At 34.3% G+C, this 72089-nt stretch overlaps 3 protein-coding genes and 2 long non-coding RNA genes across 7 annotated transcripts in view; 4 read left to right on the forward strand and 1 right to left on the reverse strand.

The window, feature by feature from the left end:
* The first annotated feature begins 4460 nt into the window (after nucleotides 1–4460).
* On the forward strand, nucleotides 4461–5971 carry LOC127835730 (roundabout homolog 1-like). The gene is made up of 3 exons (XM_052362166.1): nucleotides 4461–5018; nucleotides 5165–5500; nucleotides 5625–5971. The coding sequence occupies exons 1-3, from the start codon at nucleotides 4688–4690 to the stop codon at nucleotides 5969–5971; spliced, it is 1014 nt and encodes a 337-aa protein (XP_052218126.1). The 5' UTR covers nucleotides 4461–4687.
* A 102-nt stretch (nucleotides 5972–6073) lies between these two features.
* On the forward strand, nucleotides 6074–17033 carry LOC127835331 (hemicentin-2-like). 3 transcript variants are annotated; one of them, XM_052361701.1, is made up of 10 exons: nucleotides 6532–6813; nucleotides 7241–7540; nucleotides 7839–8114; nucleotides 8231–8517; nucleotides 8789–9100; nucleotides 10513–10812; nucleotides 11063–11176; nucleotides 11474–11519; nucleotides 15381–15433; nucleotides 16041–17033. In XM_052361701.1, the coding sequence occupies exons 4-10, from the start codon at nucleotides 8373–8375 to the stop codon at nucleotides 16205–16207; spliced, it is 1137 nt and encodes a 378-aa protein (XP_052217661.1). In that variant the 5' UTR covers nucleotides 6532–6813; nucleotides 7241–7540; nucleotides 7839–8114; nucleotides 8231–8372; the 3' UTR covers nucleotides 16208–17033. The 3 variants fall into 3 exon arrangements, with proteins under 3 accessions (XP_052217662.1, XP_052217661.1, XP_052217663.1); XM_052361703.1 differs by lacking the exon at nucleotides 11474–11519 and having other exon boundaries at nucleotides 16041–16136; XM_052361702.1 differs by lacking the exons at nucleotides 8789–9100; nucleotides 10513–10812; nucleotides 11063–11176; ... (1 more) ...; nucleotides 15381–15433; nucleotides 16041–17033 and adding an exon at nucleotides 6074–6380 and having other exon boundaries at nucleotides 6526–6813; nucleotides 8231–8373.
* A 4041-nt stretch (nucleotides 17034–21074) lies between these two features.
* Nucleotides 21075–23114, forward strand: LOC127834426 (uncharacterized). Its single transcript, XR_008027933.1, has 3 exons — nucleotides 21075–21152; nucleotides 21963–22003; nucleotides 22963–23114. It is a non-coding gene; the product is annotated as an uncharacterized LOC127834426 (long non-coding RNA).
* Nucleotides 23115–37502: 14388 nt separating this feature from the next.
* LOC127835731 (tripartite motif-containing protein 15-like) lies at nucleotides 37503–42164 on the reverse strand. The gene is made up of 3 exons (XM_052362167.1): nucleotides 41516–42164; nucleotides 38123–38364; nucleotides 37503–37712 (listed from the first exon to the last, which is right to left on the reverse strand). Exons 1-3 carry the CDS (start codon nucleotides 42162–42164, stop codon nucleotides 37503–37505), a joined length of 1101 nt encoding a protein of 366 aa, XP_052218127.1.
* A 23096-nt stretch (nucleotides 42165–65260) lies between these two features.
* The window catches only part of LOC127834577 (uncharacterized), a 9215-nt gene continuing 2386 nt past the window's right edge, over nucleotides 65261–72089 (forward strand). Inside the window, exons 1-3 of the long non-coding RNA XR_008028007.1 lie at nucleotides 65261–65560; nucleotides 66407–66497; nucleotides 66727–66747. This is a non-coding gene — a long non-coding RNA (uncharacterized LOC127834577). The remainder of the gene's footprint in view (nucleotides 65561–66406; nucleotides 66498–66726; nucleotides 66748–72089) is intronic.

Consider the following 72089-nt stretch of genomic DNA (forward strand, 5'->3'; position numbering starts at 1 on the left):
ACTTTTTATTTAATCTTTAGCCTACTGGTAATTTTCTTCGTAATTTTGCGCATGCTCGAAAACCGTTCAGAGTGACGATCGTTTACAAATATGCGTTTTTCAAAACCGACGTCATGAACGTGCGACTGGTCTAATGAATTGAGGCTATATAATAAAAAGCTCAGTGCAATGCCTATATCTTAAATAGTAGGCACCACAGGCATATTGCTCTTTACAGTGATCTTAGTACACCCGCGCAAACTGTATGTGTATGATTAAAAAAAACTTAGCAGAATACCCCTGTACGACGTTTATACCAAATATTAAACTGATTACCCTTGCGGTTTCAGAGGTGTTCTTCGATAATTTAGTATACAGGTTTATGTAAATCCCCTGGTTTTATGAAAACAATCCGTATCTGTTTATATTATATGACATAATTCAATTGTAGTTTACATTGATGTATTTAAATTAATAACCATGTACAAAAGCAGACCAACAACTTCTTATATTTAAGTATATATAACATCTGTTATTATTAAGGAAAGCGTATATTATTACCATATTGCTAGTACCTAAACAAAAGGATAATTCGTGCAACATGCAGTAAGCACTGTGTAGAAGGTTTGTCGCTCTTCGGCAACATGTACACGATCAAAAAATTATATTAGTGCGACGGTGATTGTGTGAATTTTTCTTTTTTCATGTTTATTTCAGCAAATGCAAGTATTGAGTTAGAAAAACAAATACAAAGATGATTTAGTTTTTTTAGCAATATGCACAAATTGAGTCAGATACATTAATGATTATTTTTCCGTATTAAACTTGTAATGTATATAATATACATATATAATTATATAAAATGCAACCACATTAAAAAAAACTTTATCGTACATATAATTATAAAGTATGTTTTAAAAATATTAAAATACTTTGCTTAATATAACATAGCAATAAAACAGGCGAATAGATTTGCATTTTAAATGTTTATCTCCCACTTTGAGATAGACAAGGGAACACGAGGTCATGTCTATTTCTTGATTTGAGCTTATTTTTTCATGAAACAACAGAAGCAACAACATCCTTGAATAATTCACTTACCAGTGCAATGCAACATAGAATTAACCAAACATATAAATGTCAAAACGTGTTTAATACGTAAGCCCATTTTCCTTTTCACTTCACTAGACACAACGAAATAGACGCAAACTACTAATATACATTTAAACAAATCGTTGCAATATTCAAGACTTTAAATTTAGTACATGTCCAGCTGTGTCATGTTTATCTAATCATATCTGTGTTTAAATAAAGTTGAACTTAAAAGTAAGGATAAAGTAGTCTAAGACCACCGCGTCACGCGGAATATATTCGGTATTGTTACTTTCATCATAATTTCAATAATTACAAATAATTAATTTTTTATGCCAAAGTGTGTGCGTCACTTCAGAAATTTGAATGCTAAATAATTCTGAAAAATAATAAATATTGAAAGCATTCTGCTTTATTATCCCCACGCTTTTTGAAAAGCGTGGGGATAGTGTGGTTATCTCCGCCGTCTGTCTGTCCGTCCGTCCTGGCCACTATCTCCTCCTACACTATTAGTACTAGAACCTTGAACTTTACACACATTGTAGCTATGAGCATATGTGCGACCCTGCACTATTAGGAATTTGATCTGACCCCTGGGTCAAAAGTTATAGGGGTTGGGGTGGGCCGGGAGATTTTGACTCGTTTCTTTAGATTATTATACATTAACTTCTTTATTTCTACACCGATTTACTTCAAATTGGTACTGAACCTCTCTTATGACAATACGGTCAGTCTCAACTATGCATGGCCCCATTATCAACCATGGGGCGCCCCGCCCACATAGACCACACCCACCCAAAATTGCCTTTTACTATAATTTCTTCATTTTTACACCGATTCACTTCAAATTGATACTGAACATCTCTTATGACAATACGGTCAATCTCAACTATGCATGGCCCCATAACCAACCCTGGGGCGCCCCGCCAACATAGACCACACCCACCCAAAATTGCCTTTTACTATAATTTCTTCATTTCTACACCGATTCACTTCGAATTGATACTGAACCTCTCTTATGACAATACGGTCAATCTCAACTATGCATGGCCCATTACCACCCTGCGGCACCCCGCCCACATAGACCACACCCACCGAAAATTGCTTTTTACTATAATTTCTTCATTTCTACACCGATTCACTTCAAATTGATATTGAACCTCTCTTATGACAATACATTCAATCTCAACTAAACATGGCCCCATTACCAACCCTGGGGCGCCCCGCCCAAATAGACCACACCCACCAAAAATTGCCTTTTACTATAATTTCTTAATTTCTACACTGATTCATTTCAAATTGAAACTGAACCTCTCTTATGACAATACGGTCAATCTCAACTATGCATGGCCCCATTACCAACCCTGGGACGCCCCGCCCACATATGCCACACCCACCCAAAATTGCCTTTTACTATAATTTCTTCATTTCTACAGCGATTCACTTCTTATTGATACTGAACTTCTTTTTTGACAATACGGTCAATCTCAACTATGAATGGCCCAATTACCAACCCTGGGGCACCCATCCCACATAGACCACACCCACCTAAAATTGCCTTTTACTATAACTTCTTCATATCTCCACCGATTCACTTCTAATTGATACTGAACTTATCTTATGACAATACGGTCAATCTCAAATATGCATGGCCCCATTACCAACCCTTGGGCGCCCCTGGGTCAAACATGCGGCGTGGGAATACGCGTCGGCCTCTGCCGCGCCATTTCTAGTTACAAAATATAATTATTGATCATGCGATATTCACTCTGCCAAAGACAAGCTATCCTATACTAATAGTAAAATTGATTTGAAACGGCCGGTATATTTCCTAAATCACACAAAAAAACAATCTGAGTTGTATGATTATACAAGAATCGACAATGTGTGATGTTCGACATGCAACGTGTGGGTAACAAAACTAAGCGGATGCATGTGAATTTTCTCAGAGTTTCTTGCGAAACATGACATTTGAGCATGGGGTAAAACGGCCGATACTCGACAGCCAAGTAAACCCACTCACTGTTGCCACTATAATCGGATGTTAAACAGTATAAGACAACTGTCTGCCCAATTCCATACTACGCATTTGCAATCAGTATACGTCAATTAATATGGTAGATCGGTCTTAAGGTTTTCATGTTCACCTTATGTAATGGTTCTTCGGCCCTTGGACGGTTTGTTATAGAGGTATATCGTCGATCATTTTTGACCACGACAGATCCTTGACTTTTAAGTTTAAAGAACGGAACCTTCAAGCATGCATATAAAATATCTAGGTATCGGTAACAATCTGTCGGCGATAGCTGAAAACAGTACGACGGCCGTCGATTTCATTGATTACCTGAGCGTTGGTCTCTCCACATCCCAAGCACCCCCTACCCATAATAAAATGAGTATAAACGGGAAAACCGCAATCGGTATATACCGTTGCAGAGGAAGGGGAAGTGTAGTGAATTGCCATTCTAAATCAACGTAAATTGCGTAAATTGACGAACTAACGACATAAGACTTATAGTTTGTGTACGCAGGGTTTTACGCTGACAGCGATATGCACACATCTGGCGATTTACAAAATGCGTGATGTAAACTTACCTATAAAACGGGGATGTCTTCATGCTGTAGAATCATTTAAAAATTATTCAGAAAGATTTCATAAATGATTGTGGCTTCTTTATATCAAAATAACGTGTTCATGTTGGACACTTTTACTTTGAGCACCGGCGACCGACATAAGCGATCCATAATTAAGTGAGTCTAGGGATCGCCAAGCTGGATATGATTTTGTTTAACTGAAAATCATTGGCATATGAATTGAGTTAACGTGATACGGCCAGCCTTCACCGGAAAAAACAGACTTCGACAAATTAGTTTGAGACCCAAACGATAAATACACAATATGTGATCCATTCATTTGGGTGAAAATGTGAACTATATTTTAAAAGATTTGCTTTAAATTAGAAAAACAAAACAAACTAAAGGACAACGGTCATATACAAGTTATGATGTTTAATTTATTTATTGGTTTAATTGTATACGTATTTAAATTGTAACTATACAATTAAATTTTACATGTACAACATAAGGCCCTTGATGATATTGATTTTATTACACTACATTCATACACCGATAAAAATATATTCTCTTCCTTGTTTAGAAAAATAATGACTTTGATAGTTTGAGTGTTTAGACTATTCATGTCTGAGCTTATCATGCCTTATGAAATTGGTGGAGACGGTTTTAAAAAGACATTTCAAATTTCAAATAAAGTTTAAATATTATAAGAAGTACTAATTCCATTTGGCTGAAATGAACATCATGCGTTTAACCATGGTATTATTGATGTTGCTTATCGGATCAGATACATGTAAGTCACTTGATTGTCTTTTTTACAGCTAAGATAATGCTTAAGCCAACTATTATCTTTTAAACCTTGCGGCTTTTACATTGAATGTTTATAGATTTATTGCTTTGGAGTATTTCATGAATAGGAGAAGCCCACCTGGGATATTTATGTTAATGACAACCCAAGATTTAAAGTTTGAAGAATACTCCATATTCAGTAGGGAAGGATAGATGCTAGTATATTATTAAATGATATGTGAATTACATTTTTATGATTCAAGCTTATTCGTGTGATGTTTCACTGACAACGGAACGGACCACTGTTGAATTGGGATCAAGGGTTGCTATGACATGCAAGGTCTGCCCTGGGAATTCTATAGTGAAGATCAATCTGACTGGCATGCAGATCGCTGATTACTGGAAACCTCTCAATTTCTACTCAGTAACGAATACATCTGCCTATTCGATATCTACGGATATCCTAAACAATATATCGCATATATATCTCACGGTCTTGAGCTTAACGAAAGATCAGGCTGGAACATATACCTGTCAGATAGTAGGCACACAAAACCAGTCTTCCGTTACGTTATTGTACGCAGGTAGGTACATCATTAAAACCACATCGTAGATAAAATGACTGTGATTGTCCGCCCGCGTAATTATCACGGTACAATTACAAAATGCATAAATACTACATGCCTTTTGCTGAATAAGTAAATAATAAACTGCATCAAATAATCATTAGTTCCAGTAAATTACGTGGAAATGATACCCAGAGATAAGGTGTCCTTACTGAACAATGTTACAACGAACATGTTCTCCTGCACCTCATCAACTGGGAGACCGACGCCCGTCATACGCTGGTACACGGACAATAAAACACCTGGTTACTATGCTGATGACTCGGATATAACAACATTAGCATCGAGCATCACCAACAGTAGTGCATCTGGAGATACGACCACCAGTCATTTAACGTTCACTCCATCAACAGACGATCATGGGCAAATGCTTTATTGTAATGTATCCAACGGATACGGACAAATCATGTCTAATACTACACCGCTGATAGAAATATTACGTAAGTCTGATTTAAAAAAGATATTCTTCTGCAGAATGCAATTAATTGAATATCATAATTACGTACACACACGCGTTTTATGACTCTATTTACATTATTGTATTCAGTTTTATTTATTTTTCAGGTTTACCAAGTAAGCCGGTTATTTTCCACAATGCCAATTTAGTCAATGGAAGCATAACAGTTATGGAAAATAAGACATTAAGTCTGAACTGTGTCAGTGAAGGAAATCCTAACCCAACGATTACATGGATAACTCCGTCTTTCTCGCGGAGCACCCCTGTATTGACGATAACGAACATCCAAACTAACGATACCGGCATGTACACATGTAGGGCTAACAGTACGCTGTCACCAACAAACAGTATACCATTTGAGAATAATATCACAACCTTGTTATCTACGGAAGTGATATGTACGTATGAGTACGTCAAACAAATAGCAATTACACACAACAGCAATAACACTTAAAAAAATATAACTTATACAGTAATAATAATAATAATAATAATAATAATAATACTACTACTAATAATAATAATAATAATAATAATAATAATAATGTAATAGCATTTTTCAGTTCCACCGCGTCCTCCAGAATGCAGGATTGGAAATTTTAAAGTCGTCTCAAATGTACTACGAGCAATTAGGAATGAGTCTTTCCAAATTTCATGCACGAGCCATAGTAATCCAACGCCTTCCAATTATACATGGACACGTCCGCTTGGAGAGATAGTCAGTGGTCAAGTGTTATCGATTGAAGCCGTAGAACCCAGTGGATATAACATCTACACCATCCGGATAGTAAACATAATGAGTCCATCGTTTGAACAGTCTGTAGAAGGATCCATTGAACAGCGTTTTACAGTTGAAGTGCTATGTAGGTATTGGTATTATCCAATGATGAAACACTATTTTGTTTTAATAATATTTTTATATCCTGAGTAGAAGTGAATATCTGCACTTTTATCAAACCAAATAGCAGTCCGTTTTCATGGATCATTTATTATTTTCTTCATCTACGGATCCCGTATCAAAACCAACCATATACAACGAAGGACATCGGACAGAAATAGACACAATCACGGTTATACGAGGGCAATCTGTCCATTTACAATGTAACAGCATTTCTAATCCACCACCAACGTATATGTGGTCAATGCAAGGTGAAGTCAGTGCGCAAGGAACATTTATGAATCAAACTATCGAAAACGATAGCGTCGTCGTCTGCAATTCAAGCAATTGCATGGATCCTACTGGAAATACAGTAGTCTGTACGTCTAGATTGGCGTACTTAAACATTTCAACTTATTGTAAGTACATTTTCGAAGTTTTATGTTGATTGATACACTACCCAATGACCTACTATATTTTGTTTCCTAAATGCTTTTTATTGTTTATTTACATCCATTTATTGAACATATAATTCCTGCGAAAACAACCACAAACACAAAACTGGAGACAGTACAGAAGAAATAATTCACACATCAAACTCTCGTGTGCCATAAAAAATAATTTAAACATGAAAATAAAATAGGTATTTGATGCAATATACTCATCCAAATTGTATCTAAGGATTTGCAAACAATATCTCAGACATATATCAAGTTTAGCCTAATAAGTTATCAAACATATATTTAAATGGCAAAACTTGCAAAGATTTAATAGTACGTGTTACCTTTTATTTAAGAAATACAATCTTACATTGACTGATGGCAAATTATTTATCTGACATACAAGTTCCACCGGACAAGCCTGTGCTTCGATTAACTGCGTGTGGTAGTTCAGTGGTTTCAACAAGGACTGTTAAAATAATCGAAGGACAATCCGTTGATGTGTTGTGCACATCTGTCAGCAACCCAGAGCCGATATATAACTGGGCCTCAAGTATTATTCGACCTGGAAACATATTGTCCCTGGAAAATGTGACTGCGAGTCAAAATGGCACATATTCATGCACAGCTACGAATGATATGAACACCATCTTTCACGGTGTGGTTAAAGGAACAAATACGTCAGTGTTTTATCTTGAAGTCCTATGTAAGAACTACTACTAACACTACTTCTACTACTACTACTACTACTACTACTACTACTACTACTACTATAACTACTACTACTACTACTACAACTACTACTACTACTACTACTACTACTACTACTACTACTACTACTACTACTACTACTACTACTACTACTACTACTACTACTAATACTAATACTACTTCCGCTACTACTAATTCCATTGCGACTAGTTATATTAGTAGTTATGATTATTATTTATGTTGATTTTTGCACTATTATTATTGATTATAGGCATGTTTGCTATTGTTTTTAGTGCCTCCAAGAGTTCATCAAATGGTAAACTTGACAGTACTTTTGGACGCCAACCTGTCAGTTGTGTGTCCGTTCACTGTTGGCAATCCTCCGTCAACAACTATTGAGTGGATTCGTGAAAATATGACACGTTCTTTAGGGCCATCCGTATCTATAACAGGCATCAAACTCACTGATGAGGGGAGATATACATGTGCAGCGTCTAATACGATGGATCCTACTAATTGCAATTCACAAAATGGTTATTCTAGAACAAGTTTCCACTTAGATGTACAGTGTATGTATGAATCGTTGACTATGAGATGTTAGCTTTAGGATATATATTGGTAGTTTTTCATATTTTTTAGCAGGCATTCAAGTGTTAAATAAATTCGAAATTCTTTTTTCTTTCAGATGCTTCTAAGATAACGAAATATTTTGCCAGTGGTTTGGAGAATCAAAATGTAACTTCTGTGAACGATACGAGCATGTGCAACTCGTGTGTGAGTTTGACAGTGACCCAGTAGCAAACATATCGATAGTGAATGGAACACGAATGCTAGAGACAGGGCAAACTAATACACTTATCGCCTCCATTTCCCACGCTCGATGTGAATACGATGCGACGGTCTACAGGTGCCAGGGTGGCAGCATACATTCTACAGAGACGCAAGAACGCGAGCTAGAAGTCTTCATTAAATGTAAGGATGTGTCGTCACATTTTCAAACAGTACAAACATAGATGACACACAAGTTTATATTTTACGTGTTCTTGTGCACAAAATCAAATTATTTCCTTCACGACAATACACATGATCCTCTTTTAAGTATTAAAAATAACAAGCAAAGTTGCATATTATGAAATTCGATTATTTTAATTAATAGACAAGTGTTTGAATTATATTCAAAGCTCTTACCTGAAAAAAATGTGTTATAATAGAATCACGCGAATCGACATAATCTACGATTCAGGTGCACCAAGACCATCCCCATTCTATCCACCTGTCACTAACATCTCGAGGACACTAAACGGATCTGCGGTGCTGACGTTTACAATAAAGGCGTACCCTAAACCGGATATATCTGCGTACTCGTGGTACAGGCTAAATGACTCAACTTGGGCATCCATTACGGATGTGAACTCTGTGCAAAGCGTTTCAGCAGATGGTCTGCAAACTAATCTGTCTATCCCCAGATTACAGACCGAAGATTTCGGACGATATAGGGTCACAGTTTTTAATGAACTTGGAAATGCCACACAGGAGTATGAGCTACGAGCGCATGGTATGTCAGAACAATGTCTCTTTTAATGGTATTTATTTTAGTAGAATATGTTAATTTTAGCTCGATTGCATCGAAAACCTTAGGCTTATTAAGACGCGCTTGCGTCTCTTTCATTGGAAGAATTTGTGTGTTTAGTTGAGATCTTGAGAATGCTCTCTGTTTTGAGATCAAACCGAGGACACCTGATCGCCATGTGGAAACCATATCTACTACGCCAATGCAACCATAATGCTTTTTGAAGTAATCGAAACTGAATCCAAGTGATCTGATGATGATATAATTTCTCTCTATATATTTTTTTAGCTCACCTGAGCACAACGTGATCATGGTGAGCTTTCGTGATCGGCTTTTGTCCGTCGTCAATCGTTCGTCGTTAACATTTTGCGTGTGAAAACTCTAGAGGCCACATTTATTGTCCGATCTTCATGAAACTTGATAAGAACATTTGTTCCAATGCTATCTCGACCAAGTTCGAAACTGAGTCATGCTGGGTGAAAAACTAGGTCCTTAGGTAAAAAAAGAAAAACCTTGTGAACACTGTAGAAGTAACATTTGATGCCCAATGTTCATGTAACTTTGTTGGTTGAGTTAAAAAATGGTTTCGGTCCGTTGAAAAACATGGCGGGGGGCGGGGCAGTATTCCTTATATGGCTATAGAGAAACCCTGTGAACACACATTTTTGCCCAATCATCATGAATCTTGGTCAAAACATTGGCTTCATTGATATCTCGGACGAGTTCGAAAATGGTCCAGATCGATGAAAAACATGGCCACCAGGGGGCGGGGCAGTTTTCTTTATATGTATATAGTGAAAACATGTGAACAGTCTAGAAGACACATTTTTCGACCAATCTTGATGAAATTTGGTCGGAACATTTGTTTTCTGGATACGACGGTTGGGTTCGAAAATGGTTCGGATCGGTAAAAAAACATGGTCGCCAGGGGGGAGGGGTCTTTTCCTTATATGTATATACTAAAAAAGCTTGTGAACACTCTTAAAGTCATATTTTTTGGTCAATCGATCATGAGTCTTGGTCAAAACATTGGTTTTATTGATATGTCGGATGAGTTTGAGAATGGTCGTGATCAGTGGAAAAACATGGCCGCCAGGGGATGGGGCAGATTTCTCTATAAGTATGTAAGAAGCATTTTCCTTATATATATATTTTTTTTAAATCTGGATATTAAAAACATGGCCGCCAGTTTCGGTGGGGTAATTTTTTATAAAGGCCTATTGTGAATACTTTGGAACACCTTATTTTTAAAGTCAGTCTTGTCATACCAATAATTTGAAATATTTGCTGAAGAGTTTTAATCTTTGCTTCTTTCCATCTTAGTCTCTCAGGTGAGCGACCCAGGGCCCTTTCGGGCCTCTTGTTTTTATAAGTCAGGGTTGATTAATTTCTTTCAGACAAACCTGAAACGCCCAAAAAGCTCCATGTCAAAGAAGGTTCCTTGGGTGTGGATTCCTTTACAGTTGAATGGGAACCAGGTTACCACGGTGGTGAAGACCAGACATTTGTTATTCTATATAAAGCGAAGCAGTCCGCATTGCAGTGGACTGACGTGAATGTGTCATCTAATACTTTGAATTATTCAATTGTTGGGTTAAAGTCGGGGACAACATATTTGATTAAAATGTTTGCAATAAACATCGCCGGGAAATCAGAAGAGACAGACGTCGTTACAGCTAGAACACACGTAATTTTGGGTACGAATATACTCAATAAATGCAAGTAAAAGATCTTAATAAATGAGATGTTGTTTGATGCTATATATATTGTTCGTTGTTAAAATAAGAGTTTTACATATGCAACTTAGATACAGAGCGTACTCTAAGGAAAATATTGTGTTCAACACACGTCTTGCGATTGTTATTTGATTTCTGTGTGAGACTTTGCATATATAATACGATTACATCAATCAAATATATAGAATATGTCATGTCTGTGCCATTTCAGCTGATTCTCCATCTCTGTTAACAGCAGTTTCTATCGGAACGACTGTAGGTGGGATTTTCTGTATAACGTTATCAGCTGTCGGTGTGTGGTGTATGATGAAACGAAAACATCAAAGTAAAGTTTTTGATTCTTTCTTCACATCGGCTTCTTATATAAATTTAATTTTCCTACAACCTGAGTAATATGTTTACCTTTCGTATTGATATAACAAAAGTTTGTGTTTGATCCTCCATTATATGTGTTTATCTGCATTCACCCTTAAATTCGGTTATGAGGATCAACAAAATGACGATATTATATTTGGTCCTGAGACTCCCTATAGCTTATGGAAGGCACTAATTGGTATATGTGACCCATCTAAAGTAACGCGTCACACGTGTGTATCAGTTTATTGTACCACATGCCTTTCAGAACAACAACCGGTCGTCATGCAATACGAAGACCTTATCGGACAAAGGTAAATAACAATGTAGTCATGTTATTGCTAATATAAGTAACTGCATTTTCGCTCAGCGTTTGTTTTTAATCTGCATGTTCTTAACAAAGCCCCTTGAACTCAAGATAGGCCTATCGTAAGTATTGGCTAATAGTAATGTTGTGAAATTATTTTAAAGACACATTCGTTTACACATTACAACCCCGATTAGATAATTGTACTGTATTCACATGGTGAATACATTTAAATTTCTTATTTCGACATATTAGTATTTCCTCTTACGCTACGATCCATCCAAAGATAAAACCGGAATACCAGTGAAACTTGTTAACACAACTTATTGCGAACATTCCATGAATTTGAACATTCGGTAAATCTACTGGTTTTTCTTTTTTTATTATCGTTTAATTAATGTGTTCATATATTTGTTTTGTATTTGAATGCAAATTCGTCCCATGTGCTTACACGTCGGCCTTTCAGTAATGCACATTTGGTTGTTGCGATAGGAGATTACCATTGTTACAACATTTCATCGAAAGGCTTACAAATCAGTGATAGAGAGAATACACGGTTATTGCAGCTGAAGTTCGAAACTTAAAATAGGGAGATGTTTAGCGTTCACACTTAAATACGAATTCTCATTCCTGGCACCTACCGTGTAATTAATTTATCCTACCTCTACAAAATTGCATTTCAAATTTCACTTACTGTAAGATAAAGTGGCCTTTTCACGTTTTGGTAAATTGACAAAATTGAAAAAAGCTGTTTCATATTCGCAAATTTTCGTTTTAGTTATGATATTTGTGAGGAAACAGAAATACTGAACATTTACCAGGCTCTAAATAGCCATAATATGCATCTTTTGACGATTTAAAAACCTGAAAATTATAAAGCGTTGCAACGCAAAACGATTGAATAATTTGGAGAGTTCTGTTGTCGTTATATTTTGTGAAACTACGAGGATTGCTTACATAAAGTATAAAATACATCTCTCATTGTATGAGGAAAGATGACCGAGTGGTCTACGTGGTAGATTTTTTTTACTCCAGTACTCCAGGGGTCAGTGTTTTGAGCCCTGCTGAGGGTTACTTTATTTAAATTTCATTCTTGATGTTTTACTGGAGCTTTTTAGATCCAATGTTTACATTTATCAATATAAAGACAAACTTCAAAATATGCCTAAATCTGTGAATAGGCCCATGTAAAAGAAATAATGAGTATATATTTTACCACGAGCTTGTAACTTAATTCCGTTTGCATTGATGCCTAATTACCAAGCAAATTCTCATTATTTCTAATAATTTGTAAAAAGTCATCAGATAATTCTCATTATTTCTAATAATTGGTATCTAAAACGATATTGAACGGAAGATCTTTGAGTTCATTTTATTCGTCTTAATTCAAATTCAGATACTGCTTCCCATGCAGTTGGAATTCAAATGCATTTCGTATAAATATGTTTGATGTCGCTGGGAGGATTTAGTTGGTAAGATTTGAAAAAAATTGTACGGTTAAAATGCCTCGCATCGAGCCGGTGAGAAAAATATTAGATTGTATTATTGTAGCAATAACACTAGTTCACTGTTTATCAATGTGTGGATAAAATTGTTCACACATTGAATTAATATAAATGTGCTGTTATAATATTTAATTATATATACATTTTGATTATAAATGTATATAAAGGCATTAAGAGTTGATTCTTTGATGTATGAACTCAGTTTTGATCAAAGACATATATATTCAACAAATCTTCCGTTAATCATCAATTGCTATATAATTAAAAGGAAAACTATGCTTGCTTGTTCAATGCCATGTGAAGATTAACAGTTAATGTTCGGATCTACGATATCTACTATATCAGACTATAGTCGCATCGTTTGTATTGCTGTGTAAGTAGAGGTCTTAAGAATTTAATGCGGTGTCGTTATGTTTTCCGGCGCGTATGAATACTGTAACAGTCCCTGTCCTTTTCATAAAAACAAACGAAGTCGAGTATGCGGTATCGGTAACGTTATTTATTCATGTATACCATTAAAATCGTTGCTACCGATTCTCGGCAAGAGAATATTTTACATAACATCAAAATACAATTAAATTCTTCCCAATATACAAACATGTTTAAGCATGTCATTCTCATGAAATGAAATAATAAATCAAAATGGCTAATGATTATACGTTATATTTTAAAACACGGTGTGATGTAAATGAATTATACATTACATCTTTTACAACCATATTATAATTATAAAATTCAAAAACTAAATTATTTACCGATTATTGGTTCCTCGTTTTTAAACAGGTAACTGTTTTTCTTGCAAAAATATGACGTAGACGAAATTTAACGTTTTATATGACGTCGCGCCAAAATGGACGCGGGAAAATGAATGACGTTAACGTCTTTTACAAATACTATCCTAGTTAAATTTGCACTTCATTTTGGCTTGATATATGAAATATTTTCCGGTCACCTCTTCATAAGGTCGAGTTTGAATGTAGAAACATGATAAAATTGTATCCATTTCAATTTATATAATTTATAAATGAAACGCTATAAATAATTCTTAGCCATGAGCGATGTTTCGCTTGTATACATTGCGTAATTATAAAACGTAAGTTTTATTATACCGAATCTGTTTTAACATTGCCCAATTACAATCTTCAAATGTGTAGTATGTCTACGGGCTACACGTTTGGTCATATGAAATAATATATAAGCAAATAGATTCACGTTTCGAACTTATGATCAACGTAAAGCACGAATTGTATGATTATTTACTAATTTGGTATTTATAGTGCAGTGCAACTTTTCGGGAAATTTTAAAAGTAAATGAATAGAATGTAAAGAATGAAACTAGAAAACAATCACAAACGCTATGAAGTGTACTCATGTTATCATTCGATGTTCGGACGATTGTGGAAGATGCCATTACTCGAATCAATAGCAAAGAACGCATACTTCATGATTTTCATCAAACTGTAAATTTAATTAATAAGGATACAGCCGTGTTGTGATAAATGATGTTCCTGTAAAGAACATGTGATCGATTTAGCCTTATTTAAAGGAGAAACCTTTACAAAATTGTATTCACACGGACTATTATAGCCCAACGGACACAAATAGTTAAATAATGGTAAAATGACCGAAATTCGCAATCTTAAAAAAAACATGAAATAAAACTCCTGTTGAAATGAGTTATTACTTTAAAGAGTGCACATTCCTTTTATTATTCTAATAATTAAAATCAAAATATAAAAGTTTAATAAGATACACAATCACGTGTTGTCTATATTGTCATGTTATGTGAAGTTAAAGAGTCATGGCAAGTTCTCGAAGCACAAGATGATTTATTGTTATAACTATATCATCAATCGAATGTCATGTATTACCCACTAATTGACTAACAAGCATTTCTTATGACATTTCCTTGCACGTTTTTATTCAATTTTAAACAGGTAAGTGAAATCAATCAATTTCTGAAATCGTAACTGACAATTCGCATCACAACAAAATGAAATAAAGTAAACCTGCGTGGTTCTTGTTGAACGCATAATATACTTATATAAAAAGGCACCTACTATGATTGTGGATATTCACTAGTGAATTTCTTACAAAATGCTAGCGACGTCATTGACACTTAAATGTCAATCACGCTGTGGTCGATAGCGGTTTGTAATGTTTTATATGTGTTGCTTTTAAGCTCCCAATGTACACTTTTTTTATTAATTGGAAAATAAGTCTCGATTAGATGTCTGTATTTTGTGATGTAAGCTTTAATAGTATGCGGTATCAAGTATTAAAAATGTAAAGCTAGTTAACGACGTTATACATAATATTTACTTGTACGGTCGTAAATTTATATACGATTTTCATTTTTGCAGGGGACATGACGAAACTTTTAATACAAACGCAAGTTATGAAATCTGCGAATTTGGTAACTAAACATTATGTATTGTTTTAGAGACTAAGGTATGTCAATAGTGCACACAATAATAAAGTTCATGCTTCCATTTAGTTCCGTGTTTAGGCCTTTGACAATTTACATGTATGTATGATATTTTTTGTCTATAGGTATACATTGAAAAGCATAAGAACACTTTAACCAGGAAGATAAAGTTTTGAAACAGGAAACTGCTTTGTTCACACGTTGTCTACTTTTTGGATGTTTTTTTTTTGCCAACATACAATTTTTCTGGCATCTTTTAAGGATACTTACATTATATACGTGTGTACGCTGAATTAAACGGTGAATCATACAAACTTGGAGATATATTTGATTCAAATTATAGTACGATTGATTTAAGTACAACACATTTTTGTCCTTTATAAAATCCATTTAATATTTAATCTTGTCGAAATAAATTTACGTAAAAATAGAACTCCATTTAAACAATAATTCAACATTTAAAGTCTTAATTTGATTTAATTGCATTAAAGATGGAATACTTTATATTTTAGTTTCGGTTACGGTTGCTATGTCAGGACAGGATCAATACATGACTTTTAATACATACTAATTTCATCACATTATTTGGTTCCAGATTCCAGACCGGAAAACAAATACGAAGCTCTCGAAGAAACTTCTCTGCGCGAGTATTCGATTCTTTCACTAGACAACACACAACGCAAGAACACAGAGAGCGCTGCTAATGCGTCTTTGTCATCATCGACAGCCGATAAAGAATACGAAAATCTGAGACTAACTTAAAACAAACACACGATTATCAATGTTAGTTGTTTTGTTTTCGACATCAGTATATTGCATGAATAAATAAAACTGTAAACAAACAGTTAAAGGGCATAACGTCAACCTGTTGAAACAAACTTTAAGAAGAAAACGTGTGCAATTAGCTGCTTTTTGTTTATGCTTACATAGGCTGTGATTCAACTTCATGGAATTTCGGCATCGGTAAAAAGTCAGTCTTTCGAATATTTATAAAACCGGTTCCTATCATAAAGTCATGTGCTAGTTCAATCCTCCTTCCAAACAAGTCTCAACAGGAAATATCACATCTTGGCCAAAGCTTGATGGTGGATCTGTTTGATGGCAAGTCAAATATTCATAAAAAAAATGTTAATGAACAGTAAATTCAAACAAGACATTCATGATTGCATAGTCACTTGCCTGTAGTGGTGCAACATTAAATTGATTTATCAAATATATCATGATCTTAATGCCTCAGATAACAATGCATCTATAGCAAACTCATTTCTTTATTACTGGCAGTATGGTAGACATTTATTTTTAAGTTTCATGAAATTCCATACAAAAGTTACTGAGAACAGCTAAGAAAAGTGTGACAGACCCCAGTTCAGACAGTCAGAATAATAGACGGAATGAAAATACCAAACAATATCATTATCACAAGCTTACTCCAACATTATATATAATTGTTCTTACCCTTAAAACATCTTCTGTGCTTCATTCTCATAAGTGTCTGAAACAAAGTAGTACTTGTTAGTGTTACTTATTGTTTTTCAGCAAATTGTCATTGTTCATTGCCTAACAAGTTCAAATATAAATATCAAGTAAACACAGCATTGTCGAGATTTCAGGAACTTGATCTTACAAACTTTTCAATAGCCAGATAATGTATGGTAGAGACAGAAGCTAGTGTTATTTTTCCTTCTATGGACAGATACGGTAAACGGACTTGTTCCAAATGACCTATGGACCCGTTCCCAAAATGAACCAGACCCATCCCAATTTCCGAAAAAATTACAACAAAATCGATTTAACAATCCCCGAAATCGCCAACTTGACGTATTTCGAGACTGTTTTAACTTGCTGCCCATTTTACTTCTCAATCATTGACTGGTTTAAACATTTAACGTTAAATTTGCACGTTAAATACGTGTATGTTATGGCAAAATATAAACCCGTCTGAATTTTCTGACGCTTTCGACAATATTCGCCATGAGTCGCAATATATTAGAATACAAAATTAAAGCCTAGATAAGTCAAAAGAAACTTGTTAAGCGACCTTTGCTTCGTAAAAAGTTAAGCGTCTGTTTAGTCCACCTTTTTCCCTCAGTACAATGCAAAAGAATTGTCAAAGATGACAGTAGTCTTGTGATGAGGCTATGAAGCCTGGGGATGTCTGGACTCTCATCAGCCCAGAAAGATGCCATGCTTGATATATTTAAAGCAAATAAAAGCAGAGAACTATGTCTGTAACAATCTGTGTTTCGGTCGAATGTTGGTTGTGCAAGACTGTGAATAAAAGTTTATGTAGCTTTCCTGTGTTAATAAATGCTGCCAAAAGTTAAACAAGTTAAACAAAGTCATAAAAATAACATTCTTCAATTGTTACAATTCACAACTTGATTTTTCCCAATTGGGTGATTTCAGGGCGCGAAAATTTCCGAATGGCAACGGACATGTTCCCAATTGGGTGAAAAAAATAACTTGATTCACAAAATTATCTTTCTGCCCAATTAAGGAAGCTCTGATCAAGTGTATAGATCTCAATAGTTATTTACTTGCAGTAAATATGGGTCTTAATAGATCAATTTCTTTTAAACAACGATGATTTTTGGGCTGGACTGATTTGGAAATCAGATTTTCTTTGATTAAAAGAATTAAAAAAATAATCTAGTGCTACAATGCAAAATTATTACTGGTACCTTTCGTAGAAGAATCACGTGCCTTTATCAACGTCTCAACACCATCATCCAAAGAAAGGTCTGGCACATCGGTTAAAGACTCTGTTTAACAAACTTTATAATGAATACCCATTTACTTTACGCCCACTCACACCATTAATTCATTTTTGTTTATTTCGCTCGCTAGTTTTATTTTTGAGGACAAATATTCATTTTTTTTATCCTAATGGAGCAGACAAAATTTTTTTTTCAATGCAATTGTGTGTTGTTTTTTTTTGCATTTATTTATGTGTTTAAAAAATCCAGCACAACATTATGGACGGTATGAATACAAACTGTTAAAATATAGCAATTTTGAAGCACACTACTCTATAAATTTAAAACTATCTGCAATGACACAAGTGGTTAAAACATGGGTCACCATTAAACATATGCTTTACTCTTGCAAAAAAACAACAACATTAAGTTCATTTAGCAGTTCCTTTGTTTGTAAATTGAAAAATTATAAAAATAAATAATTCAGTGTCAATAAAAGAATTCAGGCTTTTTTCAACTGATTTTATAGCAACTATTAGCACTATTATAAATAGCAAAACTTATTTTTTCCCAAATCCCCCACACAAAATATCCCAATAGGTTGATTTGAAAAAGTTTAGAAAATATGAGACTCCCAGTGTATAAAGGACTTACATGTTGAAATAACCAATGAAATCATTTATCAAAAACAATTTATCCATCAATTCATTAAGTTTTACTAATATTTTCCCAATTTGGGGTAAATTGACACTGGAATTCTCAATTTTAAAGGGTAAAGTACATGTTTCCAAAGTTGCGAAAAAAAGCCCTGAAATTATAAAGCATACCAGTGAAGGAATCATCACTACTTGGCATATTGTTCTCTGAATCTGATGTGGTTGACTGAACTGCAATAAAAACATTTTATTGTAAACTACAGAACCAGATATTGTTGTTTTATCATATTTTGTGAAGGAGTTCATTTAAAATTGAGTTGTTTAAGTCTGAACAACTGACCTGTACACGGACACTCACTGCATATAAAATAACTGAAAAATGGAACTTCATTTGGTTGGAATATTTTCTAATATGATTCCCACGTTTTTCCAATTGTTTTTGATAAACAACTAAGAACATATTTTTTCAAAGAGGTATGTGTCTTTCAGAATCAACCCACAACAGTTGACAGGTTTTTTTTCCTTCTTTGTGACCCGCCGAAAATCGGTCCTTTCCCCTCCGATTTTTTTCCCCTCAGCTGGTAAAGTTTCCCCTAGATTTCATTTTCCCCTCAAAAAAAAAAAAATAATTTTTTTTTTATTATTTTAATATATAAGTTAACCTGATCCAGTGTAGAAAATAGTATAATATTGCATAATTAAATTTTCTGTTTCCTTAAATTTGTTTTCAAAACAATAAAATTAGCTTAATTGATGATTTAAGACTGTCCTTATTTTCCCCCAAAATCAGGCGTTTCGTGTAATTTTTTCCTCCAAAATCCGGCGTTTCGCGCAATTTTTTTCCCCTCAAAAAATACCAGGCCCTTTCCCCAAAATCAGATAAAAACCCCTGGTTGAACCACACGTAGTTAACATTTCAATATAAATACAAATGCTTCTTTAAATCTGGATATTTACACAATGAAATTGTCCTTTTTAATCCAACTCATTTCAATTAGTTTCCTGGCAATTCTGCTCCCATTTTCTTTAATAAATTATTTATAAACAATGTGTTGTTCTTGTTCAAAGTTCAGAATTTGAAATCATCAGCCCTTGAAAATATCAACATATCTAATTTTATGTTCTACAGGTAGCTACTACACCTTTTCTCCAAATAATTGACATCTTTTAACAATGTAAAGGCACATAATAATCAAAGCTTGTAAGAAACAAGAGGCCCATAATATTCGTCAAATGTAATTTATGTATTTCTTTTTTTTTATTTTTCATTTTGTGACCAAATCTTTAATGAATAACTCCCTTACAAACATGGTAAGAAGCATTTCTAAAGTTCAGAATGCAAATCAGATTGTGTATTATAAGGGAAAGATGACTGACCAGAAAAAATTACTGGGTGCTGCTAGATTGAAAATAATAAAAAGGTGCATGGTGAAAATTTTGGACTGACATTGACATTTTCTTACTCAGTGTTTTTTTCGGCTTATCTTGGGCAAAAAAGGGCCCAATTCCCAATGCCAAATGTATACATTTTTTCCAAATAGAAGTAAAAAACAATTCACAATCCGGAGTCATTTAAGAGCATTTAAAAAAATTGTATAATACAATTTGATGAAAAATAACCAAAATTCGACAGCTGGAGTTTCACTTCTTTATATTGTAAGTAGATTATGGGAAGTTATAATGTTATTTAGTAAATTTACTCTACCAAGATAGCATCATAAAAGCAAAATCATTTTCCCAAATTTAGTGAAAATAACGCTAATTTTCCCAATTCAATGGGACTGGGCCCCATTCACAAAATGTAGAAAAAAACACTGTCTTACTAAAGAGATGCAGGGTGCAGCATCCTCCAAGTTTGCTCTATATCTTTTTCTAAGGCTAATTGTATATAACCACTGGTAATTAGTAAAAGTTATACAGTTAATCAAGCTCATTGATTTTTATCTTAAATTGAAAGGACCTTTAAGCCCCATAAATCCTACGTATGTATTGATATCCCAAATTCACAAAACTTATTGAACATAAATATGTAGTTTTATACATGTTTTTAAACATTCAAAGTGAAATAGGTAGAAAGGTGATATATCCTGCATATTTTTGTTTCCTGCATACTGCCCATTAATGATGGTCAACAAAGAAATGATATACATCTTTCAAATTTAATTTATTTTTGCCTATTAAATGTTTGATTTCAAAAGAAACATATACACGTAAAACTATTTACTATTTGCAACTTCAAAGCTCTTATTTAATGATATCCAGCTTAGAAAGGAAGTACTATTACAACAAAAAAAGACCAGGCACAACGCAATCCAAGCCAGCACATGTCCATAATTATCGATGGTATGGATCAAGGTTGGTATTTAAAGTGACCATACACTTTAATTTTGACAGGAGCAGTTTGAAAATCCTAATTATTCATAAAACTATATTCCCAAGTTCCAGTGTTCTGCCTTTGACGGGGCCTTGTTACAATGGCAAAAACAATTATTTTCCTGACCCGATTTCTAAAAATAGGTCACCATAATTAGGATTTCTAAACATTACAATGAATGAATTTTTTGTTGAATGTGTCAACTGTAACAGAACAAAATCTTTCATTTTGTATTATGTCATTATAAAAAATAATTCCCACTATTTTGAAGAAAAAGCCTTAAAATATAGGCTATATAGAGTTTTAAATTTGCATTTCTTTCTCCATGCATATGTTCATGTAAACTTTTCCCATATATATATATATATATATATATATCTGTCATAGAGGATATTTGTTGGATTCCGTGTAAGATTGCATTATATTTCATGAGTGGTCACCAAAACAATATTTTCACAAGTGAAAATCACGAGTTTCTGTTACAACCCATGAAATATATATTACTATCTTACACTGTGAAATATATAGTATTATGATTTGTCATTAGTAAATCATGTTGTTGTTCTCTTGTTTTTTTAACGCTCTTTCACTGAACAGCATGAAATACTGTTATTAATTTAATTTTCTGTCCAGACTTATTAATTTTTACTACATCCACAGTTGCACACAGGATACAATGGTACCAAAAAGGAATGCTTTACATAATATGTGATTTAATATTTTATATAACAAACATACAAACTGTTGTTTCTTAACTTTTATTGCATAAATCTATTCTATATTTTTTACAGCAAAGACCAATTTGCCACATTTTGCTGGGAGGAACCCAAAGGTAGGATTAAGGAGGTTTTGTGCCTTCGGTGGTAGTCTATTTTAGCCCACACCTCTGTGTGTCTTAACTCTGTGTGTCTTAAGCTTGCAATTTTTTTTACAGAATGTTACCCATAAAAGTGGCATATAAAAAGTTTGTATGGTATATTTTTTCTGAAATAAATGTTTATCCTATTACCAAACGAAAACCAATAGAATAACAAGTGATCGTATGAATATGAGCTGTGAACTATAAATATTTTTAGACTATGGTTTCCAATCTTTATCTTTGGAACAATATATATTTCAATGTGATGTCATAGCAAATGATAATGTTTGAAGTAAACAAATACTTCAAGCAAAATTGGGACACCAGCGTTATTTTTTAAGATTTAAGTATTTTTTACCCTTTTTGAACGATAAACACCACAAAATAATGGGATAAATAGAATATCATGTGAGTGTTTGAAAGAGATCAAGTTTATCATGCTCGGCTCAAAAATTTTGTAGCGCTCTGAAAGTCTAGCACTACATGTTTCTCATTCTCGCAGGATAAACTTGATCTCTATCCGACAGTTACATAATATTCGATAAATACATTAAAAAGCATTCATTTAATGAGTTCCTAAAATACATATCTTGCCATTCAACCATTTATGCAAAATTTATTAATTTATATTTAAAGTTGTCTCTAGGACACTTGCGGCGCTTAAAAAACATAAAACATAGTGAAAAGTTCTTACTTAGTAACATATTGTGGTGGTACGCTAGCAAATTTTGTTAAGTTCAGCTCAAGAATTATAAGTTTGATTGAAACTAAAGGCTTTTTATTTGGCAGGTGATAACAATTAATCAAATATGCTTGTTAAGTTTTAGGATACGAAATACACAAACAAGATTCAGTATTTTGTACGTTTTTTATTTCTCAATTTAAATGATGTATTGTGCAAGATTGTGTAACTGTTATGTGACAAATTACAGAATCTGCATGCAGTGGATCTTCTGCATACTCATGTCACTGGAGTGCTAAGTCACGGGCATGGAGGGTTTCATGCCTATGTGGACATTACTGAATATCCTCATGATCCCAACTTGACAATCAACATCATACTTAAAGAGCTACTACGTCAAGCGAAGGCAAATGTGAGTAATGTTTGTGTACATGTTATCTTACATAATTATACTTGGAAGACAAAAATTGTAAGCAGGCCATTCAAGCACCTACATTTCTGAAAATAACCAAAGCCCTTGACACTAATGAAATACCACATGATTGATTTTTTTGGTAAAGATGGTGATAGTACAGTCAGTGTGTTCAGGGGTCTCAATCTCTGGTTTTTTGGGTTTAAATAAGGCCATATTTCCCCAGCAAAAAAGTATATAGTTCCCCCATTTCAGATAAAAATTCCGCAAAAACGCAAGACAATTGAATGCCCTAGACCCAGATTTGTCAAGTTCAAGTTCAAAATGTTTCAAACTAAATAGAATTGATAGATAAGTGTTAACTGTTAATAGATTGTAGTAAAAAGGACAAATTAAGTGATTAAAACAAATAGTTTAGTGTTTCTTATGTTTTGGTTGAAATTCTCCTATGGAAAATGATGCCTGATTTCGCCCGCAACAGTGTTCCCCCAAACCAGAGTGAGACCCCTGGTTTTATGAATTTGTATAGAGGATCATAAATTCTTGCTTAGGTTGGTTATTAGGATAGATTACATCAGAATACGAGTCATGCAAAAAGAATTAGTATGATAAAACATGTTCGCCAGACTAGATATATTTGTGTATGATCATGTGATAGAAACACTGACCATCTTACTTTTATTGTTTTCCCTATGTTGTAGTTTTACTTGTTGTTTACTCTAGAGAACAACATTATTGTGCAATAATGTTGTGGATGTTTTTATTCCAGAACAACTTCCTGCCTCCAAATTTGTTAATCCAAGCGGACAACTGTGGGAGGGAAAATAAGAACCGTTATGTATTTGCATTTCTGGAATTGTTAGTGGCAGAACAGGTTTTCCATGAGGTGAGTGTTGATTTCAAAGATCACAGTGTCTGTTTTACTACAGTCTTTCTTAAGGATGAGTATTCAAAAGATTTCATTTCCATTAACTTGATTATTTGAATATTCATGTGCACTACTTACAATTATTCAACCTCTGTAGCATGATTTAGTAGAAATGCTTATTTATCAAGTAATCGATAACGTCGTGGAAACACGTCTATTCAGGGAATCGATAGGTATCGTAAAAGCATGTATCTATCAGGGAAAGGATAGTTACTATAACTAATTAACTTTAAAAGTGCACTATGTGACTAGACATGTTATTGTTGCCAACTACTGTGTATCATATATATCACTAAAACATGATAGTTTTGAATCATTCAATGTTTGTTTTAAAAATTATAGAATTGCATCTTTTTGGCTTTTATTTCAGTTAACATTTTTGTAGTCGTAACATATAAATTATTTATATTTGATTATTAAATGAATAGTTTTTCTTTGTATTATTCCATCTTGTAGTTTATGCATTTTTTTTAAATCAAATTATGATAAAACTTGAGAAAGGCATTTATCTTGTTCAGCCATTGTCGACTTTATTGACTGAAGGTATTTGATTTGTCGGATTTGATAATCATATATTATATTTCAGGTTCATATGTCCTTCCTTATTGTTGACCACACGCATGAAGACATTGATGCAAAATTTAGTGAGGTTTCAAGGCTGTTAAATACTAAAGATGCTGAATATTTTGATGACTTTTTAAACGTTTTGAAAAATGCAGAGCGTATCACACAATTATTTGATGTAAAGTCATGGATTGAGGGTGATTTGAACAAAGTTGACCACATCACCCAACCATTGCACTTTTAATTTGTTTCTGTGGACGGTGGTGTAAAATTATTTTATAAAGGGATACAATCTCAGCCTTGGTCAGCCCTTAATGGGAACTTCTTGAATAAAGCTCCAAGTGGAAAGCCAGAAATATTGAAGCGAAATTTTAGTAAAATTGAAATAGACAAAAATGTTAAACAAATTAAAGCTCTGAAACTTATTTTCAAAAAGCAGGACAGTACACAAAAGTGACTAGAATTTTACGAATCGCTCAATTCCAACATGGACAGTTTAGATTCTGGAGTATTTCCTTTAACACTGCTTCCAAGACAACCTATAAGGCAGTCCTTTCCACCAGGACAAGGAAAGGTTCCTGAAGTTCGTGAACTGATTGAAAAGGAAAACCGACAGCCATTGGTGAGCTTTTTCTACAATAAGGTCATATATTGTTAGCTAACCTGAGCTCACCGTGCTCAGGGTGAGCTATTGTGACTGGTATTTGTTCTTGTCCTGCGTCAGATATGTAACAGTGCTTATTTTTGCCAGAATATTGGGAGATATTCAGCCCCATTCTTTACATTTCAGAGTATAAATTCCCCCCCCCCCCAACTGATCTGATAATCATCCATTTTGCATTTCTAGCATATGGTATATACTCTTAGAATATACATGTTGAGTTTGTAAATCTTAATCAACCACTTGGCTAATCTTGATGAAACTTGGCAGGAATGTTCCTTGCATAACTCATATTACCATGGAAACGGATAGTTTTTCTTATATGTATATAGTAACATCTAGAGCTTAGAGCGTTAATATTTGGCATGAAACATCATCTGATGAACCTAAACAGTAAACAAGAATGTTAAAATTATGCCTCTTGGGTCGGAATTTGCCTCATACCGGGGGACAAATGTTTTTTCCATAAATGTATATAGTGAAAAGTTTAAAAAAACTTCTCTGAAATATTAAAACTAAAGCTTTGATATTTGGCATTAAACATCGTCTGGAATACCTCTACCAATATTGTTCAAATTATGCCCCTAAGGGTCAAAATTGGCCCAACCCTGAATGCAAATATGTTTTCCTATATGTATATTGTAAAAATTTCTTCCCTGAAACCACTATGCCAAGAGCTTGGATATTTGCTTTCAAACATGGGCTGATGGACCCTTACAATATGTAATTTGTAAAACAGTATGAGATACATGTATAATAATAAAACACAATATTGAGGTGTAATTTGTATAATTCTAGGTACAGATAAAAAGCGGAAAACTGGAGACGAAGCTTCTGACCTCAGGGTTGCCAGAAAGAAGAGTAAATATATATGACATTTATTATTATCATAAATCTTGAAAATATCATTAAAGTTATCTTTTAACATTCGTTATCGAGTTGAAATTCATTTGTTATGTATGTAGTTTGAATTTGACAGGATCAGAAAGAACAATCTTAAGTTTAAGTATGTGTTTTACAGTAAAAAAGTGACAATTAAATAATTATGAACATTATTTCATAAAAAATATGTTTCTACTTATCCTTCTCAAATCCATATGTAGAAAATTATTGTGTCATTTTGAGTGTAATCCATATGAAAATATTCCATTGAAACAATTAAGATGATAACACTTCTGGTAGGAAAGGGTTTGGCAAAAGGAAGAGAAGATTTATATATGGTTTGTTTATTGCTTTTTTTTTCTTTGAACATATGATGGTTTTTTTAAGAAATAAGTAATAATAGTATTAAAACTGATTAATATTAAAGGGGCCTTTTCACAGATTGTGGCATGTTTTGAAGTTTGTCTTTAAGTGCTTTATATTGATAAATGTAAACACTGGATCTAAAAAGCTCAAGTAAAAAATCAAGAATAAAATTTAAAAAAAAGGAAAAAAAGTAGCCCCCATCAGGGCTCGAACCAGTAACCCCCAGAGTCCTGGAGTAAATGGGATATGGGAATCACGACCGTCCATCTGTCCCAAGGAGCATAAGTTTGTCATTTATAAAGCGAATTTCATTAAACTTGGTACAAAAGATCCTCATCATTAGACTGTGTATGCTTAAATACCAGTTCCCTACCTCCAAGGTCAAGGTCACTATTATAGGTCAAATGTCTATATATGGTACAATGTTTACATCCTGTTTGTGTCCAGAGCATAACTTAGTCATGTATTGAGTGAATTTTATTAAACTTGGCACAAATATTTTCAATCATGTGTCGCTCTTTCTGTTGCCTTAATCTAGTGGAAGACAAGGTTAAGGTTAACTTTCATCCATTTATTTAATAAACGGAATTCCCATGCCTTGAAGGAACACAACTTGAATGATATTTTCTCGCAAAATAAACTCGATACTGCAACTAGTGTTCTACAGATATTAAAGCATAAATTAAGCCTATATATGTTTTGTTAACATTTCTTGTATTCTCACGTTTTCAGCTTTTCAAGGTCTTAAAATGCATTTTGTTTGAAGTATTGTTGAGTAGCCTATTAGGCATTTAAAATAAAAATAAATTATTCTACAGCTTGATTTTAAGTACGTTACAGGACGGCATATAGTGATTGCACTGTCCGTCCGTCCATACATCTATCCATCACACTTGCGTGAAAGTGATATTATGGCCATCTAACAGTTTATAGGTGTCTATAGCAACCGTTGTTTATTTTTTGGTGTTTTCACTTCATATATACTTAGATGTGTTAATGCAGCATCAAAATTCTAAAACAATATCCCTGAAAGAGAAAAATAATGCATTTGAATTAAATTGAATGTAAACTGTACTTTCGTTTGACAACTGATCATGCTTGTACGATGTTTTCCTAAATTTAGTTTTAGTGCAGATTCGTTCATACAACACAAAGACACAATTTTGTTTTACGGATGGCTTAGAGGACTGGCTTAGTCACGTAAGATATCGAATATAAAATATATTTTTAATAACAACTGGTAGCAAGATGAGTTGCAGATAATTGGTCAGTAACCTCATTTGAAGTAAATCGTTTGACCTGTTAATTCTTTTCAGCTCAATTCAACAGTGAAAAATGCCTATAATATCACTAAAAGGTTTCGAAAAATGCTCATAACTTCTATGTCGCTTCAGATGTAACCTTCATAATTGGTATGCATCTGTATATGGACAAGGCCTTTCCATACGCACACAAATTTTGACCCCTTTGACCTTGACATTAAACTTAGGGTCCGCTTTTAGGTTTCAAAATCTGCCTTTAGGTTTTGAAAAAGAGATTTTTGGGGGCATATGTCTGATGGACAAAGATCTTTTTTTTGTTTGGCATTGATATGTGTTTTGATTTATTTTAGACACAACACTGTGCAGATCACGGCTGGTCATGATTTCAGATGAAGAAAGGAAGACAAATATGTGGATTAAAATCTTGATGGACCTGTATACTTTATTTATGCAGTATATGCACATCTTATTGCTCATTTTGTATGTGTTCTGCTGCCTTTTTGAAGGATATATTTTGTTTATTTTAAGGTTATTGCAAGAACTTCTGCGTCAATCTTTACGAGAACACATGGGTTTATTCCAACCCAGAGTTTCATTTTATGGTAAAATTGGATCAGTCAATTGAATTTGTTTTAGCAAATATACGTCTCTGGTGGGAAAAAATAAGACACTATTATTGAGGTGTAGTGTTTAACAATTTGTATCCAGTCAAATGTTCCTTATTTCGCCAGTTGTCTTTATAACCCCTGAAAGTGAGATGTCCTTTATAAGCTATTGTAACTGTACATTTATTCATGTTCATTTTTCTACCAATTTTCGATTTCGGTTTAGAAATGCTTTGTATGAACTTGTCTTCACATAAAAATGCTTAATTATGCCCCTTTCGAAGAAGAGGGGGTATATTGTTTTGCTCATGTCGGTCCGTCCGTCCGTATGTCCGTCTGTTCACCAGATGGTTTCCAGATGATAACTCAAGAACACTTAGGCCTAGGATCATGAAACTTCATAGGTACATTGATCATGACTCACAGATGGTCCCTATTGATTTTGAGATCGCTAGGTCAAAGGTCAAGATCACGGTGACCCGAAATAGTAAAATGGTTTCCGGATGATAACTCAAGAACGCTAATGCCTAAGATCATGAAACTTCATAGGTACATTGATCATGACTCGCAGATGACCGCTATTGATTTTCAGGTCACTAGGTCAAAGGTCAAGGTCACAGTGACCCGAAATAGTAAAATGGTTTCCGGATGATTACTCAAGAACTCTTATGCCTAGGATCATGAAACTTCATAGGTACATTGATCACGACTCGCAGATGACGACTAATGATTTTTAGGTCACTAGGTCAAAGGTCAAGGTCACGGTGACCCGAAACAGTAAAATGGTTTCCTGATGATAACTCAAGAACGCTTATGCATAGGATCATGAAACTTCATAGGTACATTGATCATGACTCGCAGATGACCCTATTTATTTTCATGTCACTAGGTCAAAGGTCAAGGTCACGGTGACTCGAAACAGTAAAATGGTTTCCGGATGATAACTCAAGAATGCTTACACCTAGGATCATGAAAATTCATAGGTTCATTGATCATGACTGGCAGATAACCCCTATTAATTTTCAGGCCACTAGGTCAAGGTCACAGTGACTCGAAACAGTAAAATGGTTTCCTGATGATAACTCAAAAATAATTAGGCCTAGGATCATGAAACTTCATAGGTACATTGATCATGACTGGCAGATGACCCCTATCGATTTTCAGGTCACTAGTTCAAGGTCACAGTGACAAAAACAAATTCAAACAATGGCTGCCACTACAACTGACAGCCCATATGTGGGGCATGCATTTTTTACAAACAGCCCTTGTTAAAATAGATTTTGTGAATTTGTGATTGCTAATGTTTAATTTTTATGCCCCCGAAGGAGGGCATATAGTGATCGGACTGTAAGTCTTTCCGTCACACTTTGCGTTTAGGTTTCGCGTTTAGGTTTCAAAAAAATGCTCATAACTTCTATGCCCCTTCACATAGCAACTTGATATTTGGCATACATGTGTATCTCATGGAGCTGCACATTTTGAGTGGTGAAAGGTCAAGGTCATCCTTCAAGGTCAAAGGTAAAAAAAAACATGTATCAACGCAGCGCATTAGGGGGACAGTGTGTTTATGACAAACACATCTCTTGTTTTATGTTCTATAATATGTTTGTATGTCAGGAGAAACAATACAGTTTTGTTTTTATTATACATACTAAACTTGTGACATAATTGTTTAGTAATGAAAATACAAATTGCAGCAATTGCATCTGTTAAAGAACTTTGAATGGTTATAATTGATGTAAAGATTGTTTTATTGAAATATTTTATTTTTAAAATGACTTCACATGTTGAAAAAAATGTTATGTATTTTTTATAAAAAAAATTAATTTATTTTATTTAGTCATAAAAAAATATTGAATCATTCACACTATTTCATAAATTTTCTGACCTACTGACTGGTGGATTGCGAACATAATGGTATACCTTTTTGTGTGTTTTGTATTTATTATTACATGTTTTATAATTAACAAATAAATTAAGAATTATACATTTAAAAGTGGTTTACCTTCCTTTTTTCAGTGTGATTTTTTCTGTGTGATTATGGATATCTGGAAGTTTGTACCGCTGGTGTAACATTTTCAAATAATTATTTGTCTATGCTATTATGAACCTTTGGGAGTTTGTACCGCCGGCGTAACATTTTAAAGAATTATCTGTCTGTGTGATTATGAAACTTAGGGAGTTTGTACCGCCAGCGTAACATTTTCAAAGAATTATCTGTCTGTGATTATGAACCTTAGGGAGTTTGTATCGCCAGCGTAACATTTTCAAAGAATTATCTGTCTGTGTGAAAATGAACCTTAGGGAATTTGTACCGCCGGCGTAACATTTTCAAAGAATTATCTGTCTGTGTGATTATGAACCTTAGGTAGTTTTGACCGCCGGCGTAACATTTTCAAAGAAATATCTGTCTATGTGATTATGCATTACTGGAAGTTTGTACCACCGGCGTAACATTTTCAAACAATTATATGTTATCCTCTGAGAGTTTGTACGGCCGGCGTAATATTTTCAAGAATTATCTGTCATTGTGTTTATCCTCTGAGAGTTTGTACGGCCGGTGTAACATTTTCAATTTTATCTGTTGTGATTATGATCCTCTGAGAGTTTGTACCGCCAGCGTAACATTTTCAGTTTAATTTTTCTGTTGAAAGGATTATGAACCTGAGTTTGTACCACCAGCATAACATTTTAATTTAATTTTAAAGTAGAATGAATTATTTGTTGATGTTATAAAGGCATTTGTTGTACCGCCAGTGTATAATTTTTCAGTTGAATTATATGATGATGTGATAATGAACCTTTGGGAGTTTGTACCGCCAGCGTAACATTTTAGTTAAAATTAATCTTTTGTTGATGTTATTATGAAATTTTGAGAGTTTGTACCGCCAGCGTACCATTTTTTGTTTAATTTTAAAGTGGAATGAATGTGATAATGAACCTTTGGGAGTTTGTACCGCCAGCATAACATTTTCTGTTTAATTCTTCTGTCGAAGTGATTATGAAACTTCGAAAGTTTATACTGCCAGCGCAACTGTTAAGTTTAATTATTTGTTGATGTTATAATGAACCATTGGGAGTTTGTACCGCCAGCGTAACATGTTCTGTTGTAAGGTTGTACTGCCAGCATAACATTTGTATACTTTGTTATAAAAAGTTACAAAAAATGGGTTTAGTTTTTGGAAATATCCTTGAAAAAGGCCATTTTAAAAGGGGTTCTGTGGAAAATCACTTTTTAAAATATACTGCTTTGTATCTAATTTATGGGAACAAGTTAGTAAGTCGTAGCATGGAAGATAAGTAAGTTACATAAACGAGTCGCTTCAAAGATATAAATATAAACCTAAACACGTACTAACTCAATTGTTCCACAGCAGTTCCATCAAGCATATCGTGTTTGTCTGCAATGTTTTCTTTCAGCTCATTAAACACTGCTGAAATGTAATGCTTTGTCTCCATTTGCGGAATTACGTTAGCTTATAGGAGACGCTGAACTATTGCCACAGGGGGGGGGGGAGGCGTGGTATGCTGCACGGTTTTAATTTAAAAAAAACTTAAATTAGATATTTGCGTGTAACATATTCTCTTTTATTTTACACCATATACTTCTGTAGATGCCAAACAATTTGTATTCAATAGAAAGTTCAGTTGATCATATAATTAAGCGTCATGTTTGGATGGACACCAACGAATGGGAATTTTCAATTTGTTAAGTAAGATATCAACGACTTTAATAAGAAAAATATGTCAGTAAAGTTACATATCAAACTTAAGCTAGCAATTCAAATCAAAATGGGTGACAATAGATTAGGACATTTAAGACCTGTGTACTTTGAACATTTTTTATTTATATAAATGAATTCAACTATCAATATTACACGAGTTGAATATTATTTTATAGCAACTCCTCTAAATTGTGCTATATATTTTGTTTCGATAACTTAAGGTGTACCATCCTTTCAACATTTTAAGTATAGGGCTTACATGTTTCATATGCCATTGTAAATTATAATGAATTCAGTAAACAGAGCAGACATCGGGTTCAGAAATTTATAGTAAATATTTATTTATCTATATACATTCAAGATTATACAACATGATTCGTCAGGATTTTCTTATTCAGGCTTTACTGTATTCCCCCGTTTTTTAAGTTATATGATATATTTTTATGTATGAATGTTTTGTTTGTTAAAGGGCGATCTTTAGAATCACACATCTTTACCGGAAAAGTTAGAAACACATATACTTGGTCATTAAGTAATCTTTTGTACATTCTCGATGAGAAATGTATCACTAGTAGTAGAAGCGTTATTAGTGGGTTGTGTTATTCACCTGTTTCGCTGGTATGGCTAGGGTGCAGTGTTGTACTGTGGTTTGTTGAAATTCATGCTGTTGTGTGTATCTATCTCAATGATAAGTGACAGAAAAAATGGGTTTGCTGGACTGCTTAAATACGACCATGCACATTTAAGAGGCAACAGCCTAAATCCAGAATTTCACACTGGCCTCTCGCCCAGTATTTTGAAGGAAGGTCTGCTACCGTATTGGATATTTATCTAATTTATAAACATTTATCTAGGTATACATATTTTACCTATAGTATTTAATATAGGTCATTAATTCTTAATGTATTGTCAAATGCATCATGCCCGAAATAAAAGTGGGCAACAACCATATTAAACTTATAAATAGTGTCGTCAATAAATTATTTAACATCGGCCATGTGTTGCCGGCAACAATATGTTTTGAATCAGTACTAATTTTCTTACGTTGTTACACAAACAATCAAAATGAAAAAAACGTATATGGTACTGAGAATAGCATTATAGAAGACCGTTATAGTAGTAGATTTTGGATGGTGGGGGGTGGAAATCGTCCTGTCTATTGGCGGGTAACAATTTCAAACAAGTCGCCGGACTGTTAATAATATAGCTTTACTGCATAAGTAAATAACTGTACTTTAAACAAGTGTATAATTAATGTAATTTCAGAATTAAATTGTGTAACTGTCTAGAAATAATTTACCGGTTAATGACCGCGTTCGATAGTTTGACAGGAGTCTTGGAAGCCTTATAGTTCTGCGAAATACCAACATTTAATTAATCTTTATTTACATTTAAACAATTTAAAAAACGCAGGAATAAACAGTTATTCCCATTTGAACAAAAAAGTCATGTTTAGGTCTTCCTAAATAGCCATACTTTAAACGTGTATACGCTTGATGTCATGGTAGATTTTAATTGAATTACAAGCATATACATAAGTTTAATAAACGTGTTTAAGAACACAATCTGTATTTTAGACATCTTAGACTGGTATTCCCTGCACAATTGACTGCCAAGTGTTAAACAAAATGGCACCATTAAACTCATCAATGTGCTCTCAGTGAGCAGTTGTTTTCATTCTAACTGGAATATTGGAATGCTCAATATACGTGCTTAAATCGAATAACACATGCTACATGGTAGCTTATCAGTCGGTGATTTTACAGGTCCTGTTAATGATGCGTGTAATATACCGAATTGGAAACATATTATTATGCACAAACAATATCTAAACATTGTATATTATAGAAACATAATGGTTCGCATATTGACAAACAATGAGGCCACTTAAGTTTAAATGGCAATTCATGCCATAGGAGATTAAGGTCATGTTTCTCTTTGCTACATGAAAATTAGCTAAAGAAACCTGTCCTGAAAAAAGAACACATCAGTTTTCATAACAGCCCGATACACATCGAAAAATACGCGCTTAAAACGACTAAAAAATCTTCGTTCCAGGGATTAATGGCAAACATTTTCGATTTTGGTGTGTCACTGTGTTGTCGTGCAAAGCCGGAGTACCCGAGGGGAAACTCCACCTGACCGCGATGGTGATCACCAACCCAACCCACATAATATGTGGATGAGAAGGGAAAGGCGATAGTGGTGATTGTCGGGTTGGTCAATGATAGATTTGATACCATAACAATCATCTCATAAAAAAGTACGGTCATTTTGCTTTCAACTATTCAATGTTGACAATATGCTTCTGCCCGTTCTATTCATTCATTTGAGCCTGCTTATGCCCTTTTGTTTATGTCAAAATTGATGTTAAATGTAAAATTGTTTGTTTTATTTTAATAGTATTGCTGTTGTTGCAGCTATTTACTGACCAGTCGCTGATTATTCGCTGACCTTTTGTCCATTTAAATGTCAATGTCAGGTCACGGTCTGATTGATTGATCGCCGACTGCATTATGGCCAAAGAAAACGTTCTCAATATCCTTATAGGTCAGATAAATGTCTTCAATGCAACATCCATGAGTATCTTCAACAAAACTGAAATCCTGTGACTGATCTACAAGAACTTGTTCAACATCACCGATTACCACCATTTGTCGAGCGACGTGAGAGGGTTGTTAGTTAATCGCAGAGTATGCGTGTCCAGGGTTTATGTACTGAAAACTATGCTTTGGTATGTATTTTGAAGGGCAGAATAAGAGCATCTATTTAATGCTGTACTGCATGTAACGTTCTATGTATGATTTCATGCACTTCATCATGAAGTTTCGATGCAGGTAATTCTTTTAGTATAAAACATGATTAAGACGAATCATTTAACTTGTATTTTAAAATAATTTAGCTTAATGCTACTTATAGATAGCGGATTTGCGTGTTTGAAAAGACTTGAAATCAAAGTGAAAAATCATGGACGAGATAAAAGTTGTAGTTGATGGATCGAAGTCATGGATGTTGTTATGTTGAAGTTGGTAAGGGTCCGCATTTGGTGCAGGTGTGATTGGAAATATTTCATGCATAAACACTTCAGTGCGTTTTTTTTGTGCATGATGTGTAGCAATTATTGTATTATCTTAAACCACCTATTTAGGAATAAATTTAGATACAACATTGTTTAAACTAAACCACCAATTAATGAGGCTGTATTGAGATGATCCTTTCAATGTAATAATTAAAATATGCGTTCACTTAAAAACAACACAAATGACAACGTAAGCTTAAAATTATGATCGATTGAGCCACATTTTTGCCCTTCATATATTTCTGTCACTTGTTGACTTCTACCAGTAAACCAGGTTAGTTTTCAGAAACAGTATTTTCAAAGTGCCTGTACCACGTGACTTTTTCGGCTATGTGAAGGAAATCGGTTGTCGACAATACACCGCTTCAGGATAAGTTTTATCGTTTTTGATAAGTTTTCATTAATTCAAAACCATTTACAAAAAAAAAACAAAGACGAGTACCCGGTCATTGTCAAAATACACAACTTTGTTAAGTTTGCGCAAAATTAATTCAGTATTTTTTCCAAAAATTGCAACCGCGTGTTTGAAAACAAACGTAGTGAAATGCTATGTGTGGTATATGTTTTATTCTATCAACAAAAACGTTCATTATGATACTATATAATAGTATGATTTTTCCATACATCATAAGAAATCAGCGCTTAAATTAATATGAGACAAACATTTTAATCATTAACGTACTGCAGTGAATAAACTGTTTAAAAACAAAATGTTTGCACATGTGCTATATCAATAACATAAACACTAGTTTTAATTTTAACAAAGTTGCTTAACTAATTTGTCAGGAAAAAATTAACAATAAAGCATTTCCAGAAATAAATTGCCGGGACAAATGACAAAACCTTGTAAGTAAAAAGTCTTTCAATATGGTTATTAATGTAATATACGCATCATGGCATTGGAAATAGGATTGTTATACTATTCATTGACTATATTGCTAACGGTGAAATCATCAATTTCGTATAAAAACGCAGAAATAAAATAATATCTTAATAGATATACACGGTGAACGCGTTCATGTGATTTTTGCAATTGCAGGTATTCGACCTTTCATAAGTTCGTTAATGTCCGGGTAATTGCGACGAAGTCGTAAACGCTCGTATCTTTTCTGTTCGCAATTGGAATATTTTCCTTTACATATACAAGACGAATATTCTTATCAACGCCGTTACAAGTCATTAAATATTTAAAATGAGCTACATGCCATGCAAATTGTTGAAAACCTATGAAATATTCTTACGTATTTGCATATAGCTATAAAAATTCGGCAGCATTAAAACAAGATAGGGGTTCTTAAACACGATATTAAGGACTTTGTGGTAGAGCGTTCGATGTTAACACAAGTGGTCCCGGATCGGAATCCCGCAGCAGACCAACTTTAAAATTTTTATTATTGATTCCAGAACATTATATAATCATATGATTTGTAAACAAATGTTCTAAACACTGAATGTGATGGGTTTACTACCATACACGAATGCTCTGTTTTATCATTCTACGCACGTTGATATGGGGATGTCTGATCAGAGCGTAAATTATATATAAAAAAGGTTTTAAGATAAAGCGTGTGTTTTCTAGGCCCCTGAAATTCACGAATACAAACTTGTTACAAAGTGCAAGTATTAGTCTATTTTAGAATAAAATTTTAACAAAGAAATGATTTAGCAAATATACTAGAATTAATTTGATATTGTCGTTTTGCTAAATTATTTAAAAACAAACAACAATAACTGAAAGTAACGGCTTTATATAGTATTGCTTACATTAGAACGATACAAAGCTCCTAACACTATTTACAGACAGACGTGACATGCTGGGAATTCTAGTTCTAGTTGACTTTTGTTGATAACTTGTGGCTAATTTAGGCTAAACAAAAACAAGCATTACTTTAAATAAACGAAAGATTTCTTTCATGGCATTATCAAACCATTTTCATCGTTTAGTTCAGTTAAAGGGGTTTTCAAAAATTTAACATACATGTTCATTTATAAATATTTACCACGTTTAAAACCGTTCACACCGGTTAAGTTGCATGCAATGCAAATTAAATAGTATTACATACACAAAATAATAAAATACATTCAAACATACAATATAACATTTCTTGACATTATAACAAATGCAAAATACATCGGTAGTTCGCAGTGTTTTGATCTTCTTCAGCGATACAAACCTGTAACAACACTATTCAATTTTCATTAAACATAATAGTATTTCGAGTTGATTTACCAACACCAATACAATTATGTCAATATTTAATAACTGTGTCTGATCACATGGAAAACATTTACATCTTACTAGTCATCTAACTCATTGTCGGTGAGATCTTATACAAATAAAGTTTCGGTGCTTCTGCAGCGCCGCCAGACACCGCCAGCCTAGTGCCATCCTTAAACACACATATGTTGTGCGGGTACCACATATCCACTGGGTAGATGCCGAGTAAGTCCCCATCAACACTCAGTTGCACGATGGAGTGCTTCCTCCTACTGCACCAGCACCGTGTCACCAGGCCCTACACAGGCACTACGAGGTTGCTGTATGTTCTCATCATTGAACTGCTCTCGACGTGCCCTTCAAGGTGTCGTACATGTACACTGTGTGAGCCCACCTGTCAGTCAGTACTAACGTGTTCATAGACTGGACATACGTGCAAATACTCTCATCACCTTTGTAAATCTTCTGCGGAAATATCACGTGGTCAAAATCAGACTCCACACCGTCTACTGATAACATGCTCACAGGGCGAGGATCATCGTACGTACTCACAACATGTGAGACGGAGACATGCAGCATACAGAGTCGAAATTGGATGATATTCTGATCTCCCTGGTCAGTCTGATGGTATTGTCAGTACTCACAGACAGGTAACATACTAAATTACCAAACGTGACACACAGTGAGTGCATCATGAGACGCACATACTACATCACATGGTTTTGTATTGAACTTGTAAGGTGTTCCGAGTCTCTGTAGTCGCTCATTCAGTAAGATACATTTCCAGTTATAGTTATCCACGGAAACAAGTCTTCCGTCCGGCAGGAAGTCCAGTCCTGTGAGGTAAGGTTCCTCATCATCATCTCCAGTCGTGTGTAGATCCACGGATACGAGGAGCTCCAGGGTGACTGGCTTTGGTTGGGATAATAATCTGATGGGACTGGTATCAACTGAAATAATAGTAACAAACAATAAGTACATTAATAAGTAATGATAATAATAATAATAATAATTGTTATTGTTGTAATATAATTTCACATTATTTTATTTAAATGAGTAAATTTGTCGGACCTTGTTCACATAACTTTGTATTTGTAAAGTGTCATGAAATAACTTTACAAATGAAACTATAATATTTTGAGGATCTTACATAACATAAGATAAAATATGATTTAAATTATTTCGTTTGGGATGTGTTTATATATGATTTTGGAGGAAATTCTATCGCGCTGGGCCAATCAGGGATAAGCATATAAGTGGGTATTTTAAATGCTCCTTTAAAAATATACTAAACTAATCGATGGAGAGCGTTAACACGCATTATAAATTTGTCTATGATTTTTTTATGTACGTGTATCAATAACCAAAAAGGCACTTTGCTTGTTGGAATATAATACATTCTGTTTTTAAACAATCTATGACCGGGTCATCATCATCATCATCATCATCATCATCATCATCAGCATCACCATCACCACCACCACCACCACCACCACCATCATCATCATCATCGTCATCATCAATCATCATCATCATCGTCGTCCTCTTCCTTCTCCTCCTCCTCATCATCATTATATCATCATCAATATAATGATAATAATTATCATCATCATCATCATTATCATCATTATCAACAAGAGTTACAATACCTGTACCGTCCGAGTACGAATTAATAAATCATAACATCATGCCACAAGAAATTGATTAAATGTTCGACGGATTCGCCGCACCTAACAATCTTAAAACGAAATAAAAATATTTTTACTTTTATTATGCGCCCGCAGCAACAAATTTGCTGCGCACCTAATTATTAAATGATTTAGTGTAATTTAGCCTACGTATTTAACGACTGTTATAGCGCTTTGCGTTATTAGATTGGTTTATGGTAAAAACGAGTGGCGGCGTTCGTCTGTCTTGTCATGTCGGCCAAAGACACAAATGGAAATGTTAATTTTCAACCGGGGAAATGAGTCATTGCATCACAGATGATTAGAGTTATTCTATAATTTCAACCGCATCTACATCAGGATGTGAAATGTCGCCGGTATGCGTACGATTTGTAAAAAACTGCAATAAACTTGTTGGTATTTATTATGTTAAAACATAAAAAAATAACATGCAAATGAGAGTCGCCGTTGAATTGGACAAAAAACGTCGAGTATAATATAAATTATACGAGCCACCTATCTACTAGTTCAAACTGTTGATGGCTAAGTGCAAGGTGTACATTATGCCCCCAAAACATAAATTTAACATAAGTAGGAAAGTGAAGAAACTTTCGAGACCTTAACAACGTTACTGGGATTTGATTGACTTTTTTATATCAAAATACAAAACTTTTACTACCCATTTCTTATTTTTCTTTCATTCGGAAGTGTTTTTTTTTTTACTTTTAAAACTTTAACTTCTTATTTCTAATTTTATCAGTGCTAAAATAACAAAAGTAATGCATCGAGTATAACCTATGATTTTATAACTAATTCAAATTCGAGATATTTCGTATCAGTATTTTTTTTTACCAAAAATACAGCCTCTTACAAACTGTGTCCAAATTGCAAATTGTAAAAAAAGCTGTTTCCCAAAAATTACCTTTTTTTTAAAGTCTCGCCAAAATTAAAAAAATATAAATCAATTTTTTAAATAAACTCAATTGGTTTATTGAGTTTATCATATGGCAGTTTAATGCTCTAGCACTTTATAATATACATTTTGGAAAGCTGTCAAACAAGCGCTTATTAACAATTGGTATACTGTTATCTATAACCATAATAATAATGATTCAATATTCCCAATTTCATGGTTTATCGCACGTTATCCCCAATCAAAAAGGCAAAGGCTGTAAAATATGACGCGAAGAAAAATCACTGCTTATGCTTGATATTCATTGTTACATGTTATTAAACCATCATTGACATAAAACTGAGCTTCTTGATAATGAAAACTACATGTGTCATGCTAAATTTAAATAATTACTACCTGGTATGAGTAAGCAGAACAGCTATTAGAGACTTGTTTTATTCATTTTTACAAACATTTGATAACGGCTTAAACTCAATTATTACTTCTAAATGATCTTGTACTGGTATTTTGCAGATAGCATGCATTTATTTGGCAAAATATATCAATTTACATAGACTATATATGTATTTTTATTTTTCGCTTTTCGCTCGCCTGTGATTTAACAAAAAATAAAATAAAAATAAATGTATTTTTATCTCGCTCGCTCCATTTTTGGGAAGCAAAAATCCGTGGAACAAATCTTCAATTTGTTGTGGTCTCAACTATGTTTAAAACACTGCATGTTCGATGCTCGGAACCAGTTGATATGAATTACTGTCAAAACACTGATAGCGTAAAAATGTATGTTAGTGAGATAAGAAACTCAGAACATAACACAAGTTTCCTAAGAATCATAGAATGCTGACATGAACTCATCTAATAAAGGAGTTGCAAAACATCACCATCATCATCATCAGCAGCAGCATTATCACCGCCATCATCATCATCACCACCATCAGCATCATCCCCATCATCATCATCATCATCATCATCATCATCACCATCATCATCATCATCATCATCACCATCATCATCAACAACATAACCATCATCATCATCACCATCACGATAGTGAGCAAATTCAGTTAATGCTCCGTTTATTTTTTTATTATATGTGGTCGCGCAGCTTACGTTCGCGTTCTCGTCTTATCGGTTAAAACAATTTTGTGTTACTTTGCTCATTTTTTTTTTAAATTTTATAAAGATTGATATTTACTGCATATATGCAAAAATGAAAATAAAATATTTTAAATTATCAGTTTATTTATTTCAAATGGATTTAAATAAGTGTTATGATTTCAAATACTGCTAGTTACTTATGTTTATTTGTACCGTGCCGTACCGCGCAACTCTGACACATTTACATATAGACTACATATGATGATTTAATTTTTTAAATAACTGTTCGATTGTAACAGTATACAATTATTTAAATTGTTCTAACAGTTTTGAACTTCATACCGCTCCTTATTCTCTTGACTTCATCGACAAATACCGTTCAATAATTTATACTAAATGTATAGTAACTGTGCAATAAAGTACCTGTCTTGTTGACATCAAAATTCTGTTTTATAGAATTGCTTCCCATCTCAATGAGTGAAGTAACCTGTTTTGGAAAAGACACTGTCATTGTTGATGAACATTTAATCTTTCTCTGGTCATCTATAATTGATTCGATAGTTTTCCGTTTCTCCTTCATTTGTTCTGAATAAATACACTGTTGACTGGGGGTTCCGCGGTCTAAAACGTCACAACACATCGAGGATGCCTTATTTAGTTCTTCCTTAACTTTGAACGAGGTATCCCGTTTATTCTCAATCCGTTTTACTTCTTCAGTTTTAAATTGTTTTGCTTCACTTATTAATCTCTGCTTTGCTTCTTCAAACAGTTTTATGATACGATCTTTAATCGTATCCACCTCTGAAGAAATCTTTGCAATAGACTCATTTAAAACAGCCTCAGACTTCTTAAACTCTGAGATAATATCGTCAGCCTCGGATTGCAATTGTATCAATGATTGTTTTAATGCTTGCAGGTCGTGTCGTGTTTGTCTGAATACTTTGACTATTTCATCCAATTGGTCACATTTCCGGTGAATGAGAACACATGAAAGGCAGCAAAGCTTAGAATGATCCTGGCAGAAAAACACTATTTCTCGTGCATGCTCATGGCACATGGCCTTTCCTTTCATGTCGATTATAACGGGCGCAGATGTATTGTCCTGTACATTGACAATGTTGTGCTGACCTCGTTTATATTTATAAAACTTCTGGAATATGTACGCTAAACATTTTATTTTTATTTTAAACGCACATAGCATTCCTATCGTGACATTAAGCAACTATATGCATATTAACGTTCAGGATTAGAGAGATTTTCGAAAATTAATATACATTAGTAAAAATATTTTACGCGCCTAACTATACACAAGTTAAGTTGCATGTCATGGAAATAAAAATAGTATTACATACACAATATATTTATATGCATTCAAACATATATCACATTTTTTTAAAGTACGTATTAAAACTCAGTATAAGAGCAAATGAACAAAAAATAGGAAGCTTCTCAAGCGATAAAGCCTAATAACAATTTTAATAAATTGGAAAAGTATTCCGATTGTATTAATAATTACCATAAGCAAATTTCTAATATGCGCGAAGAAAGCATGGTCACGTGGAGATCGCCGTAATGGTCAACTAACTTATTTCCGATGATATCTGGTACAGCTGAAGTTTCTTGACCCCCTTACCGCCGTTGGACACCGCCATCCAAGTGCCATCCTTAAACACACATATGCTGAGCGGAAACATCATATCCACTCGTTAGGAACCCAGTATTTCACCGTTAAAAGTCAGGTGGATGAAGTTCATCCCCATACTGCACACCAACTCCGTGTCACCTGGCCCTACACAGGCACCACGAGGTTTCCGTATGTTCTCAGCAGTGACCGATGTACAGTGTGTTTCCTAATATGTGATACAGTTTCAAACCTTTGTCGCTTTTTTAATCAAAGAGCTAATACAAAGGTAAAGGTATCAGATTAAAGGTAAACGATTACATTTTGATGTATACTAAAGTTGATGCGCATAAAGGAATATAAAAAAAGTATTCACCATTAGAAAAAAGTGTTAATTTATAAACTCAAAATGACGTCCATTTTGACGTCGTAGAATTTCAACACGTTTAACAAGGTTTTTAATAGAAGACAGACACATTTCGGGCGTGATTCTTCGCATTTCTCGTGAAATAGACAGTTTGAGTTCTTCTGTCGATGTTGGATACGCTGCATAAACTTTCTCTTCGAGATGACCGCAAAGGAAAAAATCTAAGGAACTGAGATCCGGTGAGTGGGGTGGCCAAGGATGACCTGTCTTCCACGATATCAGTCTTGTGCCAAAGGTCTTTTCCAGCCATTGAAGAACGCTTTGTGCTGTGTGCGGAGCAGCCCCGTCTTGCTGGAACCATACTTGTTTCATATCAATGCCTCTGCGACGAAGAGCTGGTAGGAACTTATGTTTCAAGAGTTTCAAATATCGTTCACTGTAGATGGTCTCGGTATTGCCTTCACTTTTTTCGAAAAAGAACGGCCCAATTAAACCTTCAGCGCTAAGAGCAGCCCACACTGTCACTTTCTGAGCATGGCATGATTTTTCTATAAAAATGTTAGACTTAGCGTCTGACCAGTAACGATGGTTCTGTTTGTTTAAATGTTGGTCGAGGTACAAATGAGATTCGTCGCTCACAGCTTTTGAAGAAGATCAACGTGTTCTGTCATACATGTGGCAAAGTCAAGACGTTGGTTTACATCACCTTCTTTCAGATGTTGGAGGACCGGAACTTTGTAGGGTGTTAGTTTTAAGTCAAATCGTAAGACTCTGTATACACTCGTGGCACTGGAAGAATGGTCAATGTCAGAAAATACCTTTCGTACCGACCTCTCTGGTGTTTCGTCAATAATTCGCTTCACCTGCTCAACATTTTCACTGCTGCGGCTGCTTTTTGGTGTCATCGTGTTGTTCTTTCTCTAGTCTGATATCCCTCCATACTGCTTAAACCGTTTAACAACTCTGTTTACTTGTAATCTGGTAATAGGCCTATCCAAAGGATATAGCTTTCGCATTCCTCTTATGACAGACATTACTGATTTTCTCTCATAATAAAATTTTATTATGTTTTGACTTTTTTCTGTGAAAAGCACCATCTTGAAAATAACAACTTTTAAGGACATCACATGTGACGTCATGACGTCAACATTTTCCCGTACTTTATGTCTTATATAAAATGGTGAAGATTCTTTGTCATTAAGAAACAATGTTTGTGTATATATCAGTTTTATTGAACCCGGGGCAATACTTTGAAAGTGTATCACATATTATGAAACACACTGTAGACGTGCCTTTCACGGTATCGCACAGGTATACTGTGGCGGCGCAATTGTCAGTCAGTACTAACGTGTTCTCAGACTTGATATACGTACATTTTCTCTCATTTAGTTTGTACATCTTTTTAGGAAACTTCACCAAATCAACGTCAGATACTACACCATCCATTGATATTATTCTAGCAAGGCGGGGATCATCGATCGTACTCACGACCATGTGAGATGGAGACATGCAGCATATAGAGTCGAAAGCGGATGATGTTTTATCTCCCTCGTCAGTGTGATGGCATTGTCTGTACTCACAGACAGGAGAGATACTTGTTTAACACCGCCACACGTTACACACATCGCATCGGGAGACAAAGATACTACGCTATAGATTGTTATTTAAGATTATCAATCCGTCAGTATAAAATTCACACACCATGTCACGAGTTATAGTAGGATCTAATCTCGCAATATTGCCTTATAATTTACTATCAGAGAAAACAGTTGCGTTGTTTATATATATTTTTTGATTTTCCAAATGCTTGATGTTAAATAGTGCAGAAGCGGCGATTAGGATTATTTGCCATTTTTTTATTTATAAAAAGATACAGTCAACATAATAGAGGTTTACAGCAGCCACGGTAGGCTTTCTCTGGCGAACATCGACGGATTTCATTGACATACACATCAAATTCAATACAATAGCATGTTTTGCAACTTATTCACAAAATACCTGTCTTGTCGCCATCAGAATTCAGTTTTACACAAGTATTTCCCATCTCAAGCAATAAAGTCAGCTCTTTTAGAAAATAGAACTGTCAACGAAGATGAAATTTTAATCTTTTTTGTTCATTGATATGTGATTCCATTCTGTCAAGTTTTTCGTTAATCATTTTTGAATAAATGTACTGTTGGGTGGGTGCTCCGCGTTTTGAAACAGCACAACACATTGGCACTAAACTGTTTATTTCTTCTTGGCACTAAACTGTTTATATCTTCTTTTACGTTTATACACTCGGCTATAATACCGTCAGCCCCGGATTCCAATGTAAGCAGTGACTGTTTCAAAGCATGACGTTCTGAACATTGGTCAGCAGTGTCACCGGTTATCTTTTCTACCCTATCACATTTCTTGTGATTAATCATACGGTAAAAGCAGCAGAACTTGGAATGGTCTTCACAGTAAAACTCTATGTTCTTTCTTTCCTTTACATGGCGGACAGATACCCATTTATTCCATGTCCATCACCAATCGCACAGATTTTCTAGCATGAATTCTGAAAATGTTATGCTGACCTGGTTTATATACGATGTGAGGGTTTTTGCACGTATCGCACACGAAATCATCGCAATCCTGGCAGAAAACCGTGGCAGTTTTGACACGTTGGTTTTCATACAGTGCTCACATGATTGTTACACAGCACATTCTCCAATAAAGTCGTCTGCATTGATTCTTATAGAATCCTGAAGTCTTCTAGAAGCCATTGTGAAATTGTGTTTAAACTGGTTTTTACTTAAGATTTAAATCATATGTGTGCACGTTTCATATATATCACATAAAAACGAAGAAATAATCGAAATTCTCGTTGTATTATAATACTTCATTATATGTATAAACATAAACCGATATATTAATAAAAAAATATTTCTCCTTCTATGCAAAATCGCGAATTCAATATCTGTGTTGTTGACTCATAAGTCTAAGTCGTTAGGGAAATATGAAACTTCGTCGACTATGTCCGGCTTTGTTGCGAAGATTAATTTCAACTGATTATAATCATTATTTTCGATTGCCAATAGCGTAAGTTATCTGATTCGTTTTATATCCGCTGTCTTTAACTTATTTCAGTTAAATATCGATCGTTGACTTCACAAACGAATTGATTTATCCTTCGTTTCAAATATATTATCTACAGACGGATACTGATCAAATATTTTGTTCGATATGAATATTGTTTGTGTTATTAAAATAATTCACTTTGCTCTTCTTTGAGACTTCTTTTTTGCGTTCTTTTATGAGATTATTTCTAACGAAAAGTGTATTATTTGACATGTTCTGAAGTTCTGAACGTATCGTATTTAAACTGTTGTCTTAACACAATATGTTTCACTTTGAATATAAAAGGAAAGTCATAAGATCCCACTAGCTGCAACTTCAAGAAGAAATACAGATTAAATGCTTACATTGTAATTAGCAAAAATGCTATTGTAAGTGTGTATACAAATTCAACATAAAAACTTGACAGTTGGTTTTGATAAAAAAAACATACACTAGTAAGCATATATTAGAATCAACAATAAGTGAACAATGAACATCATTATCACTAAAACAATACAAAGCTACATGCAATTTAAGTAACATATGTTTGAAACTTAGATTTAATTAAATCAAATGCGTTTTTGGCCAGGGGCGTAGCCCAAAGGCCATTGCAATGATACAAATTTCTGAGACAGTCAGAATTGGCTGACTGCCAAAACCCACGAATGAATAAATTGCCAAAAGTCCGATTTACCACTTGGTGGTAATTCAGGCGCAATCAAAGAAGTTCTTCACAGATCTCAATAACCCGCCTTGTAAATACAGAACATTACTATATAACATGACAGTGTCAGAAAGCGTGTATATTGTGTATATTATTGAAGCAAAATTGCTAAGCATTGGCTACGACATAGTTTTTATTATTGTTTGCATATTCATGCGATAATAAGTTCCTCACTTGACGGTCTAGGCCGAAAAGATACGATTGTCTACGGACACAGTAAGAAGCATTTGTGTCTGATACATTTTTGAAAAGACATAACTTTTGGTATTTATAAACATATTTTAAGATATTTTTATTTTATTTTGCGTTAACAAAAGAAAATGAAAAAACAACAGCAAATACTCATGATCATTCTCGGAAATATTTCACTGCGCAGATCGAGCGCGCAAATCGAGCGCGAAAAGTTCTACGTGAGACAACGTACACAATCTATTACACCGATCTTTATCAGGGTAAAGGCACAGTCTCACTATGATGCCGGCGGAGCCCCTTTGCGTGATCCGTGATCTACCGGGATGAACCGGGGCTCTACCGGGATGAACCGGGGCTCCATCGGGGACGACATGGATGAACCGGGGAAAACCGGTGCTCCACCAGGAAAGTATTAAAATGTTTAATACCTCCGGTATGAACCGGGAGTCACTGGGAGTGACGACCGCCGCGGCACCGGGAACAACCGGGACGGCACCGGGAACAACCGGGACGGCACCGTAGCTCCACCGGGGCCCATACAGAACCCGGCAGAGGTACGACAAAGCCCCGGTGAATGCCGTTAGAGCCCCGGTATAGTTACGGTATACAGTCCACTCTCGTTATCTCGACATCGGATATCTCGATATTCTCGATATGTCGAAGTAAGCTCAATGTCCCATTTTTTTCCTTCTTTATCTATATACTAAATAAACATCGCTTATCTTGATTTTCGTTATGTCGAATAATTCGATATGTCGATATAAAATTTTGTCCCGAGTCCCGATTTAACATGTATTTACCGTGGTTTATCTCGAAGTGCGAATAACTTTTCCAGTATCGGCAAAAGGTGAGAAACTTTTTCTTTGATACTTCACCGTCCCGCTTCGCCCGGCTGCTCCCGATACTCTGCAGTAGGAAATTGATCCGTTAATGGCATCAATGATCACACGTGTGTAATGTCGTTAGCCATTAACACTTGATTAAGGCCTGTCACTTTAAGTGTTACTTTAACATCAAGTAATTGCAATTAATACACAGCCTACCAAAAGGCCGAAAGACTAATTGTTTTTACAAACAACATTCCAAAATGCATTGAGTTATATTTTTGCGTATATACACCGTCGTTTACTCGACAGTTTAGAAAAATTATAACTGCATGTGTTCATGCAATTCTGTAATACTTAAAACGTCATTTTAAGCATTTAAATAGCAAAATTAATCGTGCCTCGTAAAACGCGTATATATCAGGAAGAGAGTATTATGCCACACGGTGACGGCTTTAGTTAGATCACTTAGCAGGTATTAAGATGTTAAAAACAAGGCAAATTTTCGTCTCATTTTTTCTTTGAAAACGCCTAATCGGATATCTCGAACTCTCGTTATCTCGATATTTTTTCTTGTTCCCACCGACTTCGAGATAACGAGAGTGGACTGTATAAGAAAACAGGCGCTCTGCCGGAACGCCACCGGCATTCACCGGGGCTCCGCCGAGGCATTACCGGCGACGACCGGGTTAAAACCGGGGCGTTCCTTTAGCTCTGCCTGGGTCTAATGCAGGTATAGACACGGTGAGTGCCGGCGGTGTTACGGTATACCGGGGCTCTGCTGGCTTTCACCGGGGCTCAACCGGGGCACTACCGGCGATAACCGGGGCTATGCCGGAACGATGCCGGCTTTCACCGGGGCACTACCGGCGACAACCGGGGTTCTGCCGGGGCTTCACCTGGATAAACCGTAGCCAGTCCGGGTTGACCAGGACTCTGCCGGGCTGTTGACCGGCTTCAACCGGGCGGCACCGGGAAATAGTGTGACTGCGTTAAAAATGTATACGAATCATCCCGGTCCTCGTCGGTCTACCGGCGTTAGCAAACCGGGATATACCGGGGCTCAAGTGAGACTTGAGCTAAAGTGGATTTCTTTTGTATACACATTACAAAGGAAGTATGAGTGTTTTCCTGATCTGTTAATTATGTAATAGACAGCTATTTTATTCCATTGAAAGTGATTTATTTGACGCCAACAATTACAGTTTTTTGCGGCCATGTTGTTGTCGTTGTACATTTTCAACGCCCATGTAGACGAACCTCTACCAGATCTGTAGAGTTGAACAAAAGGTTATCGTTCCCACAACCAGTATCGTGTTGTCCTCCACCGTCTATGTACACTGTAGTATATACACAACTATTGTCTTGTCTTACAGTCTCTTAGCTTCTTCACTCAACCGCTAGGGTCAATCCGTATAAATTCGGACAAAGGGAGGAATTCGGACAAAACATCGTAAATGCATTTTACGTCATACTTAACATAGCCCCAGGCCTACAGCGCTTTGATTATTAAATCGAACAATAGGTAAGAATGCAAATAAAAGTACACCACTAATTTATTTTCTTGGGTTCTTGATTAATAGTCGAACGAAGGTAAGTGGAGGTATCGAACTAAGATGTCTTCCGTCGTCAAATTTATTGTTGAAAACTGGTATATTATTTTAAATAAGCCTATCCGTTTCACTTTTCTGTCGTACAGAACTGTTTTTATAAACAAATGTAAAATAATATATATACTTTGTAAATATCTCATATTGACGGAAATGTTTAGGCTGGTTTGTGGTAAGTTCTTCTTCGTTAATTATTGCTTTACATTTCTATAAGAAAGTATGGTTGAACCCACGATTTTTATTTCGATAAGAACAGATGAATGAAATAAAATTAAATTAACATACCATATCCAGATACGAAGAACAAGAAACAGAACATGTCTGCTCTTCATAAATATGCTCTTTCTCAAACGTAAATGACGATATAATGTATTATCGTTGATGGTGTCTATTTTCTGATATTAATTGTTGAAATGAGAATCAATTGTGGAAAAGAAGGAATATAACACTATTTAATTAATTATCCGGAAAAATATTTTTATAGCTGATGTCATGATCAGTTAAATGGTTTTGTAATGTCGATCCCCGATATCCTTGATACTGATGCAAATCGTGTAAATTAACGAACTCTTAGTAATGGAACTTACCCTGTCCATCCTAGAACCCTTTATTAATGGAACCTTCCGTTCACATCAAGAAATCCTTTAGTACTAGAACCTACCGTGTGCATCCACGAACCCTTTAGTAATGAAACCTACCCAGCTCATCAACAACTCTTGATAATGATACAAACTGTGTATATCCACGCACCCTTTAGTAATGAAACCCAACCTGTATATCCAGGAACTCTTTTTTAATGGAACCCACCATGTTTATCTCCGAAACCCTAGATAATGATGCAAATCGTGTATATTCAAGAACCCTTTAGTTATGGTTCTTACCCTGTTCATCCACGAACCCTTTAGTAATGGCATCTACCCTGTCCATCAAAGAACCCTTTAGTAATGGAACCTAGCCTGTCCATTCACAAACCCTTTATTTATGGAACCTACATTGTACGTCCCGACAACCAAGATAACTGAGCATGTCCTGTACATCCCCGACATATTTGATAACAGTTTCTCATTACTCGTTGTCGTTGTTGATGTTCTCATTGTAGAAGAGTTCGTAGTGTTGCCAGTTCAAAATGACCACTTCTATCAAGCAACAAACAAGATATGATACCCGACGTGTGACAAGTATTCCAATCATCAGTAAAAAAGTGCATTCAGTTCCGGTATATATATAAAATCGGTCATACAGGCCTAGGTAATGTATAGGTAGTTTAACCGATCGCCGTGAATGGACTCAAATACTCTTTGAACGTAAAACATGCAACCAACAGCACCTTTTTATTTCCCGTAAAGACTTATAACGTCGGGTTGTGTATTTTAAAGGCTGTGGTTCTAGTTTCATTTTTTATCTACTAATGTTTTTAACATGTTTTAAGGTTTTATTGGGGGTATCTGCCATATCTTCTAATAAGAAATTTGTCAAAAGTAACAACAGGAAGATACTTGAGATAAAAACGCTTAATGTATTATACAGTCGGGTTTACAAACAACGCGATTTTGTCTATATTTTGAAATTTCTATTCCAATGGAAAACAATTATACCGTTAATTCATATTATGCATACAAACACATTTATTTTATTTTGTTTATGTCTTTCAAATACATATGGCTATCAAATACAAGCAAATTAAATTTCCCATCAAAATTAAGCATTAATAACAATATTCGTGTATAAAACTCATATATAAATTAGTTTAAGAATAAATGGTCAATATTTTCTTTATATTTGTCTAAGTTACCAATCAGAATATCTAAACTATAAACAGTTTACAAAAATATGAATTAAGTATTTGGCTGATATTGATGTTTATATCTTCATACTTTTCCCCGTTAAGAGCAACAAAGGGGGTATTCACATTTTTATCTGGAGAACAAAACGGTAAAATCTTATCAAAATTTGCCAAAGAATATATAAATATAAATTCCCTTCAAGAACAATAGTATTATTTGACATGTGCTAAACAATTGTTATGATGGATTTACAATCTTATTGAATTCTCGATTTAATCGTTCTCCGCAAGTTTACTGGAGGGATTGTGCCTTATCATTAAATTAAATATGAGAAGGATTGAAGTTATAACGTGTGTTCTTTCGGCCCCAGCGATTACACGAAAACACAAAAATGTTAAAAAGTGCAAGTATTGGTTTATCTGAAAATAAAATAATAACAAAGCTAAGATAAATAACATCTTCTATGATTTATTTGCGATAAGTGTTTCGCTTATTTGTTAAAAAACACACTCATTTCATGCAATATCTTGTACAAGTAAGTTTTTTGGCAAATACAAAACCGATGACATGAACTTTAACATCATGAGAATAGCAGGAACGTTTGCTACGCTGGAGAGGCTAGTAAAGGAAAAGAAGGGATGAGTGATAGCAGATGACGAATAGCAGAAGAGGAGGTGGAGCACATCAAGAAGCTACTTAACAGGCCAGCTTCTGCATATCTACCAGTGGTACCACAAGCTACATGCGATCTGTCAATCAAGTGCTGTGCAAGACGAAGGAAGAGATTCCAATCAACCAATCGAATACCGGCAAATGTTCAGGACCAGACAACATACCGGGTAAGCGATGACGGCTGACTTTGAAACCATCATCGACTACGAGAAGGCATTCGACAGTTTTCGGCGACAGTCCCTCTGGATACTATTGAGAAAATACTGAATGTCCATGTAAATATCACCAACATTATCGGGAAGTCTTATGAACGCATCACTTCCGAATCGTTCGTGTCAAAAAGATCGCCGACTCCTTAGAAGTAAAAACCGGATTGAGGCAAGGATGCTTACGCTAACCTGTTCCATTTCTGCTGACCATAGACTTAGTCATGAAGACATAGACGGACCGGAAGCGCAACATAATCTAGTTAGGAAGCAGTTTGACGAACTCGACCTTGCCGGCTATCAGGCATTTCTGTGTAACACCAAATAACAGATTCAGAAAAAGAGACAAACATCGTTGCAGACAACCCAGCTGGGATTCACAATCAACACAGTGAAGAACAGGTGTTCAAGACCAACGCATCCAACTACATACCCATCACTGTCCAAGGAGATCCGCTGAAAGAGGTAAAAAGTTTCATCTTCCTCGGCAGCATCGTGTAAAACTATGGAGAAAGGATGCAGGCGTCAGAACCCGCATCGTAAAGCAAGAGCAGCCGTCCATCAGCTAAAGAACATGTCGTCCAGTGAGATAGGCACACCACCAATATCAGGCTTCTTATTACATACAAGAAGTCAATGCTACTGGAAACCTGGAGAACCACAGTCGCCACCATAAAGAAAATCCAGGTTATCATCAACACCTGCCTCAGAAAGATTCACCAGATCAGCTGGCCAGACAAGATCACCAACGAAAAATAATGGAGAAAACCAACACGTTGTCAGTGAAAAAGCCGCAGCCTTTTTATGTCTGCATCCAACATGGCAAGACGATTCTAACCTGTAACCACCAGGGAAAGAGGAATAGATGCGGCTAAAAATCAACTGGCGCCGGTATCTGTATGAAGATGCCAAGCAGATGTGTAAGACTTGGTGGAGCTGAAGAGAGTCTCTCAGAACGTCTGAAGGAAGCTCGTTATCGATCTAGGACCCAGACGGAACCACAGGCGAAGATGAAATGAGGCAACCCTCAACTGGGTATTCGACGTTGTTCAAATACTGAATACAAAGCTGAGTATTAATCCGTGGTTCCCAATATAGGTATTTGTTTTTCATTGGATAATTGCGAAAGTCCGAATACCTACGATAAAGGAGATTATTAGACCCATGGTTTCTTTTGATATTAGCTAAAGTTTGAATGTTCAAAACCCAAAAATAGAATATAAAAAATAGTATTCCTACATTGTTATTTATTACACGAATTAAAGAATATTAAGATTGGTCGAATATTATAAAAAATATATAATTAAAAAAATGGCCAGAAACAAAAATTAAAATCTTATTGTCGTATAGTATATATTAAATGGAATAACACATACCGGTAACTCCATTTTAAGCGCAAAGCAGTCGTAGATTGATATATACCAATTATCTTCGCTAACAACCATGCAACAACATATGAACTTTTAATAACTTTACATTACATATATGCAAGTACACTATTTTGAATGTATTGATACAAATTTACAATATTAAAATTAATACGGTCCATTAATAAAATGTTAATGATGCCATGAATTAAATTTTATTTACTTGAATGATATGAATTACACACCAACATATTCGAAAAACTACGTTGATGCCGACAGGATTACTGTTATTTTCTTAAGAACAAAAAAAGATTGTAATAGCTTATAAAAGTTTATGTTCTTTTTTATTTGATGTTTATTTTAATTGTAAGTACATGTATCCCTTCTCTAATTTTTCAATAAATTTCCCTTAAAAAGTGTGCTTAGTTATTTTTGTGCTAAACGAAATATTGTGTTATGTTTACGTTTCCCAATGCTGCTATAGGGATGAAAGTTTACAGTTTAACCAGATGCACACATACATATGGTGGGTGGTTCGTATCTTTTCAATATATGAAGAGTTTTTAACCTGTTGCTGCAAAATTTTCGCACCGCCATATTTTGGTTCGGATGTTTTCTACATATCCGTATTTATAACCCTTATTTAACAAAAGAACATGTTTAAGTTGTATCTAGCGTAAATCAGAATGTGTTGCTGCTAGAAAGACGAAATTTTCACAAATATATTAATTATGTTTCCAATATTTTCATATATTTTATGACAACATATTGTAGGAATACAAAAAAGTACTGAAAGTGGAACGTTTGCCACACGAGTAAAAAGCAAACTATATCATGTCAACTATGAATTGATTGTTTAATGTGAAATCATGCATATTTAATACATTTCAATAATCAAATAAAAACATGGAACACCCACCATGGGTTGTAAAAAGTATGCGCGAAATGAAAAGTAGGACAGTTATTGCACTATATTGTTGAACAATAAAGACAGATTGGCATCAAAATGCGTTCATAAACTAACGCACTTATTTAACACCTCAGTACTTACAAAGCACATTAAACACCAAACCCACCAAAGTGGGATGGCAGCAATATGCAGTGCAGCAGCAATGTGTGTTTTTGTTCTCAGACTTTGATGATATATAATCAATATCAATATTTAAGTCTTACTATTTATGTACTACAGTAAATTCTTTGTCTCCGTACATGATGAACAACCGTAAATATCAATGTTAAAGTGACATAACTTTTGTTATGAATCAGTAAAACTTTTATTCACTTCCAAATGTTACCTAACTTTCATAAGTATTATAATCCATGAAATTACACTGTGTGCTTTGCATTTGACAAAAAAAGAAATTGTATGCTTCAGAGCTTATAACTGTTGTTGTTGGTGTTGTTGTTGCTATGTAAATTCGTGATTTCAAACGATTTTGAGGTTCAGTATTATATTGGTTGATTGTTAATGTTTTGTAAAGTAAGTTTGTATTTTCACTACTAAATTGTTATGTTAAAGTCAGATTTTCGCCAATATTCCATAGAAAGATCCTTATACAATATTATAATTTACTTACCGATTCTTTTGTAAAATATTCCACATTTTTCTAAACGTTTTGTGAATAATACCGAAGCAAGTAAGTCCGTTTTATTTAGATATGCCGTGTCAATGTTTGCTTTTAGACTGACATTTTAGCAAATTTTCAGAAATGTTTATTTATTTTCAGTTTGAATTTTTCCATCTTGTTGCCACAAAGGGGGTATGGTAATTAACATATTATATCACAAAACACGAAACGGTAAAATCTCCTAGCATTTTGCGAATGAATATAAATATAAATGCCCTGCAGATATAATAATTTGTTACGGTCTAAAAAATTGTGTGTTATGGGTAATATTGCCGTCCCGCGATCGCAGTGGTTAGTACACTCGCTGCTCACCTAGGCGATCCGGGTTCAATTTCCGTTTCCGCCAGCATGTGAGTTGGGTTGGTGGTCACCATACCGGACAGGTTGGGTTTTCTCTGGGTACTCCGGCTTCCCCAAACAACACAAGAACACATGAACATTGAAAAATCTTGAAGTAACAACGAAATAGCTGTAAATTGCAGCTATAATGCAAAATTCGTCCCAACTTTCGTAAGTCTAGTAAATTTATTAGTTAGGAAAATACCTCATAAACTTCGAAATACACACACACGATGGGTTGAATACCTTAAATGAATTCGCTTTTAATCTATTATTCGCATGTTTTTTTGTTTTTTTTTACACTACCGTTTGTTTTTTTAAGCAATGTTTTTTCTCGGTCTCTGAAATTCACTAATACATAAAATGTTAAAAGTTTTTATTTGTGTTGTTTTAGTTTATTGCGAAATAAAATAATAATAAAGCTAAGATCAAGAAAATATGCTATAATTTGTTTGATATTATCGTTTATATTGTATTCTTTACATTAGAACTATGCAAAGCTTCTAATACTATTGGCAGGCAGACTTCAAACCATGGGAATTCTAGTTCTAGTCGACTTTTATTGATAATTTGAATCTTGTGGCTAATGTATGCTAAACAAAAACAAGCATTATTTTACATGAACGAAAGAACAAAAACATGCCATTGAAGAAAACACATGCATAGTGATGTTCAGTTATAGTTATTATTTTCAAAAATTAACATACATTTAGAAATATTTAATGCGCCTAAATACCGTACAAGTTGCATGAAATGCAAATTTAAATAGAATTATATTCACAATACATTTTAATGTCTTCAAATATACAACATGTCTTGAAGTTATAAAGGAACATTTTTCATTTTAAAACATGCAAAATACATAGGTAGTTCGAAATCCTTCGAAATTATTCAACGATAAAACCGTCTAACAACACTATTCAATTTTAATTAATCGGAATAGTATTCCGAGTTGATTTAACCACACCAATACACGAAAGGCAATATTCAATAATTGTGTAGAAAGCCTGATCACATGGAAAACATTAACATCTTACAAGTCATCTAACTAATTGCTGGTGAAATATTATACAAATGAAGTTTATGTGTGCCTGCAGCGCCGTTGTATACCGCCAGCCTAGTGCCATGCATAGACACACATATGTTGTACGGGTACTTCATATTCACAGGGTAGGTACCGAGAATGTCCCCATCAACACCCAGGTGCACGATGGAGTGCTTCATCGTACTGCACACCAGAACCGTATCACCAGGCCCTACACAGTCACCACGAGGTTCCTTTATGTTCTTATTCGTGACTGCTCTCGACGTGCCTTCAAGGTGTCATACATGTACAAAGTATTATCGATCCTGTCAGTCAGTACGAGCGTGTTCTTAGACTGGACATACGTGCATAAACTCTCATCTATTTTGTACTTCTTCACAGGAAACGTTACGTGCACAAAGTCTGATTCCACACCATCCAGTGATATTATTCTAGCATGGCGGGGATCATCTCACGTACTCACGACCATTTGAGACGGAGACATGCGGCATATAGAGTAGAACTTGGATGATGTGTTGATCACCCTCGTCAGTCTGATGGTAGTTACTCACAGACAGGAGACATACTACTTTACCACACGTTACACACAGTTTATCATGAGACAAACATACTACGCTATATGGGTAATACTTGAACTTATACGGTGTTGCAACAACTCATGCACCTATCAATCAAAATGAGTGGGTTAAATACTTTAAATCTTTGCTATTTAAAGAATCAGAAAACCCACTACTAAATTTCGATGTACATGCAAATGCGTATAATAACGACCAGGCCGATTATATATTAAATTCGCCAATTACAGACGACGAAATAAAAACAAGTATCAGTAAGCTTAAACGTGGAAAATCTCAAGGTAAAGACGGGATCGGGGCGGAATTTTACATAAATACTAAACACGTTATAACTCCTATGTTTAATGTACTTTTTAATAAGATTTTTTCTTCCGGCAGCTTTCCTGATGCTTGGAGTGAAAGTATTATCGTACCTTTATATAAATCGGGTTCGCGAAGTGATCCTTCAAATTACCGAGGTATATCTTTAGTTGACGTTATGTACAAGATATTTGCAGGCATCATTAATAATAGATTAACCAGGTTTGCAAATGAATTAGATTTAATTAATGAGGTGCAAGCTGGGTTTAGAGCAGGATATTCAGTTACCGATAATACGTTTATTTTACAGAGCTTGGTGCAAAAATATATTTCAAAGCCTGGGGGTAGATTCTATGTGTTATATGTGGATTTTTTAAAGACGTTCGATTCCTTTGTGCACCATAAATTGTTCACATGCTTTATGTGTAAAGGTATTCAGGGCAACGTACTTAAAGTCTTGACCGCAATGTATTCTAAACTTAAAAGTTATGTACGCACGAGCCCCGGTGCTATTTCGAGCCCGTTTACTTGTAATGTCGGCACTAGACAGGACGACTTGTGCTCGCCGATTATTTTTATTTTATATATAAATGATCTGTGTTAATTTATTCGACAAAAGTGCGATTCTGGAATATTTGTAACAAACGATATCCCTGACATATTTTGTATACTTTTTGCTGATGATATTGTAAATTGTGCAGATGATGCTGTAAATCTTCAGTTGCAGATAAATGCTATTGCAGAATTTTGTACCTTAACAAGCATGAATTTAAATCTTAAAACAAACTGAGGTTATGGTATTTAGAAATGGGGGTCCATTACGTCACTATGAGAAATGGTATTTCAATAATTGTCCAATAAATATAACGTCCGTCTATAAATATATGGGCATCCTATATACCCCAAAGTTATGCTGGTCGGCTTCAACAACTAAATTAGCCGCTCAGGGGCGAAAAGCATTATTTGCCATTAAAGAATACCAAATTCCGTTCGGATATTCCTGCTGTACATAGTTCCTAAAATTATTTGATACCCATCCTCACATTCGGATCAGACATCTGGGGATTCACATATAGTGATTCAATAGAGCGTGCACGAATTGAAGCTTGCAAGTACTTTCTGGGCGTAAAAACTACGGTCAATAACTGTGTAGCTTTAGGAGAATGTGGTCGTTTACCAATGTACGTCATTTATCACTCAAAATGTATAAAATACTGATGTAAACTTCTCCAGATGCCTGATAGAAGATATCCAAAAAACTGTTATAAAATGTTAAAGTCATTAGATGATATTGGAAGGCGAAATTGGGCTACGGATGTAAAGGAGCTTCTTTTTAAATATGGGTTCGGCTTTATTTGGCTCTCACAGGATGTTGGTGATATTGATTTATTCATGGTCCGTTTAAAAAAAAAACGCCTGACTGATTGTGAAACATAAACCTTGCACGAAAATATAAATGACTCTTCAAGATGCGATACTTACAGACAATTTAAAAGTTTATTAAACACGGAACGATATTTAGACATAAAAATGCCATTTCATTGCAGACAAGCGTTAGCGAAATTTCGTTGTTCATGCCATAGGTTTCAAATAGAGTTAGGTTTACAATTAGGAATACCAAGAAATCTTAGAATTTGTGCACATTGTCAATTAGAAAATGAATCTGTAAAAACAGAGGATGAATATTATGTATTTTTGAATGCTCTAAATATGCTGACATTAGGCAAATATATTTGTATAATTGGCATCATGTCAGGCAAACTGTTTCCAATTTCTTTGATCTGTTAAGAAATGAAAATGAGTTTGTTTGAAAAAAATAGCCTTTTATGTTTACCATTTGACACGTTTTTCATATGGAACGTAATACTTGTAGTGGAAGTATGTTTGTTCGCATTTGTTTTTTTGTTTTCTCCATTCAATGATATTGTATATATATATATAGGTAGGGGCAAATCTCTGTATTATCTGTATATAGATATATATATATATATATATATATATATATATATATATATATATATATATATATATATATATATATATATATATATATATATATATATCTATATATATATATATATATATATATATATATATATATATATATATATATATATATATTGTAAACATGATGTATTATGGGCCGGAGGCATTTGTTTACAATAAACTTACTTACTTATGTATGCTTGTTAAATCTTTAAACAAATGCTACAGGACCCTGGTAAAATGAATTCGAAATGGAAAACACTCGACCAGTCTCTGGAGCTATAAAGAAAGCATTTTTTGAACGTGGTTAACGTAATGAACGCGAAATGCATATTCGTACATCACGTAAAAACTATTATAGAAGAATTCTTTATCTAGCCTTACCGTCGCAGTCGAGTATTCATGTACGTGTAACCTACCGACAAAACAATATGTATGTGTTGCAACATTCCATTGGTATTGCAAATACCCTTTTTCATTCCGTGCAGTTATTTAACTGCACAAGGAAGTTATCGATACATTTAAATCGATCACTCATTGTTTAAGTTTCTGTTCATAAAATTAAACGAAGCATTATACAATACATAGTTTGAAATGAAAACTGGAAAACCATTCCGTCATACCTATGTTCGTCGTGTAATCTAATAATATCGTTCAGCATGGGTGTGTTAAGGTGCATACGGTATATAACGCGTTAGTAATTATTTAAACGAGACACATTCTCTACGTTTGTTGAATCGCCACAAACAGATTTTATATTAATTGGTGAAAAACTCAGTACATCAACAACATTTTTTGGTCATATCATTGGAGTAAAATGGTGTTGTTGATTATGTGTGTACACGCGATTTTCTGCTGAAAGCTGTCTCAACAGTTTTCAGTAGTGATGGATTTCCACACAAGCATTCATCAAGTCAAAATGAAATCTTGAAGAGCGATGATTGTGTTTGTGTGTTTATGAAAAATCGGAAATGTTTCTTTCTGCTACTAAATTGTTGGCTAATATATAAGTCGGTACATTTACCCATTACATGGCATTACTAGTAATTCATTGTGAAAACTTGACCAACGCACCAAATGCTCTGTATTGCGTTCGTGTTAGTGCGATACTGTTTCCATAAATTTTCTTCTTAGTGAAAGGCGCAATAATGGCAAAAGTGGTGAGTACAGTTTTTATAATGAGTTAATATTTATTATATGTGTATGAGCATAGTCATGGCGTTGGTGATACAGTTTTAGAAAACACATTTAATGGTTAGTTCTTGTTGAATGCTCTTGGCTTTTATGAGTACATACGTACAGCTCTCAGATTTCTTCTTTTTAACCGATTTTTAATGTCAAAAAAATATGTCTCACGCATGTCTATACAATCGAGTGCAGTCAACCTTATACATCCTAACAAACACAATACATGTTATCACCGACATCAATTTGCGAGTGATATGTGGAGAAATACTCAAAACTAAAACTTTTTACAAAAATCGGTATCAAACCGAAAGTCGAAGTTTTGAATTGACGATTCGATCTATCTGACGGCGGATGTTCCGGAGATAGTCGGTTTATTACGATTGGTTGATTAGACACGAGATCTATCTTGCCGAGGATTCCGGAGATAGTCGATAGCGTATTTTCGAATTCTGAATACTCGGCTTTGTCCATTGCAAAATCATAAACATTTAAATGAACAGTTAACGTGTTTGAAACTTTGGATTACTATCAATATTATGCGAGCATACTATATCATGTAAGTTGTTTTAATTTGCGCATTCGCATTATGGATATATTTACAATACATTGGTTTATGTGGCTAATATTTTCGATTGAAGTGCCGCCTGGATTCCGGGCGGGATTTTTACATGAGTAAGCGTGTTATCAGTTGCAAATCCGGAGGGTCAATAGCTGGGAATTGGATTATTGCAACTAATTTAACGGTGTACATATTTATATTAAAGATAAATGATCTAATGAGATATGAAAATGGGTTGTTATCTGCTAAAAGCTACAATGAATAAACAAATGCTTAGTACTTTCTTTTATATTTCCTTATGTGTATGTATATATATATACTCTCGTTATCTCGGCATCGGGTATCTCGATATTCTCGATATGTCGAATTAAGCTCAATGTCCCAACTTTTTTCCTTTATATCTATATTAATAAACATCACATATCTCGAGTTTCGTTATGTCGAATAATTCCATATCTCGATATAACATTTTGTCCCGAGTCCCGATTTTACATGCATTTACTGCGGTTTATCTCGGAGTGAGAATAACTGTTCTAGTGTCGGCAAAAGGTGATACATTTTTTCTTTGATACTTCACCGTCCCGCTTCACCCGGCTGCTCCTGATACTGTGCGGTAGGAAATTGATCCGTTAATTGCATCAATGATCACACGTGTGTAAATTAGCCATTAACACTTGAGTAAGTCCTGTCACTTTAACTGTCATTTTAACATCAATAAACTGCACTTAATACACAGCCTGCCGAAAGGCCGAAAGACTAATTTTTTTTACAAACAACATTCCAAAATGCATTGAGTATATTTTTGCGTATATAAACCGTAGCAAATTTTCAAATCGATTGCGTTTCAAACTACAAAATGTACATGTACAGTTCAGTATTCCGGAACGTGATTTACGCATGTTCAGATGGAAAACCCTCGTCTTGATTGGACGTCGATTGCATCATGTTTTAAAATAGCAACATTACCGGATGTTTACTCGACAGTTTAGAACAATTATAACCGCATGTGTTCATGCAATTCTGCAATACTTAAAACCTCATTTTAAGCATTTAAATAGCAACATTAATCGTGCCTCGTAAAAACGCGTATATATCAGGTAGAGAGTATTATGCCACACGGTGGCGGCTTTAGTTAGACCACTTATTTAGATGTTAAAAACAAGGTAAATTTTCGTCTCATTTTTTCTTTGAAAACGCCTAATCGGATATCTCGAACTCTCGTTATCTCGATATTTTTTCTTGTTCCCGCCGAATTCGAGATAACGAGAGTGGACTGTATATATATATATATATATATATATATATATATATATATATATATGCATTTTTAAAATTAAAAAAGAAAAAAGTAACCCTCAACTGGGCTCGAACCAATGACCCCTGGAGTAAAAAGTCTACCATTTAGACCACTCGACCATCCGTGCTCATACAATGAAGGTATAAGTAATCCTCGTAGTTTCACAAAATATAACGACAACAAAATCTCCAAAGTATTCAATCGTTTCGCGTTGCAACGCTTAATAATTTCCATGTTTTTATATCGTCAAAAGATGCCTATAATGGCTATTTTAGAGCATGGTTAATGTTCAGTATTACTGTTTCCTCACAAAAATCATAACTAAAACGAAAATTTGCGAATCTGAAACATTTTTTTTATTTCGTCAATTTACCAAAACGCGAAAAGGTCCCTTTAAAGTAAACATATATGCCCATGCATTTGTTTTAATGTTAACTCTTTGAAACTGTGGATATTCCTTTGCAACAATCAGATTTAACTGGAGTTACACTTCTCCTTTGAGCGTTTCGCAAATATTTATATTCCGCGTCGTGCGAAAATGGGCCTTCCGAGTTATCTAAACAGTTACTTTCAGATAGGTGTTTGCATCCATATACTTAAATGAGGTGTTATATCGCACGCTAATGATTCCAAAAAACATAACTATATAGCTGAACGGGTAGCTCCAGACTGAAACTACGCTGCCTCGTATGGAAAATAATCATTTTCGCACGACGAAAATTTCATATATTGAAATTCAGACTTGAACAAAAGATAACAATGATTGAAATGAAAACTCGAAAACCAGTGCGTCATATCTATGTTCGCCGTGCAATCTTATATCGATCAACACGGGTGTATTAAGTTTAAAGCTGTACGAATAGCATTATTAATTCTTACAAAGAGATACGCGATCTACATTTGTTTATCATAAACAGTGTTTATATTAACTGTGGAAACACTGAAAACACAACAGCAGTTTTTGTTCATTTAATCGGAATTACATTGTTTTTATTCTTATGTGTGTAAAATGTGATTTTTTTTACCAAAGGCTGTCTTAATATTTCTTAGTAGTTAGTGTGCAATACTGCACATGCATTAACGGAGGAAACTCTTAAGCAAAAATAAATGTTACAGAGCATAGATTGTGACATTGTGTAAACTTAGACGCGTTTGTTTTTTGCTTCTTCATGAGGTGTTAACATTTAAGTCGGCTTATAACCCATTACATGGATATTAATTTATTTTGTAAAGTGGCTGAAAGAAACAAAGAGGCGCTTTCATGGTAAAAGTAGTGAGTAAATAGTTTATAATGTTCCAATATTAATAAAGTGTGTGTTAATATAAAAAATTGTACTGTTGATACATCATATACAAAACATATGATGGTGTACAAAGGTGTTGGCATGTATTGAAGTTTGTCATTAAATGCTTTAATTTTAATAAATGTAAACACTGGAAATAAATAGCTCCAGTATCACACATTAAAGAAAGAAACAAAACGTAATCTTCAACTGGGCTCAAACCACTGACCAAATGTCTGGCACTTAAACCACTGGGCCATTCGTGCTCATACATTGAGTGGGGTATTTTATTAAAAATTCAAGCAATCCTCGTAGTACAACAAAATATAACCATAACAATAGAACTATCCAAATTATGCATTCGTTTTGCGTTTGTAACGCTTGATAATTGTGAGGCTTTTGAATCGTAAAAAATGCATAAAACGGATATTTTAGAGCATAGTAAATGTTCAGTGTTACTGTCCCCTCGCAAATATCTTAACTACAATAAAAATTTGCAAATCTTAAACACTTTTGTTCAATTTTGTTAATTTTTCAAAATGTAAAAAGGTACCTTTAAAAGATATTCGCTTAAATAAGATGTTGTTTGAATAATGGTAACTTGAACATTCAGGAATCGAAGTTATTAAAACGCGGTGCATTTCATGACGTGGAGATCAATACTCAATGTAAACTATTAACATAGCAATTAAAGGCAAACACAGTTAAAATGTAAAATCCATAGCTAATTTCATACCTTTGTAAGTTTTTATATTTGATAACTATAAAGTTTTAATTTTCTTATGGAATGTGGTAAGCGAATACAAATGTCGAATTAAGAGTGTGAACATTAGCCGTTTAAATAACAACGTTTTTTATCCCAGATCACTTATATATAATCACTAGTATTTTATCACTCTGTGAGTCGAACAAATATGATTAAAAAAAATGTACTTAATATCAATATAGGCCATGAAAAGACATTCGCTGAAGAGACATGTTGAGTTTTTGAATTAATGAATTTACATGAATGGAAGTTAACCGTTAGTTTTTATATCAATCTTAAATATTTGTTCAATTTAAATCTGTATCGCAAAACGTTAATACAGTTAAATGTTTAGATTAAATTGACGACAGGAAATGTTTATCTTTGTATAATTGTTCTTATATATCTTGCCTGATAACATTATATCTCAAGGCATTAACACATATTTACTGAAAATGGTTGTGTTTCGCTATTTACAGATATGTTTTATCTGTTATGTTTACTTAATATGTATAAACGACACTTGTGTAATGCGCAGCGTATAGTGTTAATAAAGCGCAATACAAATGTTCATTCGTTCGTGTGTTTCTAATTTTTGTAACTTAAATGAAATTGTTAACATATTGCACAAATAGAAATAAAAAACATGTTTGTGACAGATTTTAACATAGATTTGTGTTTTTTGTCATCATTTTAACAGAGTTATAAATCGTAACACAATGCGGAACGCTTAAATAAGTTTCTGAGTGTTGTTGATGTCGCTAATTTTCCACAAATGTTAAAGAAGGGAAACGTGCACTAGACACATGATTGCCGCTTTTTGTGTTTGAAAAATTTAATTAATTGTTGAACACTTGGTATACATTTATTTTGTAATTGTTATATTCACAAATTTTCCAATGTTATTTTCTTTTTGAAGAATGTAAGAAATACAGTGTGAACCATATTTCATGTTTTCCAATATGCATAGTTGCACTGGACTGACAGTATTCCATCACTTTTTACATTTTATTTACAGTACCCAGAAGGGATGCCACAAGTGGCGAAGGTTCGCGATTTCTTGATTTCAAACGTAAGTTCATGTAAGCCTTTGTCTGAACAAATGTCTGGTACTAACATATAAAACTAAACTCGCCTTTTCGAATGTTATATGTCTTACGTTTTACATTTTTGACCGACTTTCAAACTGCGTAGATTTATATTTGAGGTAAATCCCCTCACCACGTTTTTTAAAGTATCTCGTCAAACGTGCCTTATCAATTAGTATTTTTACTCCAAATATTGCAGGTCGCATTTAGTTTTCAAGTTTCAAGAAGGCATTTTTAACCTGTTTTGACCCGGATTGACAAAGTTTTGAAAGGCCAATATATCGTTTGGTGCAAATATTTTGCTTAAATTAAGCATGTATTAAAATGAGGCAATTACACGTATATATGTAGTGCTTAGGAGCTTTTTTATTTCATTGTGTAACCTACTTGTTAAACCCAAATTACATTGTATCTAACCCGGCCGATATATGAATTGGATTTAAGTTCTGACCACGCATAGTGAAGATTTATTTAATACCCTGACCATTCTCATATAAGTTACGATTTATATTAAAGATAATTAAGGTTTACACGATCTAAAATCATGATGCGATACACGTAAGAATATAATGACAAACCGTCATCATGAAGTGTTCTGAATTTTGTCATAATATGCCTTAAAAGCTACACAAAATATTTGATTAAAGCTAAGCATTTTGAAGGATACTTTAAAAGTAAACATAAGATTATTTGTTTAACATATTTTCTTATAAACTTCAAAAAACATTTGATATCATATAAATCACTTCATCCAAAAATGAAAATGTATGGTTTTACCTGATTTGCGCAGTTGATGCCACGTGCGTGCACATGTATTGCTTGAATTGTAGATTAAATGGGTGTGCGGGGCAGTGCTGTTAGTGGTAGTATCGGCGAGTATAATTGTCGCTATCGTTCTTATGTTACAACCAAAACCACAAGGTACTTTTTCTTTGCATGATTAATGTATAATCACATTATTTTATATGCTATTTTGTATCAATTTATGTTTTTTCATTTTCAAAATGAACGCATTTACTAATATGTGCTGCTTTGCAAAAAAATCAATGTATTTTCTATGAAATATTTTAATAAAAAAACTATATTTAATAAATTTGAAATTGAAAACATGTGTTGATTAATAATTCGTGATTTATGTTTTATATTACAGGCGATAATCCCAAGTACACAGGTAGGTCGCACAACCATTTTGCAAGGTTGTAAAATCGACTATGCAAAACATGTATATGTATATACAAATATATAACACAGTATAAAGGTATTTAAAAGCAAGCGCAAATCTATTCTCTAGACAAAATAAACTTAAGTCGTTCTTTAAGAAAATCCATCAGCTCGAAACGATTAGCTCATGCACGTACGGCGCCACCATTAAAATAACCTGGCGACGATTAGTTTAGCTTGAACGCTTCAAAACGATTATGTTTCTCTTGTTTAGAAAATATGTGTTAACTCACAGAACTATAATATTTAGACAAGTTTAAACAACTTATAATGGCAAGAAAAAATGTTTTAACTCCTCAATGATTCTTACCTGGGACCTCTACCAATAAACGCGAACTTGCTACCACTGCAACACCCATTCAATGTTTTTAGAGCGTATATTAAATGCTATGCTAATAATACACGCATTTTATAAATTCGTGGCTTAATTGCTATAGTGCTCTATCTCCATTTTTTCAAAAATGAGTTTTTTTTATATCGCTGTGTTCGTGAGAACGAGATCTTCAATATGACGTAATCGGGTGAATGCTGTACTGCACCATCTCCGGGACTTAGAGAAAAGTAGAATTCACGCTTAGATTAGCCAATCAATTGCCAGAATATACACCACGTGACTGAGTTTCATTTGAGACGCGCAATGATCCATCTTCATGACGTTCAATGAATAAATATCCAGATCCGTAACCGATAAAATGCTCTTTGTCCCGATAGAGCAGTTCAGCATTAACGATTTTTTTTTAACCAGAATGTTCTATCTCCATACATAAAATTGCAAATAACATTTACATATAATTTACTTAAGTTAATATTTAATGATATTCATATTCTCCGTTTGCTGATATACACTAAAAAAATTTCCACATACGTGCATAAATAAGTGAAAATAAAGGTAAAACCTTTAAATGCGTTTTTTTTCCAAAAAATGAAAATGGCAGTTAGAGCACTATAGCAATCAAGCGACGAATTATCAACGAAAAGCATGAACAGTTGAAGTACTTTATTGCCGTGTCAGGCTTGATTTTATCTGTAATAAAATAAGCATCGTCAATGTGACATTAATAGGTGTATCTTACCTTGTATCTTCTTCTAATATTTACTTTGTTGAAGTTAACCGAGAGGACTAGCAGACAATGCACTGTAGCTTTGCAACTAGGCATTGAAGCTGGTAATCTCGGTCCTAAATGCACTCAATAACCCCTTTACCTTTTATCCATTCCCGCATATTGCACTTGCATTTGTTGTTATACACGAATCCCTTACTGTGAAGAAATGAATTCAGTCATGTCTCTAGTAAGTAACTTGTAACAATTACATTTATAAGGTTTTATCATCATTCCGTGTTTTAATGTTAGAAATTCGTTCATCACGTAAATTATCTAAGGAATCCATGTTGTGTAACTATGTGATGAAGTCAGCGTTCGATTCTCCGTCATTTTGTATCTATGGCCGTTTTTTGGCCGATTTAGGGCCGGTCTGAGGCCGTTTCTTGGCCGGTGGCCGATTTATGGCCGCGGCCAATTTTCGGCCACATTTCGACCAGTTTTCGGCCACATTTCGGCCAAACTTCGAACGTTTTGAGGATTTTCTATTCATTCTTGGTTTTCTCACTGGGTAGTCAGCATCACGCCATCATGCTCCCAGATAATGTAAATTTTTAATCTATTTTCGTAACAAGTTTAAAATAACAAGTAATTAAAACACATTGGGAATAAACATGAATCCATTAGTTAACACTTTTTCCACGAAATCTTTATTATTATCGACTTTGTAACGAAAACTTAGCGGTAAATCTCTTAGGATATTTTAAAATGCACATTGAATATTCTGACCGTGTGTGAATATGTGGTCCGTATACATACCGTCTTTTCCTTTTTCGTTTAACATTTGAAACAACGAAACACGAAAATCAACGCATAAAAGTTCATATTTCGATTTTCTAATAACCGAAACTTAAACAAAATACGAAAACAAAATTAACTTCTTTATATCGTTTTTCGTTGTACTTGTTATAAAACAAAAAACGAAATTGATTCCCTGTTCATATTTCGTTTCAAATCATATAACAAAAATAAATGTTTGAAAATTGGAACGGATTGTTTGATCCCTTTTAACGTTCTTAGTTTGAAAGAACGGTATACGAAAAACGAAAAACGAGTGTCGTTTGCGGGATGTGCTGCTGTCTTGGGGAGGTAACTCATTAGTGGCTTTTTGCGCGTATTTTTCTCCCTTATATAAGACTTCATCACTTATTTCCATCAGCATGGCTTCCTACGTGCTTTTTTCGTGGAGGTAAAGACATGCCCGTAAGGGACAGAGACGCGGATATTTTCAGTTGTTTTTCCAGGTAATGTTTTTTTTCCAATTTGAAATGATCATTATCTTGACATCGAAAGGTTTTCCAACGTACCGGTATTTCATGCCGATCCAGCCGATTAGATAGGGCTATAATTAGCCTCTTATGACACTTCTTGTTCTTTGCCTCTATGCTATGTAAATTCAGTACTTATTTTACAAAAAAACAACTCGTTTTAATCCTATTATCATGGGGGGGGGTCCTTACATTTTAAGAGCTGCAATACCCCGTCCCCTGAGTCCCGTATTCCTATTTTTATTACCCGTTAGACCCGCATGATATGTTAAAGACACAATAATCGGCGGCGGCTGTTAAAATGTCAATATGTTTAAGTTTTAACGTCACCTTACATAATAGAATGTCAAAGTTGTATTAGTTCAGCCACTATTGAAAGGAAGAACAGGACGAAAGGAGAATAAATATATAAAAAATGTTTTAATCTTATGGAACGGTAAAGTGCAAGGTGTCTAATATATCATTTCCAATTCGTTCGATTAATAACAAATACATGTTGCATTTAACAACTGCATTGTGATATGTCTAGTGATTTTAGCTCTAAAACAAGAGTTATAACCAAACACCGTATATGAAACCGCTTTGCGCTTGAAGAAAATGAAATTAACTTAAATATAATTAATAAATGTACCAATTTAATAACTTATTAAACAAAATGTTTAATGTTCCTGAAAGAGCGCCCAAGAGTAAGTTAATGCTAACAAGATATATACATTCCAATGATATTATAACGCTGCTTAATCTTTTTTCCTTTAAACGTTACGTTACTTAAAGAAGGCGAATATCATGCGTCACGCCTATAGAATCTACTTGCACTCGTTGAAATGTTCCGTTTATGACCTCGGTTGTGTCCTCAAACGAAACTCGAATGCCATTATAGAAAAGTGTTTACATTTGTAACAATACGTGTATGATTTGCTGAGTCAATGGTATATATGAGGAGCGCGCCATCAAGCGTTCGCTTGCATGATCTGTTAAAGTACATTTATTAGTCGAAAAGTGTATTATTTTATTCGTTTTATACACATCCAGTTCATTTTAACAGTCCTTCACATATTGGACAAAATCTGTACACCAAACAAAAACGTTATTAACAATAAATAAATAAATTTGAAGCAACGTCAGAGTTGTAAAATTAAATCCATTGACATAATGTTCTTTACTTAGCGTTGATTTTTCTGTAATTTGAATGATGTGTTCTCGCAAAGAGTTTCAAATAATTTTATAATTGTTATAAGCAAATTTTCTTTATTCTAGAAAGGGAGCACCAAATATAATCATGCTGATAAAATTTAAAAAGAACTCAGTGCGTGAACCGATAGCTTTATAACAACATAAACATTGTTACATTCAGGACCAGTGTCGCACCCTACATTTGCAACGTGTTGCAAATCACTGGTTCGATGCAAGAACTGCATGGACACCTGGGGTGGTATTCCAGAAGCATCTTAAGTTAAATTTTATTTTTATCCTTAATCTGGGAATTTTTCTTAAGTGCTTCATTTCATACTGCAATAGTTAGGCATCGACAACTACATAAAAATAACATCATTATGTCAATCTTATTTGAGGAATACCAAAAAAAACATGCATGTCTTTATTTAGTAAAGAAGTACAAAACATTGTAATTTTGAACTTAAGTGAAAATATTTAAGAAATGACTTAAGATGTTTCTGGAATACGACCCCTGGTATGAGAGCCCACCGCCAGCCAGTTACCCGAAGTGTATGAGCCAGGACGGCACACGACGTGCCATGACAGGGCTTTATAAGGCCGTGCATGCTCTTAGGAATAATTCACCATACTTATTGAATGTACATGTGTATATGTTTAGCAATAATGTGGATTGTTATTTCATTTCTTAAACCGATATGAATATAGAGTAGAAATAATTCGATTGTTGTTTATTACTCGAAGAGAAAGGCTACGCCGAACAAAGATATTTTATTGTGCAATGCTTATTGTAATGCATTTTATACATTAAATCAAATCCAATGACTTGAAACAAAAGCAGGCATTTATATTGGTATCGTTATATAACTTTACTGTTGATCTATTCATTATTCCATTAGACTAGCCAAAAAAAGCTGTGCCAAGACTCGTCTATTCTTCCTCTATAATACATGTAATAGTGAACATTTTATTATTCAAAATAATAGTTTCAAAGGGAGGAAACTGCGCACTAAGATTAATCATGAATTATCATCCAAATAAAGCTGCGCAGCGCCCCTCTTTTTTCGTTTTCCGTGTATCGTTTTATCAAATCAAGAACGATAAATGAGAGCAGGCGCTTTGTTTCAATTTTCAAATATTGAATTTTTTGTAATTTAAATTGAAACGAAATAGGAATAGACATACACGTTTCGTGTTTTGTTTTGTAATTAGTAAAACGAAAAACGATATAAACAAGTCGATTTGTTCTTTGTTTTTTTGTATTTGTTTCGGTTATAAGAAATTCGGAATATGAACTAATATGCGTTTATTTTCGTGTTTCGTGTTGTCGAATGCAAAACGAAAAACTAATAGACGGTATGTACACGGACCATATGTCTACGTCATCACTGTGACGCGTAAGCTATGAATTAATTTTAATTTCGGAGAATTGAACGCACTTTACTACTTTAAAGCTACAGTTGCTCGTTTTAATGCTAATGCGTTATTGTGGATATTTGCATTCCAACCGTATGAAATAAAGTTGATCAATCGGATTCGTCGTCGTGGTTTATTGAAACATTGTTGCCTAACTTTATTACGCTACCTATGTCCAGAGCTAGGCCCCAACACAGTCATTGTTATTTTAGCGATGATTATGCGTACAAGCACCGAGATATTTCTGACATGTTTTTATGTCAAGTGTGTTACTTTAAATTTTTGAATAGTATGTACATATTTGTTTGTTTAAATCTAAGAATTTCTTATTTACT

This window comes from Dreissena polymorpha, chromosome 6 (assembly GCF_020536995.1).
Source record: "Dreissena polymorpha isolate Duluth1 chromosome 6, UMN_Dpol_1.0, whole genome shotgun sequence".
Taxonomy (NCBI): domain Eukaryota; kingdom Metazoa; phylum Mollusca; class Bivalvia; order Myida; family Dreissenidae; genus Dreissena; species Dreissena polymorpha.

Excerpts from the sequence above, each read along its gene's own strand:
- LOC127835731 (XM_052362167.1), bottom strand. The coding sequence starts at position 42,164 with ATGAAAGGAAAGGCCATGTGCCATGAGCATGCACGAGAAATAGTGTTT. Across the intron at positions 38,365-41,515 it reads TTTTGATGTCAACAAGACAG|TTGATACCAGTCCCATCAGA; the intron begins GTACTTTATTGC and ends CTATTATTTCAG. Across the intron at positions 37,713-38,122 it reads ATACAAAACCATGTGATGTA|GGCCTGGTGACACGGTGCTG; the intron begins GTATGTGCGTCT and ends GTGCCTGTGTAG.
- LOC127835331 (XM_052361701.1), top strand. The coding sequence starts at position 8,373 with ATGCTAGAGACAGGGCAAACTAATACACTTATCGCCTCCATTTCCCAC. Across the intron at positions 8,518-8,788 it reads GCTAGAAGTCTTCATTAAAT|GTGCACCAAGACCATCCCCA; the intron begins GTAAGGATGTGT and ends TCTACGATTCAG. Across the intron at positions 9,101-10,512 it reads GTATGAGCTACGAGCGCATG|ACAAACCTGAAACGCCCAAA; the intron begins GTATGTCAGAAC and ends AATTTCTTTCAG.
- LOC127835730 (XM_052362166.1), top strand. The coding sequence starts at position 4,688 with ATGATTCAAGCTTATTCGTGTGATGTTTCACTGACAACGGAACGGACC. Across the intron at positions 5,019-5,164 it reads CGTTACGTTATTGTACGCAG|TTCCAGTAAATTACGTGGAA; the intron begins GTAGGTACATCA and ends AATAATCATTAG. Across the intron at positions 5,501-5,624 it reads ACCGCTGATAGAAATATTAC|GTTTACCAAGTAAGCCGGTT; the intron begins GTAAGTCTGATT and ends TTTATTTTTCAG.